We start from the raw sequence: 55937 nt of genomic DNA on the forward strand, positions 1-55937 counted from the left end.
ACAATCAATTAGGAAATTACTGTGTAGTTGATTAATTTTATCAGCACAACCATTTAAACCTAAAATCTAGCATTTGTGATTAAGTTTCGTGCAATTCAATCTTGATTCTTTGGAAAAAGACAGAGAAGGCTTTCTTGGAGTATTTTGGAAGATTCATTTGAAGTTCATTAAGATTGGTTTCTACAACATGGATTTTGGCCTGACAAGATGAAGGAAGATCAAAATTGAACAAAGGTGTATGCAATTTGTTTACTAAGCTGTAATTTTGTATACTGTTGTATGTTGCAATTCACTCTAAAGATGATTGTGTTTGAAGCAAAGTGTGTGGTATAGTCTTACTTGTGTCCTTTCCTTGTTTTAGAGTCAAGATTTTCTACGTGTTTTTGTAAATTATGTAAACCTTAGATATGCTGTGAGAAAGACTCTCTAGTTGTGGTTTGATAAGGGAAACTAGATGTACTTGCTCTTTCTTTCAATTAAAGTCTATTTCTTAGTGATCGATTAAGTATTTAAATTGTCCATCATCCATTTATCTTGTTAATAGATTAAAAAAGTTTTTTCCTTTTTGGTTTGTTAAAGATTGACCTTTTTCTTTTAACAAGATAATCCAGATTGGTGTTTAAATAAAAATTGAAGATGTGTAAGTTGCTTAATTTGCACATGGTTCAAACAAGAAACATGCCACCAGAAACTCCAATAGCTCACAAAGTCACAAGGAACAAATAATTTATACTAATTAGTTATAGGATCAACCTCACCCTAACCCTGATCCAACCCACTTCACACAAGGTTTTGGAGACTTTAGAAAAGTCCCATGTTGAGTGGGCCAAAAAATAAGACCTAGTTTTAAAGTGGGTCAGAGTCAATCCATAGGTCAGGCTTCCAAGGATAGATTTTCTAAAGGTGTATGTTTATCATTTTTTTTATATCTTTGTAAATTATTGAACATCATACCAAAGATAACATAATTGACCAACTATGCATCTCACACTACAAAAAAAAAAAAAAGGTGTTTGTGACAAAGTAATCCCTAAATAAGTCCCCGTTTCACAAAATCATTTTACAAAAATTAACAAGGACAAAGCAAAAACATAACTTTGTATCTAAAATTTAGTAACTAAATAGCAAGAAAATTGTTTCTTCACTATTGTTCACATCTTTTGTTCACATTTTAGTAGCAATCCTTCTTTAAAGTTTAGCTAATGAACTAAATGAAAATCCTCCACAGCTTTAGTGATCTTAGCTACAAACCACCACATATTTGAGATTTTCCCATCAAAAGTTTACACACAAACTAGCCTGTCTAAGAATTTGTAGTAGTTAGAGAAGATTCCAAGTTGTGAGATTTTAGTAGAGGTTTCTGCCTCAACCAAACTACACCAAGTTTGTTGCACCCAGGTTGAGTTTTCATACCATGATCAAAGGTTAGAAATCACTTCCCTAATAAGATCATTCTCAATGTTTCATTATTGGAAGAATGTAACAATATAAATCTATGGTCTGTGCTTCAATATGTATACAAATCTAAAGAAGATCTTATCATGTAGATAACAATAAAGGAAAAGTGATCATATTTATTTCTTGGGAATGTGCTACTGTAATTGAATCACAAGTGTTCATACAAAGTAATGTTATCGATCTTCCATATTTATTAACCATTTTTTTTGTACCAAAATCAAATGAATTTAATATTAATTATTAAATATTCTCATATAATAATGGGAAAATAGATCCTATAGTATGTTTAAACAAAAGTTATAGAAAGTATGCATGGAAAAATATTACAAAGTTTTTTTTAAAATATAGACAATTTAATTAATCAAAGATGACATTTTAATGTTGGAAATATTAAATATTAAATGATAATGAATTCTTATATACTTTACTTGATAGAACTTTATATTTTTTAAATTATATACGTGCTTTTGACAAATATTAAATATGTCCGTTTACATAAATATTAATAAATAAACAAATTCTGAAATTTATTAAATATACTCTATAATCCCTCAAATCATCCATAATTTTATAATAGTTTTAGAACTTATTCATGTCGATTTTGTGATGTAATTTTTTTTTAAAATATGTTAAGAACTATATACAAAATAGTGCATAATATGTATTTTCTAATTTATTTATTGTTTATATTAATAAAACCTTCAAAGTAGCATGTAAAATAAGATATAAATTATACAAATCAATCAAATTTTACTTTTTCAGTTAAAAAGTAACTTAATTTATTCAAACTTAATGTTTACCTAATAATGGAATTGGATATATGTTATAAGTTTTACTGACAGTGTATATAAAAAAATACTTTGATAATCGAACAAAACATTTATCCAAAATCTCATCTCATACTTATAAAAACTTGGCACATTTTGCCTCAAAATAAAATTAAACATTTAGAAAATAACAAAAGTATTAGAAAAGTCAGATTTGAACTTTTAACCATTCCGCTACCACCAAAGTCATTAAATCATTTGGCTTGCTTAAATTATATAAATATATATATATATATATATATATATATATATATTGTGTTTTTTAATTATAGTTTTAATTTTCTAAGGATGTATTTATATTTTTCTTTTAATTTAAGGTATTAAATTTATTTATTAGATCATTATTTTTATTATACCAATTTATTTACTCGGTCATATAAAGTTATTTATTACTTACTAATTATTTATACACATTTCGCCATCTTATTATTCATAACTATAATAAAAGAATTCAAAAAAATATATTTAATAATTTATATAATATATATATATATATATATAATCTTAAAAAACTAAAATTGCCATTTCATATATTTCATCAAATTTCAAATTTAAAATGCACAATTATGAACATATTATTTCAAATTGTTTCAACTCAATATGATAATGTAAAGTTAAATTACCTTATTTATATTAAATCAATAATTCAATATTCAATATATAACCCAATTCAATATAACTAATTTAATTATTTAATCCAATTTTAAAACTCAATTAAAAGTAAATTATGCACCTAATTTCAGTTAACTTACCATAATCATTGGATATTCATAAATCGTACAGCAAAGGATTATCAACTAAATTTGTAGATCTAACTCACTTGTAGTATTTTCTTACTTAAAAATTACTTACACTTAAAACAATACCTACAGAAGGTTGAAAAACATTAAAATTTTAAAGACTTAAAAAAAAAACAGTAAATGAAACCAAAATTCAATCAAAAGTTAAATTATCAAAAAAAATGTGTTTTTTTTCAACTGATCAAATTAATATTGTACTCAAACACGAATATACAAATGATATGAAATATTTAAAGAAAAAAATATCTTTGATATACTAACTACCCTGAGATAGAATTTGATTTTCTAAAAAATAATACTTGAATTGAAAAACTTGTAGATGAGAGAGGGAAGGAGTTAAAACCAAAAAGGAAAGAGAGTTTATAAAACTAGGCCCAATGGATGTTACTTTCTGCATTCAACAATTACTAACTACACTCCCATAATAAAGTTTTTTTATATCAGAGAATTTTTTTAAGGGGAAGAAAAGAAAGGTAAGAGTTGTAGAACTCTTTGCACATGTCGCAATTTCTTTCTTTATTGTATATTATTTCTTATAGATAGGTCGAGATAATTAGATTGTCTCTTCAATATATTTATTTTTATTAATAAGAAAATACGTATAAAATAAAACTACAGTTAAATAATCTAAATTAAAGTATATGTAAGCAAATATTTGTTTTATTATTATGCAAAATGGTACATAAACAAGAACCAACAAGTCCAACAAATTCTGGAAGCAAAACTTCCATTGGTACCATCTTTCATATAAAAAGGAAAAAACACTACAACTCTAAATTAGAACCATTCATCAAAGCATAGTTTATATTCTGTATTGTTGAGGTCATGAGAGAGTTGACAACGGTCTTGGATTCTGCTACCATAGTTGTTGGACCATTCATCAGTATTTGAAAAGCCACAGTCAATAAAGTACTGTGTGTTCTGGAATCACCACTTTCACTACTCCATGCAGAAGAAGCATTTGTAATAGATTGAACATCCTTCGAGATCACAATGCCTGATGGAAAAATTGACATTTCACCATTTATAGTCCTTTTTATGTCAGATACATTCACTGGGGAATACACAACATATGATCCCAAATCATCAATACAACTCTCCTGAATAATGCCCATATTATTCGTAGTTCCATGAAGAGGCTGTTTCATATATAATAATAAAAAAAATCAAGTTCATACCAAAAAAAGTAAAACAACAAATTTAAGGATTTGATCATTCTTAAAACTCAACCAAAGCTGTTACAAATTAACTTTCTATTCAAATTATTTCAATATATAATATAGTATTTGAGTACCTGTATAATTGATATGTAGTTGCTAGGGTTAGTTCCAGCTGAGACACGTGCAACTTCATGCACGGGACTCTCATAACACATAACGTCCCACTGTTGAAAAACATAAGATAACAAATAAATGGAACAGTAAAAAGAATAATACATTGATAAAAAAGAAAAGAGTGGGTTGAGTTTGTGAACCTTGGCACGTTTTATTGGATCTCTAAAGAAGTCAAAAACGTATTCTGAGGGCAATGGTAGTCGAAAAGAAGTTGTAGCAATGAATATAATCATGGCATTTGATTGACTTGGGTTTGTGTATTTTCGAACAACGATCCTAATATTGTTATTCTCCTCCCTAATATTGTTATTCTCCTCAGCTAAATGTTCAAGGTACTCTGACTTACTTGACATGTTTAAAACTCCATAGAAGTTTTTTACCATTTGATGAGAAAACTTTATCATATTTTTCCTTCCTCCGAGAATAGGGATCACTGAAAATTCATGACATATAGTCTTAATTAGGTATGCACAAATATTAATAGGTTTGGAATAAAGCTAGAAATAAGAACCTCCATTGATGTCATAATCAGGCATGTTTTCATCTCCGACACTTGTAAATTTTGCACACATTCTTTGAAGTTCCAAAAGCCATCTTTCTGCTCCGTACGCAATGTTGTTATTAACGATATCTTTGTATAGTTGATGCGTTTCAATCCTCTCATCCACTTCTACATGTTCAATCCAAGAAATCTAGAAGGAAGTATATGAACACACATGATACCAAACCCAATGCAGAGGAAATATTTAGCATAGCTTAATTATGAGAATGGACATACTTGAAGCATAAAAATACAAAGGTAAGATTCTCCTTTTCAGATTGGTGCATATGTCCTTTACATTGTATCAGATCTATATCATAGTCATTCACAACCGTATATGATTACATAGATCAGAAGGTACCTGCTTGGCTTGAAGCATGTAAGGGGGATTAATTAATATATGTAGTCCAGGTTTCTTGCTCTGTTTTCTTGTTCTGTTTGCGGGTGTGGTTAAATAGAAGGATGAATTGGAAGATGGAGAAAACAAAAGTTGTTTACTATTACAAAATGACCACGGAAACACTAGGTACAGATTGATGTGTAAATGCAGAAAGCAAAAGTAGCCATATTGGAAAAGTAGACTTAAATAATATCTCAAGGATAATGCTTATTATCCTCTGTTTAGAATGAGTATTTGAATGTATAAAACCTAGATACCTAGATTGGTAGGGATATTTGAATCTTATTTGTTGAGGTCTAAACAATGAATTATATGGAGACCCTATAATAGAACACTTTGTACATATCTTTTTGTATACCCTCAAGTATATATATACTTTGCTAATAAAAAACACATGATGAAAATGATGACCTAATTGATGTTAAACATCCTCAAGTGAAAATTGACCAAAAAAAAATATAAACTAATGGGTTGTAAGGTTGGGACGTGAACTTTAAGTTTAATTCAACTTTATAAAATTGACTTGTAAGGTGAGATTTGCACTCACTTATATACTATGACTGTATTTCTAGTCGATATATAAAACTTCCATCACATCTCCCTCACGACAAGTTATATACATTTCGGGTATGAGACTTTACATTAGTGAGTGATCAACGAATGAAACAATAGACCGAACAAACAACAAACTCTAACATAGTTCAAATATCATGTTACACTTTTAAATTTAACTCGATCCTATAAGATCGACTTAGATCGACATATAAAATAATATTTGCATATCCACTTGTTCACTCGATATAAAACTTTAATATGACCTTATATCTAACCATAAATTATAATAGCATTATATATACGGTAACTTAGTTCTCCAATGCATTTATCGATATATATGTACTCACCCAGCACAACTCATTTGAAACTTCATGAATCATGCATCCAGAGGGGCACCTCCAATACTTAGGATTCTTGTTCCCGTTGGTGCTGTCAACCGAAACATCCACTATCACCCACGAACGTTCTTCAAGTTGTTCACAATAACGAAGGAAGCACAATTCCCGAGATGGAACTAAAGGTGAAAGAACATGCATCTCTTCGCTCATCTACATAAGCAAAACAAAAAAAGGTATTCACTTGTTATATGAATGTAACAAAGAAACTCAGTACACAGACCAAGGTTTGCACGAGGTATACCAACAACAAAACTCCGCTTCGGTTTGAACCATTTGCAAGTACTTCGATTGTGCGTGCTTTTCTAACAATTGTTGAGAAAAGATTTGCCCAATTTTCCTATTAATGGATAAAAAATCATGTATATGATTGTGTAAAGGCACTATTTGCTGGTAAAATATTAAAGTGGTGAGTACTAACCGAATTCAGAAACATCTCAACTAAGTCCATTGCCTGAATTCTCACAAGTCGTGAATGTTTTGAGGATTCTACACGAGCTTGGGAATTCTTGAAGTGATTAATCCTTGGAAAGAATGCTTGGTAGCTTTCAAGATGAAGAACAAAACTTTGATGGTTTGAAGATTTGACCCATATGGGTTCATTGGTGCACATAAGTCTAATTAATTCTTCCTTAGCAGCCACTGCAGTTTTTGACATCATTGTTCTTTCCATTTGTGTTATTCTGCTCCCAGGGTTGAACATGGTATCTTCACCTTGAAATGCAACACTTAGTTTCAGATAACTTCTTGGTATTAATGGACCGCGTGATGAAGATCCCCTCATAAGAGTGGAGTTCATGTTTAGGTCTAATCCTGGTTTACCCATGTACTTTGCAAGAGCACTAGACACCCTCTCATGCTGAAAACAAAAATCATAAATAAACATGAATCATATATTAGTGGTAAAAAGTTTGTTTAATTATGTTTTGTTATCATTTTTCTCTAAAATCTCAAATTAATCCCCTAATCTTTATTTGTTTGGATTATATTCCCTAATTTCTAAAATCTCAAATTTGATCATTTTTATTAATACTGTACTAACAATATTAAAAATGTGTTATATGTAAGTTTGTACGAGAATGGAAATTAGTGAACAAACCTCTTCTCTAAGACAAGCATTCTCAAGACGAAGTTGTTCAAGAGAACGTTTACGCTTTTCATCAACATTTGATGGACCTCCACAAGATGGACAAATTATATTTTTGAATGCCTCTCTTAATAAGAGGTTATCTTTACGTATCTTTTCATTCTCAATACGAAATATACTGTTATTTGTTCGTTCAGTTTGAGTCTGCAATCGAACACATGTAAAATAGTTATTACTACTAAAAAATAATAATAAATATGAAAAAAAAAATATAGGCTACCTTTATTTGAGTTCTCTTATTTTGAAACCAAAATTTTACTTGTTTTGGCTCGAGTCCAAGTTCTTCTGCTATTTGACATCTTGTGCTTTTAGTTGGATGTGGACATTTGCGAAACATTCTTTAACACGATAATAAATATCACAATTAATAGAGAATAATATAAATGATGAATATCTCTAAACAAAGTCACACAAGTAACAAAGAATCTAGAGAGAAAATATGCCATGTAAAATAGTAATATATTTTTTATTATCAATAAAAAATTGAGAGAATTCTTTTATAATTAATTGGGATAAAATGAAATATCAAGGCTTGCTAAGAGAATTTTGTTGACACCATTTCATATTCAAAAAATGAGAAGGAGTGTATTTAAGTGGGGCTTTGAAAGACTTTTTTGGGACATCCAATTTCTTTTTACAACATAGCATATTAAAAATAGATTAAAAATACTCAAAGGATAGGAATATTGTAAGTGTTTTCACCATAGCATGTTTAAAAAAAATGTCTAATTCAAATATAGATGGAAAAATATATACATTCTTTTCCAGCGAAAAGATATGTTTTTTTTCCAACGAAAAAGATATAACACTTGAGGGATAATAATTTAATTTAAATTAAGAAAACTCGTGATCAAATACAAAGGAAATTAATCTCAATGTTTAAAATATTAGTCAATGAACCGATCTCTTTCCACTGATAATTCGCTTAATATATTATTCAACTATTTTATCACCCTAATTAAAAGAAAAAGGTTTCTAAACCTTCCTAAATACAAAGAAAATGAATTATATTTCAAATTTCTAAACTCATGTCACACTCACTCTCATTTATTACAAGATAAAAACAAAAAAAATAAAATGAAATCAATTTGTTTTCTCGATAAATGAAAAGACAATATTACTCAAAAATTAAAATTAAAATTAACAAAAATAAAAAAATAAAAAAAGAAAACCAAGTCGTGATCTTAAATCAAAACAAAAGTGGATTGAATAAAAGTTCGAAAAATAAAGCTTTTTCCTTTAAAATTATTAAACAAAATAAAAACAAGAACAAGTCATGAAAAATAGTAATTTTCACCGTAAATAATCGAAACAGATCAAAACTGCAAAAGTTTTATGATATAGAAAGAGATATATAGAGCATCAATGGTAGATCTAGGTCGAAACAAAATTAATTAGCCCTTTTTACTCATCTTTCATAATTGAAAACTTGAAATAAATAAAACAAAGAACGTGTTCGGAAGTAAAACTCGTCTTACTCTTCGAGCTTAGATGTTCTATCAGAGTTGTGGCCATGGTAAGCCTTTTTCCCTTTGTTTGAGCTCTTATTGTGACTGTTTTTGTGATTGTGATTGTGTTTATCATCTCCAGAACCACCTGCAGCTCCCATAGAAAAATCCATTTTTCCTCAATTCACCTGCAAAAGAGACTAAACTTCTGAGTTTGTGGTGAGTTATGTGAATTCTGAAGAAGGGACTTTATAGATGCCAATTTGCATGACCTCACCCTTTGCATTTGAGTATCCCAAAGGAAATAAAACCTGATAAAGAAAATAATGATGAGATTTTCACCACCTTTTTCCTTAGATTAATGGTGAACGGAAATTAAAGGTCTTAACTTGTATAACCCCACATACTAACACATCATCACTCCAACCCAGTCACAGCTATATGCTGTAGAAAAAAACAAAAATTACAGAAATTAGGAAAAAAAAATGTATTATTGAATGAAAAAACTCAGAATATGTGTAACTGATGGTTTTGCTAGCCTTGAATTCGTGCCAAGCACATGACAACTCATCTGCATGCAAAGGGAGAGAGAAGTGGGAAAATGTGAACTAAAAAACAAACTCACTGAAACCGAATTTTGGATTTGGTGGATTCAAACGCGTGTTTGGTTTTGGTTTGGTTTTGGGTTCGTGGTTCTGTGAAATATGAAAGTGGTGGGGTTGAGCTTGTGCTATTGCAATTGTAATAAATAGGATTCTTTTTTAATTTAATGTTATTGGGTTGAAGGAAGCAATCGGTGAGGGCCAGTCAAATTGAAAATGCTGTAAGCAATCAATTTGTAATGCTTTTGAGGATTTGTTTTGTTCATTGTATTGCAAAAACTCATTAAATGAAGCCTTTATTTATATTGGTTTATTATATGATATTATACACTCGGAGTAATTGTCTTCACAAACATTAAATGAATTAAATTTATGTTACTTTTATTATATTAATAAAAAGTTTAAACCGAAAAGAAAGTAATAAATGTGGATGATAAAATCAATTAATCAAGTACTAGCAGTTATGCACATATTAAAGGTTAAGAGTGTAAAACAGTTTTTGCATTTATTTAATGATTGGTTGTATATATGACTTTTTAATATATTTATTACAAGTTAAATGCTAATTAATGTTTTTAAGGATGTGTCTGTTGTAGAAAATAAATATTGAGAGAGTAAATAAAACAAAAATAAAAATAAAAAAAGAAAAATAAAGTTTTTTAATTAAGAAAATAAAGGGTTATTTAAGTTTCAGTAAATTTTGAAATTAGTCCTTTTTCGAAACTTTATACCAATTTAGTCATTCATCTTTAGAAATGCATGAACTTAGTCTTTCTTACCAAAGTTTTTCAAGTTTATTTGACATTTTAAACGCATTTTATGATAGTATTTGAGTTAACATTGAAGCGAAAATATATCAAACGATATAAATAATTCAAATACTATCATGAAATGTACTTGAAATGTCAGATAAATTTAACAAAATTTGGTTAAAATTGCTAAATTCACATATTTTTAAAGATAAATAATTAAATTGGTCAAAAATTTTGAAGAATGACTAATTTCAAATTTCACTAAAACTTAAGGAACCAAAACATATTTAGCCCAAAAATAAAATACTGTGAAAATTAAATTTCTAAGACTATGCCATTTATAATCAATGTTATTCTATTATTTTTATTTTTATTTAATATAAAAAAAATAAGATTTGTAAACTAGCAAAAATTCAGTTTCCAATAATCGATTCTAGAAGAAAAATATAAACGTACACATCTATGTAATGCACACTCATTTTACACCTCCATGTGTTATATATTTATTTTTTGGAAAATATATTGGTTAAACTAGTGTAACGTTTTAGTTAAATTGGTATGACTATTAGTGAAATTCCCTGATTATCTCTAACCTTGTGAAAATATACAACATCAGTTATCAAAATTTGTATATGGGGACTAGATCAAGTTGGTTAAATAAATTGATATAGTTGGTTTCAAATTTTTTGTTAATTGAGAATTGTTGGGTCCGATGCAACTCTAAGGTTTTGTTCATTTGGATAGATGAATTTGGAATAGAGTATGAAGATGAATTTATGTAAATTTGAGCGGATGAATATATATGTTTTTTTGAGTGAATTTAGAGAATAAAGTGAATGGATTTGAAGATGAATTGTGTGAAAGTTAGTAAATGATTTGAGTTATGTGATAAATTAAAAAAATTGTTTTAATAGATAGATTTTGAAGATTACCAAAATACCCTTAATGCTAAAAATATTTAAAATACTTTTTAGATTAGTAAAAAATACTATTTAATAAATTTTAATAACAAAATAAAAAATATATAAATTATATTAAATTATTTTTTTTTATAATAATAATTATTTATTATTATTACTTAATATTATATTTATATATATATATATATATATATATATATATATATATATATATGACTTTTAATAGTATAGGCACAATAATGCAAGTTCTTCACTCTCTTTCATGAAAAATTCCACCAACCATATATTTTGAGCAATCTCACACAGGTTGTAATTAAAAAAACAAAACTAAAAAAATAAAATGGAGAACTGCACATGAAGAAAAGGCCTTTTAGTAATGGAGTGTTATGTATTTCAAATCTCCACACTGATGCTAAGATTAAAAAGATTGAATATCTCTCATTTCCTTGCTTTCTCTCTCCCTCAAATGATGCAAAATGAACACAAAAATATTTTAAAATCCGCGCTTGCTAATCTTTGAAAACAATAAATCATCGGAAGAGAGCACAGCAGCCTAAAAGAGTGAGTGGACATGATGGAGACACATGGTATCCTAAAGTTTTTTTTTTTCTAAATTACAACACTTTAGTTAATGGAATGTTTTGGTTAAATTAGTATAAAAGTTAAATATGTTTTTGGTTTTTAATTTTTAGTAAAAATTTGAATTAGTTTTTTTTTATTTTAGAGAAATTTAGTCTCCAACTTTAAAAATGTATAAATTTATTTTTTTTAATTAAAAATTGTTAAGTTTATTCCATGTTTTACATGCGTTTTTTAGTTAATATTAAAATATAAATATATCAAACAGATAAATAAGTCAAAATACTATCATAAAACGCATTTGAAACATCACATAAATTTAACAAAATTTGATTAAAGGATTAAATTTACACATTTATAAAATCAAAAAATTAAATCAGATCAAAATTCCGAGAAGAAACTAATTCTAATTTTTATAAAAAGATAAAAAAATAAAAGACATCTTTAACCTTTCATATAATTATAAATTAAATTAATCTTTAAACTTATTTATCAATTATAACATATAAAAGAGTCCGATTAATGTCAAATTGATGTACGAAACTTTTTTGGTGTGTGTCTATCCGTACTCTTATCGAAACCACATAATTAGGGATGGCAACGGGGCGGGGCAGGTACGGGTATCATGATCCCATCCCCATCCCCATAATAAAAATTCATCCTCATCCCCATCCCCAAACCCAATGGGTATACAACTTTTGACCCATCCTCATCCCCATCGGGTAACGGGTATTTTCTTATACCCATACCCATACCCATTTTTTTATTGTTCCATATACCAATTAAATATTTTTTATAAAAAAAATTTAAAAATCACACCAGCGGAATCATGATACTATCAAAATATTCAATATTAAAATAACATACTCTTTTTGATTTTCATGATGTCAAATATTAAGAAAAATATTATAATAGTATAAATCTCAAATTAAAGTATCAAATAACAACTAAATAAAATTCAAATAATTATATAAAAGCTAAAAAATTACACATTACTAAAATTTTATAATAACCAAAATATTTATTAATTTTACAAATGATCAGTGGTTTCATTTGCATTCGATCCACCTACACATAGAAAAAAAATGAAAAATTAGATATGATATAATAATTGAAATTGAAAATTTTAATTACTAGAATATAATGTACCTTCTTCATCAGATTCATTTTCACTCATGAGAACATCTTTTCCTTTTAATTTTTTAACACCTACAAACACCAAATGTAGAATATTAGATGAGAATTCACAAAAAATACTAACAAAAAATATTAATAAATTTGAGTAACTTACCTAGATGGTTTGAGTTCCATATCCAACTTCTTGTATACATCAAAGCCTCTATAGTAATATGATGAAGTCGACTACGGTGAGAAGTTAATATCTGACCACCAGTACTAAAAGCAGATTCAGAAGCTACAGTTGTTATTGGAATAGCTAAAACATCCCTTGCAATTGCTTGAAGGGTTGGAAACTTTAACCCATTTGTTTTCCACCATGATAGGATATCAAATTCTTGTGTAACCGGCAAATTATCTTCTTCCAAGTAATAATCCAACTCTGTTTTCATAACTGTAGTTCTAGATTTTTTCTTTTTTGCCATAAATTCTAAAAATTCATTCGCATCATTATCAACATCCTTTCCCAACTCCAATGATGTAGCTCTATAAGAAGAAGTTTCATTCTTTTTTTATTGATATTCCAAAACCAAATCATAGCACATTTGACGAATCCTACTAAGTTTCAGATCAAAATCATTACCATACAATTTATAAAAATAATATTCTAACATGTTCATCTTGTACCTTGGATTTAAAACTGAAACAATTGCCAATATGTTATATAACAAAAAACAAACAGAATGAGAAATATGTTATATATATATATATATATATATATATATATATATATATATATATATTATATTATATTATATTATATATTATATTACTATGTATATATATATATTATATGTGTGGATATCTTATGTTTATATATATATATATATAATTATTTATATATATTATATTATATTATATATTATATTATTATTACTATGTATATATATTATATGTGTGGATATCTTATGTTTATATATATATATATATATATATATATATATATATATATTTATAGATATATATTTATTTTAAGTATATATTATATTATATTATATAATAATATAAATATAATAATATATATTATATTATTATGTATATATATTATATGTATATGCGTAGATATTTTATGCTTTTATTTATATATATATATATATATATATATATATATATATATATATATATATTTCTTTTAAACTTTTATAAATTTGTAATGTTATAAATTTGTTTATAAAAGATCTTACTAGTTAAATGATTAATTTGTTTTATACGTATATATTATATATATTATATTATATTATTATGTATATATATTATATGTATATTATATTATATTATATTATATTATATTACATGTATATGTGTAAATATATATATATATATATAAAAGTATATTTTATTTATATGTATATATACTATATTATATTATATTATATTATATTATATTATATTATATTATATTATATTATATTTTATGTGTAAATATATTATTTATTTATATATATTTTTTAGATTATTTAATAAATTATAAATAGTTTAGTAATTTAAGCGGGGACGGGTATTTGGGCGGGTATATATATATCCCCATCCCCATCCCCATCCCCAGTTGAAAATTTTGGGTATTACCCATACCCATACCCATATCCAGTCAAAGCGGGGATTCTCCGTCAAAACGGGGACGGGTTCGGGTGATACCCACGGACACGGGTTTATTTGCCATCTCTACACATAATTCATTAAAAGTGTTAATGACGCTAGAACATTGATATTATCTTTCTCAGTTATGTATTTTTGTTTTTAATATATTTTTTGTCCTCTTTTAGTTTGGATGTATTTTTCCAATCTTGTTTGTCGACCAGGTGTAATTATAAACTTTAAGACTAGAATTAGTTAATTACTTAATTAAGCATATAAAAGTATACAATTAATTAACAATAAATATTTTGTATTTATCTTATTTGTAATATCTTAGTGTCCTTTTAACTTAATAAAATTATATTTAGATAACAAATTGTGCTAATGCAATAGATAACTAAGTATGTGGTTATCCGTGTATTATAAAATAGATTAATGGACTTAAATAATAAGAATTAGGATTTAAGCAATCTTAGATTAGACCATAATGATCGATGATTGGTTCGTGAGTCCAATTTTTTTAGTGAGCTTTTGGTATTATCTATCGTTAAGCATTAAAAACATACTACTTTGGTATTTTAAAAATATTTTTAATATATTGTAAAATTTCAAAATTAATGATCATCAGTGTATTTTGAAGGCACAATAGATAAATAACACATAAAAATCAGCAAAGAATCCAAATTATTGGTTTGTATATATGGAAATGTGGGTTGGGAGAAACCACCATGTTTTGAAAAAGGTATGATAGAGAAAAAAATAAAGAAAAATCTTTTAAAATGGAAAAAGGAAAGCATTTATCGTTTGTAAGGAGGATTTGCATAATAAAATCAAGGTTTAAATACTATTTCGATCCTTATTTCTGATTTTTGTAAGTTTGGAAAAGTTTGATATTTTTTATCCTAATTTCTGATTAAGTTTTTGGTAGTTTGAGCCTAGATCAATATAAAGGTATATATTTTTGTATTGATTTTCGTTTTTTAGTTTCCATTTTTGCTTTCATCTCTTGTTCATGGATGTTATAAATCTTTCATTCACTTTTTTATATGTTTTAGGGTGGTTTGGATTTGTGGTTGTAGGGTGGTAATGGTGGTGGTGGTGTTAGTGACGAAAGATCATGAAATAAAAAGTGAAACTAAATTGAATCAATTTAACTAAAATAAGGAATAAATTGAACAAATTAAACTAAAATAGGAATTTATTTTGAACAAAACACAACCAGTCATAATGTGAACAATGTCACATCATGTGAATAATGTCAGTGTGTACACTATGTCGTTATCAATTTAAATGGTATGAACAAAAGGACGAAATTAAACATAATTTAACAAATCAGGAACCAAATTGAACGCACAAAACAAGGATCAAATTGAACAAACTAGATCAAAACAGGGACCAAAAGAGTATTTAAACCTAAAATCAATCATAATTGTCTTACCTATATTCTACTTATCATTTATTTAAAATGCACTTAGAAGTGAGGAATGAGATTATAAGATTTCAGAGTCATTCTTTATAAGGATGGAGGAGTGGAGGTAGGAAAATAATATGGATTAAGTGGAAAAATATATGTAAACTAAGGAAAAATGAGGACTTGGAGAGAAAGACATTAAACTTTTTAATATAACTTTATTAAGAAAATGGGTGTAGAGATTAAGAACCGAAAAGTGAGGTCATATGTTTTGAAACCGAAATATGGATGTGGAGAAGTCTAAATAATAAGAGTGACAATAGACATGATTCATTCTGGAGGGATATAAGTAAAATATCTAAAGAAGGACAATGAAGATACTAATTTCAAGGGAACATAATCTAGAAAATACAAGAAAATAACAAATGGTAACAAAAGGAAAGACATTGAATTGCTTGATTTATTTTGAAAAACTAAGGCTTTACCATCATTTATATGTTATTTTGTATGGAAGATATTACAAAATAGAGTAATCGCAATGAGTAATTTGTAGTTTACAAAAGAGGGGATAAACATAGGAAGAAACTTATATTTTAGGTGTGGAACCAATGGAGTATATATATATTTTAGGTGTGGAAACTTATATTTTTAAATAAAAATTATTTTTATTTAAAATACAAAATTGAAAAATAAATGTGGATAGCTTAAAAAAACATTTCATTATATATAAATATAGATTGTATACAAAATATCATATATATTACAAATATTTTTAAAAATTATATTTAAAATTATATATTAATATATATATATATATATATATATATATATATATATATATATATATATATAAACATAAAAGAAAAAAAACTGAAGGGCCATGACTCCCCTTAGTCACCATGAAGGTCCGTCACTACTTATCTTTTTAAAAGATATAAGAGTTAAGATCACTATTATGTGACTTTTATGTCATTATTTAGTGTCCATTTGTTTTCACTTGTTTATTGAATATGCACATAGATATACAATGCTTAAAGTATTTGTTTCAATAGTTTTAAGTGAAAATGAAGGAGTTGTTTTCACTTGTTTATTGGATATGCACATAGATATACAAATGCTTAAGGTATTTGTTTCAATAGTTTTAAGTGGAAATGAATGAGTGGATTTAGTATTTATGCATGTTGGGAATAGTCCAAATGTGAGTCAAAGTATTATATTGGATAGAATGAACAAAGTTAAACACTATATAAGAATAAATACTCATAACACCACTGTCTTAAGATTTTGGCGTGAAAGTGGTGTCAAATGCCTTATATGTGTAAGACTAGTGTCACATAATCATATGGAACCACAATCTCTGAATGACTATAACCATAACCCATATATATAAACCCATCGATGCATACATTTGCATCCTTGCAACACGGTAATAAGCTTATTTACTCTTCTGCAACATGACTTCATCAATTTACCCTCCAATTTCAATACTTATTTTATGGAAATAACACACATGGCAAACTTTCTCACCATTTCTTCAAATAAAATAAAAAATAACAATGATACTATGACTCTTTTTTTTTTATTCTTATAGTTGACATCTTGACGTGGCTCAGTGTCAAATATTGATCAATATATTATTATCTTTTCTTTTAAAAGAATCAATGATCTACATTAAGTCACGTCAAGAGTAAAGGATGTAAGTCAACGTATGAGAATTATATTATAATTTTTCAATAAAAAAATATATTTAATCAATAACTCATGTAATAATAATAATAACAATAAATAATAATAATAATAAAATTATATTTTTGCACTTTTAAATAACAATTTCAATTTCATTTTAATATAATTTTCACTATGTATATTTAAATTTATATCATCATTATCTTCAAGATAAAATGGTAATAATATAATTTTATCTATTAATTTTTTTAATTTATCGTACACATCATATTATAGACAAAATTTCATCTCAAATACACTCAAATCATATAATCTTCTCTTTAATCCAAATAACAACACACTTCACTCTCCATTATCTCAAATTCATCCTTTCGCTCTTCATCCAATTCAAACACAAAATCACAAATTAAAGAATTGTTGTCACCGGCATTACAATTTTTTTTATTATCTAACACAATTTTAATAAAATCAATAGAAGTATTTTTTTTATTGTTATTTTATATTAACAGTAATTTCATCTTATATTAATTTTAAAATTTCTACTTAAATAAAAATTTTGAATGTTGAACAGACTAAAAATATTTAAAAAAAACTCGATTCAAAATATTTAAATTTATAAAAATCTTAAAATTTAATAAAATATTTTAAATTTCAAAATACATAATTCATAAAATATTTTCAACTTATGAATTTAAAATAAATTTGACCCAAGAAAATATTGAAACTTTTCTGATGTGGAGATTAGAAAAGAAACGATGGGTGCTAAAAGAAACTCGAACTCGATGTGAGAAAGCCCAAACGAGCCTGTGTCTCTTCTGAGTACGATTGGCTGTTTCATTATTGCAAGAAACAATAAGCACGTTGCTGAAGTAGAACCTCTGGATCTCTCTATCTTTCTCTCTGCGATGGAGTTTCGCGTTTCCGTTATTTTGAGCGTCTTCCTCATTGTTTCCTTATTCTCTCCTCAAATCAGGGTTAGTTTCTCTTTCTCTGTAATCTCTTCAATCTGGCAAGCCCGTACGCACTCGACGGCGGTTTTGATCTAACGATTTCCTCTTTCTTTTATTCGGTTGTTTGTGTTATCGCAGGGTGAGGCTTCTGGTTCACTCACCTTCGTTGATAGCTCCAGTCATCAATTCCTTCGCGCCAGATCATCAGATGACGAGGTTCAGATTCTTCTTTTGTCTTGTTTCTGCATTTTATGTTACATTCCGATTCATCTCGCTGATCGATGCGAACATCAGTTGTTTAATTGAATACGGTTCTACCGAACTTCGATTTCGAGTAGATTTAAAAATTTAGGTGCGTACAAATTAAACAAAAAAAAATTAAAATCCATTTTGGAGTCTTATGAATAAATCATGTAATATGAGCCTTCCGCCTAATTGTTAGTGTTGGCAACGTTGGGGGAAGTGACACTTGACGAATGAATACGAACTCTCGTTAGATGTGAGAACTGAATTGCAACATCTTCTCTTGTTTGTTTATATTGTATGAGTGGGCGTCCTATTTAAATTTTTCCAAATGATATTTATAATGACAGTTTTAATTGTATTACTGCAACTTATATTAGAATTTTATCTACACGTTTGTTCATTTTGGGGGACATTGATTTTCGTTGAATTTAAAGGTGAATATTCTCTTCACTTTCATCTTTTCCGTGTTCCCCCTAGTTTCACGATTGATATTACTGCATTCTGTTCAACGCTTAAATCAATAATGGTGATCTCACTGAGTGGTACAATTCCACTTTGCAGCGACCTTCATTGTTGCTTCAGGATGTCAGCGCTGCTGTGTCAGTTTTGCTTGGTTTTGCTCCTCCTTCCACCCTTTCAGCTGCCAGCTCATCCAAGGTCATTTGAAATCATTAGTGGTGTTCTGTTTTCACCACATTAGTCATGTTACATCATACTTATATTAGGTTTGATTGATGATAATATTATGTCTTTCTGCAGTTGAACAACGTTCTGAGTCCTAACCCATTCAAGAGGCCTCGTGCTGTATTTTTGCTGGAAGTGAATGGAATCAATGGTCTCTGGCCATGGATTAACTACAATAATCAATTTCTATATTATGTTCTCTCCTTCATAAAAAGATAACTGTAGTGAATTATGCATGCAGGTCTTGGGAAAATGGCCCAGGATAGTCCCATATTCAGCAATTCATTTTGGAGTATAAATTCAGATAAAGTTGACATTCAACTCCCAGGTGAGGCTTTAAAAAGTACATTTTTGAAAAGAAATAGAATATGATGAAAATGGTGTTAGGCATTTAATATTTTTTTGTAAGAAGCATTTCATTTTCATTGTTGTTTTAATTTATGCAGATGAAAGCCATGTTTCTGTTGTTTCTTTGGATGATCAACGGGAAAACTGGACTGACAAAGAAATCAGAGATTTTGTTAGTTTTGATTTATATTATCCATGTCTATCAGCTATTTCCATATTATTTGATCGTCATGTTATATGTGAAAGTGACTTTGTCTTGTTTTCTTAGTCATCTTTGATAGATGGATCGTATGTTCCTGATGCCTTTGTGCCATTAAATGGAGTGCTTTCTATTCCATTGGCAAATGGTGCCTCAGTGAATTTCCGTATGTCAGAGGTATGATGAAGATTTTAAGGTATATTTTCTGCTTAAATGTGAAGTTGTTAAGACTGACTTTGGGGGTTTCCACATGTGCGTTTGCAGAAAGCTGAAAGGATGTTTGTTTTTGGTCTTATGTCTCTTATGCATGACGTCCAAAGAGCAATTCAATGGCATGGTGATTTATCACAGAGTACAAAGAGTCCAGCCGAGCTGTTAATGGGATGCTTCAATGGCATTAAGGTATGCCATGTTCTTCTTCACTCGCTTTCTTGTTTTTAACCATTTTTTCCTTTGAATTTCTGGAATAACTGACATGCAACTTGCACTATTTTCCCAGAAACTGAGTTAGGGGCAGTTATGATAGTTGTGTAGAAATTAATCGCTACAGAAAACAAATCTGTATTAGAAACTCTAGAATTATGTGTAGAAGATAACTGGCAGTAATTAGTTCTGTATAACTGTAGGATGTCGGTTATGTGACTTGAACTTTTCCAAATAGAAAGAATTTGTTTATCTTGTTTGATGTTGTTTATCTTGTTTTGTTATTTGATATTGTACAACTAAAACACAATAACACTTTTTTGTTCGTTTATTTTCATTTTTTAACTACCATAAAACAATTCGGTTCAGCTGTGCATTAAACTCCTATTTAACTGCTATTTTAGTATTTAAAACTAAACTAACAAAGTGTTTTAGTTCAGATTTTTATTGAAAACAACTTAGTTTTTTCAAGTTTAATTCAATACAGTTCTTAACTATTTCAATTCAATTATTTTTTTTCCCACTCGTACTTCACCAAATCCATCAACCCTGAAACACAAACTTCATGTGTGTTGGAATCCCTAATTTAGTCTTCCATCGACAAGAGGTGATGTACTTTGGAGTACAAAGACAGTGGTGGTGGCATTCCCTTCACGCTCTCGATGCAGTGGTGATGGAATCCTTCATGAACGAGCACAATGTCAACATCCCAATTCCAATCTAACTTTTCCTATTAGATCTGAGGTCTATTTTTCTTCCGGATGGGAATTTTTATTTTTTTTTATCTTATCCGAGATTGCCAGGCTGGTGATTGTGGTTAGGGAAAATATGTGTCGAGTCTGATCTGATTAGAAAGGCAGGCTATGGCTGAGAAAGTGTTTGTTGAGAATCAGTGGGGTGGTACACAAAACAGCCATTGTGGCGCTAATGGACAAAAGCAACCTTTTGTGGTCAAGGTTTGTGGGCTTTGGTGTCATTCCTGCTGTTGTTGGTTGCCACTTTGGTGTTGATATCATCACCAGGACAGAAGTTGGATGATTGATGAGAGAAAAGGGGCTGCTCAAGGGGAGATTGGGAAAGTTGAAGAAAAAAAGAAAAAGTACAACCCTTCATTACAAAGGAATAAATGTAATGGCATTAAAACAGTTTCCCATGGTGGGAGACATCTTAAGGTCTCCCTCCCACCCTAGCATTCACCCCCGAACTGGGCATTATCCAATGCACTTGTTCCTAACATAAATTATGCTAACTGGGAAAATTTGTATCCTGCCAAGCTACACATTTTTCCCCATACTTAATTAACATTTTGTTTCTATTTGGTTGATAACTTAGCGACATGATAAGTTATATGTATATGAATGCAACTCTGAAAGAGAAACAGTTCTTTCAATACACGGTATTAGAGTCAATTTTCCTCCTAATACTTTTTCTCAATTTACATGTATCACATGCCTTCGAGGCATATTTCTCCAATACTTAGGGTCTCCCCGCATAGTAAATTTTTAATTCCTAATTTCATTACCATGATAAAAGGACCCTTGATTACATATTATTACTTTTATTTCTTTATCTATGTCTATATGTAAAAAGAAAACAAAAGTAATATTGCATACTTGAGACAGTGAACATTCCTTTTGCTGTTAAGTTTGTGAACATAACTGATAATCAATAAAATATACACTTACGTTTCCACTTTATTCTTCAGTCTATGGCATAATGCTTTGTTCATATCTATCTGCGATATGTGTTGACTGTTATTGCTATTGAGATGAAATTTAATTTTTTTTTGTTGACTAACATGGGCCAGGTATTGCAAGAGCAATATGAAACTGAAAGTATTGCTGAGCATGGAATTGAAGTGCTATATGCGACTTTGTCAAAGATAGTTAGTTCATTGCAGGAAGCATATAAAGGTGAATTTTGCCAGTGTATGATTTTGATTTTACATTAAAGCCTTGCAATATTGGCAATGATTTGCTTTAATATAGAAAACCTAGTCAAATAACTAGCAACCTCTTAGCTAATCATTCATTCTTCTGATCTTCAGATGTCAGCAATATTGATCTAAAAAGTTCATTTACTTTATTTTAACCTCTTAATGATCAATTACTGAGCAGGTCAAATTGTTGGAATAATCTACTGTCATGTGGCTACTACAGAAGAGTTGGAAAAGAAGTTTGATGTAATCTTTACTCCTCACCACACTGCTCGATGGTTGGCCGAAACAAGTGCACCCAATGCAACATTGCCAGAAGTGGTGCTGGTTAGGAGAACCCTTGCTTGGGTAACAGGAATTCTATTGCTCGTTTCAACACTTATGGGGGTAAGTATTAGATAAAATAAAGAGTAATCCTATAATAATATAATTAGATACAAACATGGAAAAGTGAAAGAAACACCTTTTAATTAGATACGACACAATGGTGGATTTGAGATTGGTGCTTAAAAGAATCTGTCATTAACAATACAAAGGTGGATGAGTATTTTTAAAACTGGTGTATAATATTTTACTAATTTGTTTGCTGGCAGATATGCTACCTCCTGAATATGCCGCTCACAAGGGACACGCTTCTATATTCTAACGTCAAGCTTGATTAGGCATGGACGCGAACCAAGACCGATCTTTTCAACCAAAGGAGAACCCGGGTGCCGTTAAACCTTGTAATTGGGGGTCTTTTTCTTGATGCCTCTAATCTGTGTGCGTGATTATATTAATGTTAAACCATTAGTTACTTGTGTTTAATGGACCACCGGTGTAGCAAATTATATTCATGAATCATTGGAAACTCGTCCAATCAGTCAGGATTTGGGTATTAGAGAATAGGGGATTATTGTATTATTGTTTGAATGTGAAGCACTGTACCCCGTGTTTAGTCAGGGCGTAGATAGTCATAGATGTGTGATTATTCCAGCCATTACAATAATGGGTGTAACCTGTGATTGACATTTTGGTCCAAATAATTTCAATTTTATTGTAAAATAATGAATTTTCAGAGAGACATTTTTATCTTCTCCTTTCTAAATAACAAGCACAGCATTATTTTCATATTTTCATATAACACGAGCCCACCATTTACTGGCATACAGTTCCACTTCTATACGGTTGGCAATTGATTTTATGGATGATGAAATTGATTTGATAACCTTTCATTTCGACTATAATAGATTCATAAAAGTAACAAATTAATTCACTAATATCTAGTAAAATATATCTAAAATTATTTTATTTCATTATTATAAGAATTCATTGAGCCAACAAATATTTTGTGGATGGATATCTAATTTATCTAAAAAATTATACTAACACGCGTTTTATATATAAGAAACAAACTTTTACTAATGCCCGATAAAATTAATTAACTTAGTTTTGCTTAATAATATCCGCAAAATGAAATAATTTAAATTGTAACTATGTTTCAGTGATACTGCTCATGTTGAAAAAAATCGTTTTTTTTTTTTTTAATTTGTAAGGATAACTTATATTGTCAGCGACTTATAACAATGCTGCAAAAAGAAATTAACAAATGATTGCATTTTGAAATTATTCATTTTCTCGTATTAAAAAATGTGTATATTTGCTTATTGTATAGTATATAATTATTTTTATTTCCAAAAGAAAATTTTAAAAATATTTTTTATAACATGGTCGAAACATCCCACGTTGAAGTCATCTCACTGTATTTCAAAAACAACATGTAACTTTTCTGTATGGATGCCAGTATTTAAATTATCTATTATAATATGATTTATTCACAATTAAAATCTCTTCAAACTTTTTAAGTAAAATATTGCAATAACATTAATAATTATAATTTGGGTTAAGTATGTTTTTAGTCCCTGAACTTTAATCCAAAATTGAAATTCGTCGCTTGTTGAAACTTTGATAAATTTTGGTTCTTAAACTTTAAAATTGAATGAATATAGTCCTTTTAACCCAATTTTGTTAATTTTTTTTTTAGGTTTTGAACGCATTTCTCAGTAAATATTGAGCCGAGAATGTGTCAAATGACGTAAACAACTCCAATATTAACATGAAATACATTCGATATGTTAAAAAAAGTCAATGTAATTGAGTTAAAAGTACTATATTCATTCATTTTTAAAATTTAAGAACCAAAATTTATCAAAATTTCGACCAGGAACGAATTCCGATTTTTGACCAAATTTCAGAAACTACATACATACTTAACCCTTCTAATTTTAATACGTACATTAATTCCTTCGAGAGCATAAATTCTACACCGGTTCCAAATAAACAAATTTAAAAAAGTAAAATAATAAACAAATATAAATGTAACAATGTATGCATCTTTAAGATTTTAGGACAGAAAAGTTACAAACACAAAATGTGATAACATAGATTTTTGAAGAATTAATATAAACAATAATACAAAAATATTGCATCTTTTTTCTAAATTTTCTTCTTTTCCTTGATTTTAAAATATTCCTCTTGTGCAAATTGTAAAAGCTTGCATTTTGGAAGAGGAAGCAAGCAAGCATGGTGAAGAAGTAGAACCCAACACTGTCCCAATAACCCCACCAAACCCAACCGCAAATGAAAACCCCACACATATTCCATCTCCGCCGCTGCTTCGCCACAAAGTACACCGCCAGAATCACCTCCACCGCCCCCACTGGCCGCTCCGTTGCGGCGGAGGTTACTCCGCCACCACCGCTCCCCTCCGACCCGCGAGGCTACCTCCTCCCCCGCCGTGACCTCATCTGCAAAGCCACCCAAATCCTCCTCTCCCCTCCGCCGTCTTCGTTCTCCGACCCCTTCTCCGACCTCTCCGACTACCTCCAGTCTCTCTCCCTCTCTCTCTCCCCCCTCGAAGCCTCCGAAATACTGAAAAACCTGAAGAACCCTTCGCTCGCCCTCAAATTCTTCCACTTCTGCCCCTCCCTCTCCCCCGATTTCCGTCACGAGTCCTTCACCTACAACCGCCTCTTCCTCATTCTCTCCAAGTCCACCAACCCAGCGCGCTTCGACCAGGCCCGCGACCTCCTCTGCCACATGCACCGCCATGCCGTCCGCGGCTGCATCTCCACTGTCAACATCCTCGTCGGCTTCTTCGGCTCCGGCGAGGACTTGGAACGCTGCGTTGCACTCGTCAAGAAGTGGGACCTCAGACTCAACGCTTACACCTACAAGTGCTTGCTCCAGGCCTACTTGAGGTCCCGGGATTCTTCTACTGCTTTTCAGGTTTATCGGGATATGGTTAGGCGTGGGTATAAGTTGGACATTTTTGGCTACAACATGCTTTTGGATGCTTTGGCCAAGGATGAAAAGGTTTGCATTTGCTTTCTGTTCTCCCTTCTTTTCTGGTTTTTTTGTTGATTAGGACACTGTAAAAACTTCTGAAAAGTTAAGTGTGCAGATGAATTTAGCTTTTAGGGATAAACTCAATTCATTCTACCTTATTTTTGTTCTCCTACAAGTGCTTATGTTATGTAAACTGTATTCAAATTGAGTATTACACAACTGTTTATATCATAATACTAACTCAAATAAGTTGTAAATAAGTGCTTCTGAACTTGCCATATGTGCTCTTTTTTGTCTGAAGTTTGCAATTGATATGTTGCTCTGCGGGCTCTAAGTTAGGTTTGTATAAATAGATTGATGAACATCTAATTGAGTTTCACTAGTGCTGTAAACTGTTTTTGGAAGTACATTTTACATCTGTTGCTCCTGTTCGTCAGTTATCATGTGTATGCATTGTTTTGGCAGGTGGATAAAGCATATAAAGTTTTTGAGGATATGAAGCGGAGATATTGTGAGCCAGATGTGTTCACTTACACTATTATGATCAGAATGACTGGGAAAGCAGGCAAAACTGAGGAGTCACTGGCGTTTTTCCAGGCAATGCTAGCAAAAGGCTGTATTCCTAATTTGGTTGGTTATAATACTATGATTGAGGCGCTTGCCAAAGGGCGAATGGTTGACAAGGCCATTCTGCTTTTCTCTAAGATGGTGGAGAACGATTGTCAGCCTAATGAGTTCACGTACAGTGTGATTTTGAATCTTCTGGTTGCTGAAGGGAAGCTTAATGAGCTAGACAATATTGTGGATATATCGAAGAAATATATAAACAAGCAGATATATTCATACTTTGTTAGGACTTTAAGCAAATTGGGTCATGCTTCGGAAGCACATAGGTTATTTTGCAACATGTGGAACTTTCATGACAAAGGTGACAAAGATGCTTGTATGTCCATGTTGGAGAGTTTATGCAGTGCTGGCAAAATGACAGAAGCCATAGACCTTCTGAATAAAATTCATGAAAAGGGTATAACCACTGATACTATCATGTATAACACGGCATTCACAGCTCTTGGCAGGTTGAAACAAATATCACATATTCATGATCTTTATGAAAAGATGAAACTGGATGGCCCCCCACCAGATATATTTACATACAATATTTTGATCTCCAGCTTTGGTAGGGCTGGAAGAGTAGACCTTGCTGTTAAAATTTTTGAAGAACTAGAGAATAGCAATTGTAGGCCTGATGTCATTTCCTATAACTCTTTGATCAATTGTCTTGGAAAGAATGGGGATATTGATGAAGCTCACATGAGATTTAAAGAGATGCAAGAGAAAGGATTAAATCCTGATGTGGTGACCTATAGCACACTTATTGAGTGCTTTGGCAAGACGGATAAAGTTGAGATGGCATGTAGGTTGTTTGATGAAATGCTTGCTGAAGAATGCACTCCTAACTTGATCACGTATAATATTTTGCTTGACTGTCTTGAAAGGTGTGGAAGAACTGCTGAGGCAGTGGACCTTTATTCAAAACTTAAGCAGCAAGGGCTGACCCCAGATTCAATTACGTATACAGTGCTCGAGCGATTGCAAAGTGGTGGACATGGGAAGTTGAGATTTCGGCGGCAGAATCCTATTACAGGCTGGGTTGTTAGCCCTTTAAGATGATAGAGGAACAAAGTTTTTGTTGTTCATTTTGCGTACACAGGTTTTTTCTAATGCTATTTAATCTTCGATAGCGGTTTGGTTGAGGCCAACCATTTTATGATTATGGCCATCGATGAACTTGGTTGCAGCATGGTCGAGATTCGGTAGACTAGCATGTTTGTTGGGTAACACACTCAAGCATTCATCCTTCATTGGGGATTTTGGACTTTGCGCTTGGGAGTTCAATAAAGAAGGGTATCATTCTTTGTGATAGGGTCTGTTTCAAGTTCATATAATAACAGAGCCATCATCTTAGGCAAGGTTTCCCATCATCTGACCTCGTAAAAATAAAAGAAAAATTGTGGGGAAAAGACTTACATAGATTTATCCATTCTTACATAAATAGTAAGAGAAAACTTGGTGGGTGACCATCACTAATTTTTCCTAGGTTTTATATTGGTGATTCTTGTGCTTCTAGCCATTTACTAACCGATTATTTATTTATATCAAAAGACAATAGCTTGCTTCCTTCTAGTATACTTTTTTTTTGAGTGAGGATGTTATTGTATAGTGTAAACCACCGGAATTGAAATGAAATGTTCTTCCATTTTACACATTCTCTTATTATTTTCTGCTAGTCCATCTTTAAAAAGTATGTTCTCTTGAGCTTGGAAAAGTCCTTTTGCTTCTATGCTTATTATGTTTCAAAACTTATCCAAACCTTCAAAAATACGCCAATTCAAGCATTGCAATGACAAATCCAAAATACTTTACTAACAGCCTGTTTGAACTGTATTAAAAGAAATTAACCAATACTGTTTTCATTTCAAAAAAGAATATCAATTACATTCCATATTATCCATTTGAGAATGAGGGTAAGTGCTGATTAAATATTTAAGATAGGAGAAGAAATGTCCCTCGTACTAATCATTCAAAAGAAATTAAAACACCCCTTTTCGGCTAATCATTAGATTAAAACACACTAATTAGATTAGTCAGATTAACTTATAAAGTCGTACAAATTTTAAGTTCTATGTAATAGAAAAATCTCATAAATCGTAACAAATGTTTTAACATGTGTTAAAGACACTCATTAAGAAAATATTTTCCTTAGTCTTACAAGAGTTCACTTCACTCTTGGCATAGAGGTTTATCAAGAAAATAATGGTCCAGCAAATGCATAGGATTCATTTATTGATTGATCAAAAGCTAAGATCACCTAATTAGGCAGTGGTATTTGTAATATGAATCCAATAATAGTTACATGAACTTGAAATGATAACCTCTAGCTATTAATACCACCTAAATCTAGGTAATCTCATCATGCAAATTGCCCCAGACTTTGCAAAAACTAAGTTGGTAGCTTACAGGAGATAAAGACAACAATGGATTGAAGCATAACTCATCTTGAAACCTTCTTGGCTTCTATGTCCTGAAGTCTCAAGGTGACTGCCCGCTTGTGGGCTTCAAGGCCTTCAACTTCAGCCATGGTAGCTACATATGGCCCAAGTTTTCTTAGACCCTCCTCTGTGAGAGACTGCACAGTTATGTACTTCATGAAGGAGTCCAATGACACACCACCATACATCCTCGCATACCCATAAGTAGGAAGGACATGGTTTGTGCCACTTGCATAATCACCAACACTTTCAGGAGTCCAAGGCCCTAAAAACACAGAACCTACAGAGGCAGCAACAAACATTTAGATCTAGGATCTGTCATGCCATTAGAACGATACAAAATAAGGTTATCAAAAAGGAATTTGATCCTCTAAGAGATTGCAGACACAAGTATCTTTGACAAGGAATAAAAGCCCATCATCCCTCAATAATAAAAAAACAACAACAATAAAAGGTAAATCTATAGGCAGCAGTACCTGCATTCTCAATAAAACTCTCCCACTTCTCTGCATCCTTCACGTTGATAATTAGATGCTCAGGTGCATATAAGTTTGAGAAATTGATAGCCTGAAAGATGCTAAGCTAACTTTTACTTTCGGAACTATAAGAATAACTATTAGTTGATTGAAAAATAAATAAAGATATATTCAGAGAAAGTTATGACCTATCAAGAGATCGTCTTAACATTTAAAGAGGTGCATAATAAGCTACTTTGTATTTTTAGGGTGGACCTATCTTACTTATTCTTCTCTTGATTTTCTCTTAACAAGGGGAGTGTTTTTGGAAACCACTGTAGGGTTAATAAGATAATTTGACTGGCTTATGTTGCTCCTCGACAAAAGTATAATCATATTAAGCATAATCACGTTGGTTATACAATGAGTAAATACAGGCACATAATAAACCTAACAGCCTGGTCTAGTTATTCCAAAGAAATTGTTCTCCTCTCTTCTCTCTACCTTGATACTTCTTAATCTTGATCAAGTCACTCTGCTTTTAGTAGGTCAACAAAGAAACAAGATAACAGGACTGACCTCAAGCATATCACGCGCATACACAATAAAACTGTGGCTCAGAGCTTTAGAGGCAAACTCGCCTCTAGGAAGACTCTGGCACTGCTTGCTGAGTTCCTCCTGTATTGCATTCAGATCCACACCATCTCCAGCAATCACAAGAACCACTTGACTGTCTGGGCCATGCTCAGCCTGAAAATTGTAATTAGAAGTATATATATTGGCAGTATACAAGAAGCTTAAAAGGTTACGAATCATCTTCAAAGAATGCATGCAGACAAAAAGGGATGATTTATCAACCTCAAGTCATATCTTGGCTGGATGATGGAGAAGCATGCCCGTTTGTGACTTTGAACATCATATTCATTTTTTATATACTGTTTCTAATCAGAGCTGGATTTTTAGGAGGTTTGGGTCTTGTTTAAGGTTTATGTACGATTTTAAGTTTGTGCAGATTGACATTTAATCGAAGAAAAGTGTTCAAGATGTTTACTCTAGTGTAGTGTATTTGCACCTTCAATGGCTACTAAGAGAACCCTAAATCATAATCAGATTCTTAACAAACAAACAAGAAAATGCTTCTATACCCCATCTCCTTAGTTTATAATTTGGTTGTTTTCCAACATGGTGATTAATCTTCAATTAATTATTATTTCCTATATGTCACACGTATTATGAGTTCACGCTATATTGAATTTTGGAAAACTAACATCATTCTGTAGAAACTAGAAATAAAAGCTTTTAAGAATAACATGCAAATTACTTTAGAACATGACTTTTGTATCTAAGCTGATGACAATGAAAGATTACAAATTTTCATAATGAATGTGAATTGGTGAATAATGTTTTGCAAGTAAAACAAATAGGAGGTATTATTGAAACTTATTGAACCTGCGAAAGCAAATCAGCAGCCACATGAGAAGGAACTGCATGCTCGTCTGCAATGACCAAAACTTCAGATGGGCCAGCCGGCATATCGATGGAAATCATGGCTTCACTGTTCTGCAGAAGACTTTCAAAAGGTAAAGAGATGAAGAAGATTTAAGATTTCAACAAACAAAATGTATTAGAGAAAATAGATCGTATATTGTAATGTAATAAAATCATGGTTACTTGAAGTATCATTTTTGCAGCAGTGACATATTGGTTTCCAGGGCCAAAAATCTTTTCAACCTGCAAATTTCATCACATTCATAATTAAAATTAAAATGATCAAACAAGTACGAAGCGGTGTTATGATAAGTTTGATATTCTATCATGGCATGAGTTTCACTATATCAAATCGTGAATAGAAATGCTATTTGAATATGATATACTAAATTACTAATACAGAGAAAACAAATAGTACGAAATAAAGTTGAATCCATTAACTATCATGGAGAAGCAAACAACAAAGATTGGTTAAAGGAGAGGCTAGCCACCTTTGGACAAGTTTCTGTTCCCCAAGCCATAGCAGATATGGCCTACAATGAAGAGAAATGGCATATGAATCACGGTTTAATTTATAAAGAATGATACAAACATATAGAATAAAGATAAATATAACGAATAGTAGATTCAGATGACAAAACCAGATAAATGTTATCTTATACTATCATGCTTCGAACCTGTGCTCCTCCAGCTTTGAGAATGTGAGTTACCCCGGCCTTCTTTGCACAATATAATACCTCCTGCAGAAAAACAGTGGTCAGAACAAGAAGAACATCATAACTACAACTTTCATACAAAATAGATAAACACCTTGCATGTAGTGCCATCCCGAGTTGGAGGATTTGCAAGAACAATGGTTTTACATCCTGCAATTTGTGCAGGCTGGTATACAAAATAATTAACCATCAGCTAAATCGGGCAAGGTAAATATCAAAATTATACAATATTCAAAGACATAAGAGGTACTGAAATATTATTCAACATACAACTGCAAGCATCAAAGCTGTTGAAGGTAATACAGCAGTTCCCCCTGGAACATAAAGACCCACGGAGTTAATACTTCTTGCAACTCTTTTGCATTGGACTCCCTGGGATTTTCAGAAAACTCAAGATTCACATAAATTGGGTAATAAGAAGAACCCGAGAACAAACAAACATGTAGGCCTAATAACCAAATGACATGACATGACATAAAAACAATTTTAAAAAAATTAAAAGATAGAGACTTACAAAGGACAGAAAAAGTACATAATTACAACTGAAAAAGATACTATATGCATTCTATCTTCCCAGTACTAGTATTATTTAACTATTCCTAGATAATGCTGCAAGGCTTAGCTACATTAATTATATCCTACCACCAAATATTTCTTATTTTGACTTAATAACACAGAAGAATAAGTTTAATTATGCTCAGTGTCAATGCAGCCTTAAATCATTAAGCCCCTGGTCGTCCACCCAACCTAGCCAGCCAGCGTATAAGCAAGAGCATAGGCATACTTTCATGTTCTCAACACTTTTCTCAGGTGACTTCTGAGCAGAATGAAATGCATAAATATTGTTGTAGGCGACATCAAAAGCTTCCTTAATTGGAGGATCAAGCTGCAAAAGAAAAGGAACAAAACCAAAATTATAATAATTGCACCCAAACCAACATCACTAAAACAGAAAGTGGATAGAAATAAGAGGCACATCCTTCAACCAAAAAACTAATAAATAGTTGAAGATCAATTTCTATGCACTGAGAGAGTTTCTATTTTTACTTTGTTCATTTCTTTTCAAAAATTTGTATTTAAGATAGTTAAAGATCAATTCCTATGCACTGAGATATTTTTATAATGTCAACCAATCTAGGTAGAGTTTTAAAGTAGTTTTTACAAAAAACTCAATAAACTTATCATGCATGACAATTTCTAATTGGTTGACAGTATTTGATATACAAACAGTTGAATATAAGAAATACAATAAGGCGACATTTTTATAATTGAAAGTAAAAGCAAAATAATTAAAACAAATACTTCTTTTTCAATTCAAACATGCCTTGACAAGGTATGCAAATTGAACAAACATACCACGGGGTCAGGGAGATCCGAGACAACCTCAACAATCTTTTCAAGTTCAACTTTGTCAAACTTTGAAGTATACCTACAAACCACAAAGGTGAAGAAGTTACATAAGCAAAGAAGGTAAGAAACCACACACAAACAATAACAAGATCATAGATGGCATTCAAAGAAGAAGAGTCGAACTCTTTAACTGCAACGTCCCCCCTTTTGTGAACATCATCGACAATGGGGTTAACCTGGAAAGGGGCAAGAAAAGGAAAAATTTTGAGCATGACCCATCTGAAAGGAAAGGGAAAGAGAAAAGCCCATTACTCACCACACCGAAAATTGAAGAGAAATCGATGCGGGGTCGGCTCTTGAGACTCTGAAGCTCAGAGGGAGTGAGTTTGGACAAACGATACGAGTTGATAGAACACCGTACTACAGTGGGGCGCGTGGCACCGAAGCGTGGCCTAGTGTTTTGGATTCGAATCAAAGAACGGTTCCAGTTAGAAGCTGTAAGTGCAAATTCCATGGTGGTAGACAACGTTGTTGAAATGTTTCTGTGGTCGGAGTTGGACTGACTGAGAGAGACTACTCTGCTACGTTCGCTTCGCTTCGATTTAAGGTTACGAGTTGATGATTGATTTTTCAAGTATTGAAGTTTTTGTCATCACTCGGAAAGTTTAGAGAAATAAAAAAGATTGTGCTAATTTTATTTGATATGAAAATCAAAGAATGTGTAAAAGTTGTTTAAGTTAATTAAAATATACTGATAGCATAAACAATTGTTCTCTTATTCACTTATAGATTGATGTATAATTAAAACTATTAATGTTATAATAGTCGTTGTAAGGGTTTAATTTTAATATATTGCTAATATGAAAAATTATACTGTTAATTAATGGAAAAACACTTTAAATATACTTTTCAAAATGATGGTGGAATGATTTCTAAAGTTTTTTACATTGTAAAAAAGTTTTACAGGAAAAAACATATCAAAATTAAACTTTCACTTAAAGGAATAAGAACTTGAATTTGCTATCCAAGTGTAAAAATTGGGCATGATCTCCACATAAAAACGTTTTGATTGATTGCAAAATAATATTAATTAGTATTGCACGATCATTTTTTATAAAAAAAAAAAAAAGATTTTCATTATTTCATATTTACTCAATGAAATAGGTGGTTTTTATATAATTTAATTAAAATACGTTTGGAGTCTGAAACTATTTTTTTAATATCATTCAATGATAAATAATGTCAAAAATTATATCCTAAAATAATTTATCCATGGCAAGTATTCCGTGATTTAATAGTTTCTTTTACATTTATATTAACTTCTAATTATTCTTTTAATATTATTTTTAATCTATTGTTAAAGTGTTCATGTATTTAGTAGTAGTCATCTTTAAAGGTAATTTCCACAATAAGTTCACAGAATAAATTTTGCTTAAATAATTAAATTCACTTAATCTATCAATTTATGGTGTTTCAGTCAGATTACTAAATTTCTAGAGTTAACTTAATTCGTTTTAACTCTGTATGTAATGAGATAACCCATAGTTTGACACCTCTACCAAAATTGCATGTCTCACTAACTGGTTATCTGAATTATAAAAGGCAAAAAAAAGGGGATTTTCAGAGATTGATTGTAGAATGATCAATGCATACTAGTTTTCTTTCATTGATTGTGAGAAAATTGGTGCAAGTGGTGTCTATGATAAACTTAGATTGAAAAGCAAGCAATTATTGAGTGTACCAGAAGTAGCCATTTCCAGTCTCAATCCCACTGCAGAAACTTGTACACTTCGATAAAGATGAAAATAATTTCCAAATCCTAATATAGAACAAAGAGAAGCACATTTTTTTTCTATTCATTGTAGAAGGAGCAGTGCATAATGTCAGTAATGAAACTAGAAAATTGAAGAACAATCTGTGAGTGTACAAGAAATATTGGCACTCTTCCAGTTTCAATACAACCCGGAATTGTGGCAGATGAACATGAATCTGCAGAACTTGTTACAAATAAAAAAAAAAAGAGTATGAATGAAAGAATAAGCTACCATAATGGACAACTTCTTTCAATAAATGTGATCCATGATCCTGTAATTAAACCAATAACTCTTACCAATGTGATCCTTCTCCATCCATAAGATCCTTATTTAAGCCAACAATGTGATCCTTCCCCATCCATGAGGATACTTGTGTAGAGACAAATAAATCTTAGACAAATCGTGGGGTTTCAGGGAGAAGAGTAATATCCTGAAACACCTGTAACCTGCTTCTCCTTGTTAGCTTCTTCTCCCCAACCAATGACTCCCTGATTTCCAAGTCTGAAGCTTTTTTTGGTGATTTTGATGTGCAAATGGAATATGCTGATTCTGAACTCAGTTCCGGGTTGAAACACAGAGAACGCCTTGCTGTTGGATTCCTTGACGAAACGGCACTCCCAGATGCACAGTATCCATCTTTCTGTTCCAAAGATTCAAGCTTTTTGCTTGACCATTCAGGCTGATTCTGTGGCCAAGGACTTTGAAAGATTATGTTGGAGTCTTCATTTTCATCATTAAACACTTCTACACCGTCCTCACCATCAAAATTGATGTAACTGAACAGGTCATTCTCCTGGTTTTGTTCTTCTTCTACTATGTCTGCCCAACTCTTCTTCTCATGTGGTTTTCCATTTCCAGAAGCAAAGTCATCGATATCATTCTCAACCATGGCGTGTGAAGATTCTGACATCAAAGATCTATGGCCACTGTCTCCTGCAGAAGATTTAAACTCCACTGCTGCTTCTGTATTCAAAGTGTGTAACAAATCAGAACTTGTTACTGTTGTATCTTCATGCTTTAGTATAGCAGGATCTTCCAGTGTACTTGCCCTCCACTTTTCACTGGCAGGTGAAGAAAAACCATTTTCTCTTGAGTTCAGCATCTTTGTGACATGCTTATCTGTAGAAGGAGTCCCAAATGAAGATTTAGAATCTGAATGGACATCTCCCCAAGCTTCCCTTCGATGTCCATGGTTGAAGCCCCATGAACATCTTTTTGGCTTTGTGCAAGGAACATACAAATTCAGGTCTCTTCTACCAGGATCAGGGGATTGGTACAATCTCCTCCTGGCATGAGATACATCCCCCTCAGATGTGTCAGACTGGTTTTCTGTCCTACTCTTAACTCTATCAGAGCTCTTTCTAGTTAAAGATGATGCATTCTCTGATGATGATGATGTCTCTATCTCAATCAGCATCTGAGAAGCGCGTTCAAAGGATTTAGCAAACGATTCATCCATCTTTCTATTTTTTGTAGCGGTGCGTACTGCCTGGAGTAGAAACTTTGCTTCTTTGATCTTGTTCATATGCATCAAACATATTGCCAAATTGCACTGCTTGTTCCTATCAACCTCAAAAGACAATGCTTTCCTGTAAAGACAAACAAGGAACTGTTACGTTTCTCTTCAAAGTGAAAAAGATAAAAAATAAACTCCATTTTCATTGCATCTTAAAGGCTCACCGGTAATGTTCTTCAGCAGTTTTATAGTCTTCTTTTTGCAAGTAAGCCCAGGCCAAATTACCCAGTATCCTGCAAGAGTACAGAAAAATTCAAAGTCAAGTAAAAGGTGCAAGGTCCATAAAGTTAAAATGAAAAATGAAAAAAGAGAACGGATGTTAAAGAAAAACCTTGATATCTCTTGCTCAGCAGTTATTTGAATCTTTTTCCCTTGAGACCTTGCTTGTTTTGTAGTCCTTCCCACAAAGGTTATGCCATCTTCAATTAGCTTCAACTTGTGATGAAGCATGGCGATCTCCTCATCAACCCTGCCCGATCTCTGTATCAACAACATACCATACAACAATTTTAGTCTTGTCTCACTATGTGGCGAGGTGTACCAACATATATAAAAACTTACAACAACAGTCATATCCCACTAGTTGAGGTGTAACAATATACAAATATACATACGACAACAATTGGCTTATTCCTCTAATTAAGGTATACCAACATACATTCAACAAGTCAGCAATAGTAATCTTATCCCACTATGTTAGGTATACCAACATACATGCAGCAACATTGGCATTACCCCACTGTGCAAGATTGTAAAAACAGACATAAGCGGTTTAAAGTTTAATTCATTTAAGGATACAAAAAACAGCAACAAACAAAAGAGGATCCACCAACTTTTACCTTAAACAGTTCAACCAAAATGTTGTCAAGAGAATCCTGAGATTCTGAAGGACAAAGATGACGGAAAGATCTGATGGCTTCAATTGCCTCATCGGACCTATTCAGTTGCTTCATCACCAAGGCCATATCCTTCAAGGCACTTTCAACACGATCTCCAGCATTGATGGCAGCCCAAAACAAGGAAATTGCTCTTCCCGGATCCTTATCTACTAACTGTAAATGAAAAATCAGATTAACAGTCAAGTTTTCAGATCCCTTAACAAAACCAATGAACGAAAGAAAACAAACCAATGAATCCCTTAACAATTCAAGTTCCAATTCACACCCAAAACCTGAATTCTACAATGGCAAAACACTGCGGGTCTTGATTACTTAGACCCTTAGATTCTATCATATCACATTCTTTAACAAAAAAGAAACACCAAAGAACAAAAGAAAATGAACGTTACAAAATCTTTCTTTCCCGCGAAAATAACCTCGAGACCAAGAAGTGAAGGAACATGCAAGAACAGCATGTACCCCCAAAAGAAGTAGCAGCCAAATTCAACAAGAGAAAGGAAGAAAAAAACACGTTACCTGAACTTGCTTGGCTTTAACATAAGGTGAGTCCCCAGAAGGGACCTTGTGAATTATATGAAAAAGATCACTTTTATTCACAGAGTTTGGTGATTTCTTTCTCTCTGAAAATGGCACACTGGGAGAGCGTGAACGTATTGTCTTCCATGGCGTCGGCGGCTGCGGCGGCGGCGGCGTCATGAAGCACCTCGCCGGCGAGCCTCTTTCAAACAGCATGGTGACAAGAGCTTTCTTAACCAGATGACTAAGATTGAATTCTTCAACAGAAGAGAACCCCACTTCTTATTCTTCTTCTTCCTTCTAGTTGAAGGGTTTGAAGGCGAAAGAGAGAAAGAGAACCAATTTAACAGAGTGGGAAAAGCACACCGGCAATGAGTGCTTCAACGATAGAAAGTGAAAAGAAAATGAAACAAGAAAAGAAAGGTGAAAGAAAAATTTGTAAAAGAAAGTAGCCGTTTTATAATTACTAGCCGTTGGGGTTATTGGGCCGGCGTTTTTCACTTGTGATATCTTTTATATTTGGGCTTCAAAAATTGGGCCTATATTACTCTTTATTATACCTTCAAAGTCTTTTTATTTCTGTACCCCTATAATTTTTAATTGCATCTCCACAATTTTTAAAATGATATTTTATTTTACTTTTTTAGAAGTGATTTCGATGAAAACTATTTAAGAATTTTCAAAAAATTATTTTCATGATAGAAATTTCAAAATATAATTTTTAGAATAATTTCTTTAAATTTATTTCAAATAGAATATTGAAAATATATAATAGTTTGTTAAGAAATAAACTCGAATCAATCTCACATATCATTATTCATTCTCTCTCTTCTTTTTTTTTCTCTTTACTTCATCTAAGATATCTTTTAAAAATAATTATACAATATGAGTTATTTTTTATTAGGAAAGAGTTCTTTTTTTCTTTTTCTTCATAGCAGCAAAACAATTATATCAAATAAATTTAATAATTTTTCAGAAAATCACAATCATTGCTATAAAACAAAATTATCCCATAACAAGCATCCCCATAGTGTATTTTTTTCTAACTCAAATATAAATAAATTTAACTAATTATTATGATAATTAAGAAAATCAAATAATATTATTTTATTTTACGAATCAAAGTTTTTAAAATATTTTTTCTTTTTTGTAATGTTTCCATCATAACTCGATATCAATAATGATAAATAGTTATTAGTGATAGAATCTCAAGAGATTGTTTTTTGAAATGATATTCATATTAATTGCAGCTTATTTATATATGACTACATATTTTTACATGAGGCCAGAGGATTTTATATGACCCAATTATTTTCTTCAGTATGTTATCATGTGTCATTTTATACATTTTCATGCTTTTGATCTTCTAATAGAATCCATAGCTACTTTTATTGCCACCTTGTCTAGTGGGTGGGTGGGGTATGTGCAACTTAATAATGTAATAAGTATGTAATTAATAAATAAAACAACTTATTAATAATGTATTAAAATCATAACTAATGAACAAAAATATACATAAAAATGTTAATTTATTTTTATCTTCTAATAAAATTCATACCTACTTCTATTGCCTCTTTGTCGAGTGGATGGGTGGGGGTATGTGCAATTTGATAATGTAATAAATATGTAATTAAGAAATAAAACAACTTATACAATATTAATAATGCAATAGGTTCATAATTAATGAAGAAAACATACATAAAAATGTTAATATATTTATAGTGTTTAAGTTATTTATTTATTTGATGGAGTTAGATTAATTGACTCAATCATCCTAATATTATTAACATGTTATATATATTATGATTATATTTTTAATGTTGTTTATGATATTAATAAGAGGTGATGTGATTTCATTTGTGTTGAATGATACACTAATTTCTTGAATTTGACTTTAAATTTAAGGCTTGTGTTAAGAGTTTATGAAGAAAAAATATATCGTAATCTTTTTTATAGATATGAAATTTTAAATTTATAATAAATACTTCATGTGTATGATTAAATATTTAAAAGTGATTTAATTCAAGTATGATAGGATGGTAGAATAACATTAACCATTTTGTTAGAATAAATTTTGTAATATGATTTTAAATAAATTAATTTCTAACTTAATCTTATAAAACTTTTATATAAAATAGATATATAAACTAGATATAATAAATATAATATCAGATTATGGAATTGCTATTATCCTCCACCAATATATTAGTTGTAATCAAGTATATAATCAAGTCATGTGATTTATTATTTTCATTCAGATATTTTAATCATATTTTTCATTATATTTTTATTCTTTTATGATATATCATTTATTTAATTGAAAACTCTCTGACATATTATAATATTTTTATTCTAAGTGTAAGTTACAAAATATATATATATATATATATATATATATATATATATATATATATATATATATATATATATATATATATATATATATGAAGAATTATCTAGCAATACTTTCTTCTAAACCTAGTCCGCCGCTTGCAAATTAGATCTATTATCATAGTTCTTTTTCTTTTTTATGTCTTCAAAAACAGTGATTGTTGTGAAGAGTTGATTATTCCGAAAATCATAGATTAGATTTTATATCTATCTAAGAACTACGGTCGGGGTGTTTTAATGTGATTCACCTTATTCATTCACAATTCAAATTCACATTCATCGTGGAGGGACAAAGTCGTCAATTACTCTTTTTAAGAATCAACATTGAAGATTTGCAACTTCTCATTGGTAAGGAATTTTTTTTTCGTTAATTAGGGTTAAGGTTAAGAATAATAATAAAAGTAGAAAAATGGATCTATAGTATTGTAGTCAGAAAAATGACAATAACATGTTTCTTAACTCACTGTTTTGAAGATTGATTGACTAGAAAATATAACAGTTCTTGTTTTGTGGTTCAAGAAACGAGTCTCCTATATATCTTTGTAATTTTCAATCAATAATAAAAAAATGTGTCAAAACTCGATTTTGTTTCCAAATTTACCCTAATAACTTTAACAACTAATTTACAAAATTTGTAATACAATAATCATATATATATATATATATATATATATATATATATATATTAAGCGCTAACTAGCGTAAATACATTATGCATGATATTACATTAATAATAAATGATATTGTAATGTTATTAAGTTAATAAACAAAATAAAATTATATACCGAAAATAAAGTAAAAAACATGAAAAAATAATTGTTGTTGAATAGAAAAAAAAAATGAGATAAGTAAATAATTTTATAAAAATTTATAAAAGTAATAAATAATTTTATAAATATTTATAAAAGTAACCCTTAATTTTTAAAAATTTAACAAATAATTATATTATAAAGGGTAAAGTTAAAATTATGAAATGTGGACATAAAAGAAGGAATTTTTTTATATTTTTATATATAATTATAAATTAAAAATAAAAAACTGAACATGATAGATTTTATTCCCAATTATAATAATTTGAATAAATTTTTTATTTATCTATTTTGATCACTTAAATATTCAATTCAATTCAATTCAATTTTTTTATTAATAAAGATGCGATCCAATCCGTCCACTAACAGATTCTGTTGGATGGATATCTAATCTATACATAAAAAAAATATTTTAAGAAAGTGAAAAATATATTTTGAACTAATATTTTAGATAATAGTTTTTGAATTTTTAAGAAGGAAAAAAATTTGGTTAAATTAATTTTCGCTCACTACTTATTAATAGAAAAAAACCTTGATAGATAATAAATGGATGATTAATTATTTATTTGTGGATCTGATATTATTTTATATATATCTTTTGTAATGAATAAATTAGATAAATTTAATGATGAATAAAAGAAATAGATAATCAATAAATAGATTTGTTTTTGACTTGGTATAGAAAAAAAAAAGAGAAAATAATAAAACAAGACATGACTAGATAAAAAAACACAAGTGACAATATATTTTATCTTATTTTCTAAAGATTGAAATATGAATTTGAATTGCTAAAAACATAAATTTAATTTATCATGTATTTTATTTCTCGTGCTTAAATTTCAAAGTTTTCTCATCATACTCTCTGTGTTTATTCTATTTTTCCAAATTTTGTCTTCAGATACAATTCTCATTTAATCATGAATCCACACTCGATACCATCACGACGGGAAAAAAGAAAAAGAGAAGACAGTGACGAAAACAGAGAGGTAGTCATTATTCAACTTTGAATTTCTGAAAACTGTCAAAGAAGAAATATTTCTCTCTGTTGTGGTCAAGACACGACCATTATTTATACCAAACAGTAAAAAAAATGCGAAACCAAATATTGCTCTCTGATGTGTCAGTGAAAACAGTGGCACTGATTACCCTTCTCATTATTTTCCTAAGACGCTTTTTGTTTCCCAAACTGGTTTAAAGTCAGAGTCAAAGCGACCCCATGCCTTTCTTTTTTTGCAACGTGTGCATTCCTTCTCTCCCAAGCTGCTTGTGGAAGAAGTAGTATCTGCATTTGTTTCCAAAAACCTGTTAAATACACACTCAAACTTCTAAGAGGGAAAGCTTGAGTCTTTTGCACTACCCATATTCTAATCAGTTCGTTGAGTAATGGGTTTAACTTTTTATGCCGTTTTGCATCTTCCATGATGTGGAGAAGATCGTTTCTCTAATGGGGTGTTTTTCTTTCACTGGAATTTGAATGCAGGGTGATCAAGGAGACAAACAGACCATGGAAGAGGCACTCGCGGGGGAAATATATGACAACACACAGCAGCAGAACAATACACGTGATGTTCTTCCTTTTGCTAGAAGGTGAGTTTAATACACAGATCTTGCTGTTAACTTTTCTAGTGTTGAGTGCGATGTATTATTATTGTTTTTATAATCTCTTTCTCATTTATTTTGATTGGTTTTTGTTTTTTTGATAGCTATCAACTTGAAGCATTGGATAATGCTTTGCGTGAGAATACCATAGTGTACCTGGAGACTGGTTCCGGCAAGACTTTGATAGCAATCATGCTTCTTCGCAGCTATGCTCATCATCTGAGAAAGCCTTCTTCTTCTATTGCTGTGTTCTTGGTTCCCCAAGTTGTGTTGGTTTCTCAAGTATGTCACTTTTTCTCTGGTGATGATGATGCCTTTTGCAAATTTGAGATACATTATTTGATTGTCTTGTGTTGTGATGGATCAGTACTTTTGCTTCTTAGCTTTTTGTATTCATTGCCTTTTTAACTTGTTGTTATTGATTCACTTTAGCAATCTGAAGTCGTGAAAAAGCACACCGATTTAAAAGTGGGAACGTATTATGGAGCCATTGGAGTTGACTTCTGGGACGCTGCTACGTGGAAACAAGAAATAGAAAAACATGAGGTGAAGATTTTTGCATTTCTATCAAGACTGAAAGATGCTGTTCTTAGCTGTATGAAGACAAATGCTTTCTTTTTTTCTATTATTCAGTCGACTTGAATATGATATTCATTGAGTCATTTGTTACTTTTAGTATGCTGTTTCTGAAATTTATTTTTATATGCGGCATGGATAGTTGGTAATTACTGTAAGAAATTCTTTTCAATGTTTAGGTGTTTGTCATGACTCCTGCAATATTTCTGAATTGCCTGAGGCATAGCTTCATCAAACTGAACACGATTAAGGTTTTAATAATGGACGAGTGCCATCATGCTAGGGGTAAACACCCTTACGCCTGCATCATGACAGTGAGTGTTATATGTCTCCTTCTTTCCTCTTCACTGGTTTTGCGTCATTGAATTTCTTACTAATTTTTATCATGATAATATATGTTATCTTTTTGGCTTATTTTGAATCATCTTCACTGTGACTCTTGTTGAATATTTGTGTTTTTCCAAATATCTCATTGGTTTCAATACGTCGTTGTCATAAATTGTAGTAAACTTACCGAGTCAGTAATTGATCTGCACTCTGAACTACTGCATTTTCCAAGATAATTTGAAGAAGGACTTGATGTTGTTTTTAAAAACAAGTATGCACTAGCATCACTGTGCTATTCACAATCCCATCTAGGTTGTCTTAATGAAACAATATTAGAAGTAGTGAATGCATGATGGACTAGGTTTGTACTATCACTCTCATTCGTCAAATTTAACTGTTTCTTTCAATGAACAATTTCAATAACATTCATAATAGCTAAATGCTCTGCATCAAAAAGCCGTGTGTCTACCAAGAGTAATACCAAAAAACCCATCATAGCAAATTCAATGGATGTAGTGAGGTGGTGTGACCTGTTGCATGGCTTCTGAAAATTTGATGTATCATTGATCGTGTTACTTTATTACTTGAGACTATAGTTTAAATTGTTGACTTTATTCAATACTATCATGATTTTTCTGATTTTATTTTGTTCTATAAGAGTTGTAACTTTTTTTTTGGAGGACAATTACAACCATGTATTGTAAGTTGATCTTTGCTTGTTATTCATCTGCATCATGAGTTTGTTAGTTACCTTTGTAAGATTTGATCTCTTGCAGGAGTTCTATCATCACCAATTAAAGTTAGGTGTCTCTGATCTCCCTCGAATTTTTGGGATGACTGCATCTCCAATTAAGTCGAAAGGTATTCAGTTTAGAGAAAATTTGTACCTCCTTGAATTGCCAGATTTTTTTTCTTTCTCTGATGTTGAGTTCCTTTCTCTTTTTCTTTTTTAATCCAGTTGGAAATTCGGAATTATCCTGGTCAGAGAATATTCGGAGTCTAATTACACTAATGCATTCTAAGGTTGCCCTTTTTTTTCTCCCTCTGCTGTAAAATTTTATTTACTTTCTTCTTTCTGTTCATGTTATCGTGTTGTTTGAGTGTTATCCACTATATTCTTGGTGTAAATTATAAATAATTGTTGTAATTAAAGATAACCATGTGTATATAGATACAGTACAGAGACTATCATTGATTGAGCCTCCAAGTGATAGATTTTGTGAGAAAGTAACAAAAAGATTAAATTTATGTCAACTTGTTTTATACTTTCTTGTTATTTTTAGCAGTTATTTTCCTAGTTTTTAGGAAACAGATGTGACAATTCGTGACCCAATGTATTTACATGCCTAGAGGTATTTGAACCTGTACCTATATTTGAAAGTTATTTCTTTAATTATTTGAAGAAATGAGACTATATGGTTGGAATAATTTATTCTCATGTGCTTACTACTCGTTTTTGTTGATGTGCTACCATATAGTCCTGCTATGTATTACTTTCTTTGACATCTATTTTGTAATGAAGGTGTATACGTGTGTAAATGAAGATGTCCTCGCAGAGTTCATACCATCATCAACACCAAAATTCAAGTTTTATAGGGACAGTGGAAGTCAATTTGCTTTATTTGAAGACTTAGCATCGAAACTCAAGATGTTAAAAGAGCAGGTGTGTACATTTAAGGATATCAGCTTTTGATATAAACTCGAAAAATTAATAAAAAGAAACATCCCCATGTGTCAAAAATGGAACTATGAGTTTCTGTGGTGCTACTCTCTTTATGTCATAGTTTATTATTTCTTGAGTTTACTAACAATGGATATTCTGCTTCTCAGCATGGATTCACTCTAAGAAGTTCAGATTTCACTAAATCAGCTGCTGAATCTGCAGAAAAAAGAATAGAAAAGATTTTTTGCGCTTTAATGTTTTGCCTGGATGAGCTTGGTGTTTGGTTGACTTTCAAGGTTCTCTCCTTTCTTCTGCACAGACTTCATGACTCATGATTCTTCAAGGTTTCATCAATATAATTGACGACAGCTGTTTGTTTATGTGACAGGCTGCAGAATCTTTGCCATCCAATGAATACGAATCATTTTCATGGGGACATTCTGGTGATACAGTCGTTAAAAACTTTATTCTGGCTTGTGTGCAGACACTTAAAACTTACTTACCATGCGGTAATTATTCTACAACCATTGAGAAAAATAGTGAAATTTCAAGTATAACTCTTTTACTTGTATTTCTAGCATTAATTAATTTGTACACAATGCTTTCTTCTTGCTAAGGTCCTCAGTGGTCTATTGGCAACGATATTAAATCTGATGTGGAGATGGGGCTATTGACCACCAAAGTTTGCTGTCTTATTGACTCTCTCCTTGAGTACAGGTTATAATCATGAACAGGTTTCTTTTTAAAGATTTATGATGTGGTTCTGAAATCATGTAATATGGGTTATTTTTATGGATGTTCTGGCCTCTAAGCTCTCCTTGTCCTTGTTAAGATGGTTTAAGTTTCTTATTGGTCACTTGGTTAGATAGTGTGAAGTCTCATATTTCTCCTTTATTCTTCAGCTCTGGATAGGGGTGTTCATTGGATGGATTTAACCTAATATTTACCTGTCACCAATATTCATTCTTCAGCTCAATTATGTCCCAATCAATACTATGTTGACTCAATTAATATAGGGTAAAGTGTATAAAGTTGAAATAATGTTGGGTTTTAAAATGTTGTGTGACACCAGGTAGAGTTTGGGATATAACGTGAGTCTTAAACGAGCATAGATTTAGGAATCTAAGCCTGTTAGTGCTAGCTTCAGATTGGGATGGGCGTTGAACACTTTACCCTATATTAATTTTGTCACAAAGATCTTATTGTACCCGAGATTTTGCACTGTGGCATAATATATTTAACCCCATTCTTTATTAATCTTTTTTAGATTCATTACTCTAACTAGTTTACCTTTTGATTGTATATTCAGTTCCAGTGGCATAGATAATGCTATTGTTTTTGTCTGATTGAATGTTGTAAGCTTTTTTATGCTATCGTGATGATTAAATCTCTTTTATGGATCTACTTTCTATGCTACAATTGCAGGGATTTGACTGACATAAGATGCATAATTTTTGTGCAAAGGGTCGTTACAGCCATTGTCCTTCAAGATCTATTGAATACATTACTTCCAACAATCAACAGCTGGAAGACCAAATTCATTGCTGGACACAAATTTGGATTGCAAAATCAGTCAAGAAAAAAACAAAATAAAATTGTGGAAGAATTTCAAATGGGTTTGGTATGATGATTTCTTAAGCAATCAATCCACTGTATTATAATAACCAAATGCAGGTCTTAACTACAACAAAATTGAATGTGCAGGTTAACATCATTGTTGCAACATCAATTCTTGAAGAGGGTTTAGATGTTCAAACTTGCAATCTAGTTATTAGATTTGATCCATCTCCTACAGTGTGTAGTTTTATACAGTCCAGAGGACGAGCCAGAATGAAAAATTCAGATTACTTATTAATAGTTAAGAGGTATAGTTCCTTTTTTACAATTCTCAGTATCATTATTGCTGTAGTACTTACACATGTGCTAATTATCAAGCTATACATAGTTAAAGTAAAATTTCCCTAAACTCCTTTAATTTATTCTGACATTGTAGTGGGGATTCAGCTACATGTTCTCGACTAGAGAAATACCTTGCAAGTGGGGATATTATGAGGAAGGAGGCGTTACGTCATTCTTCACTTCCATGTGATCCTTTAGAAAGTGATCAATTTGATGAGGAAACTTATCGCGTTGCAAGCACTGATGCCTTTGCAAATCTTAGTTCTAGCATTAGTTTGATTCACTTGTATTGCTCACGGCTCCCTGCAGATGGGTTAGTTATTTCATTTTTTTCCCTTATCAAATGTTTGATCTCTTTTATTTTAGGAACCTCGGATATGATTTCTTTGCTTCATTCTGGTTGTTTTGTTTTTATCTTGTTTTTCATCATTTATCTCATCTGGGTTGAACTCTCAGGTACTTTAAACCAGCTCCAAGGTGGGACAAAGAGACGGGAACGTTGTATCTGCCCAAGAGCTGCCCGCTAAAACCTATTCATGTAGAAGGTGATAAAAATCTCTTAAAGAGTATTGCATGCCTTGAAGCATGCAAACAACTTCACAAGATTGGAGCTCTGACAGATAATCTTGTTCCTGATATTGTCATTGAAGAAGCAGAGGTGGAGGAATTTGGTAACTTGCATGACTTATTCATTCTCCTCCTTATATTACTGCCTTCCTTTAAACTTATTTGTTCATTTTGAATGCATTCCTAATGAAAACATTATTTCAGGGAATGAACCTTATGACGAAAACCAACCGATTTATGCTCCATTTGAATTGGTCAATTGTGTGTCAAATAGTAGCCACACAACTTACCATTGTTATTTGATGGAGTTCAGTCAAAATTTTTGCTATCATACATGTGTGCAAGATCTTTTTCTTGCCTTAAGAATTAAGCTTGATCCAGAAATTGAATGCATGCAATTTGATATGGATTTTGACAGAGGTAGTGTCTCGGTAAAGTTAAGTTACCAAGGAACCATTAGTCTTTCCTTGAATCAGGTATGTTGTCTTGTTGTCCTTTAATCGTATTTGGCATATTTGGAAGTGTTAAGAAAAGTCTGTATTTATTGTTTTTTTCTTTCCAGGTTCTTTTGTGTAAGAAATTCCAGGTCACTTTGCTTAGAATTCTGATAGACAATTGTATGGATAAGTTCACAAATGGTTTAGACAAAAGCTTTTTGAAAGATGATCTTGAGATTGATTATCTTCTGCTTCCAGCTAATGGTAAACATCCAAATTCAACCATTGATTGGTTAGTTATTAATTCTGTAAATCCATCTAGTATTACGTGTAAGTATCATCAACCCCACATAAGTACAAAAAGTGGTCTAGTTTGCACTTGCAAGCTACATAATGCATTGGTATGTACTTCGCATGCTGCTGGTAAGATTTATTTCTATATCACTACTGGTATAACGGAATTGGACACAAACTCGCCTATGATCCTAAGGAATGGTGAAGTTACTACATACAAGAAGTACTTTGAACAATAGTAAGTGCTTATTTGTGATTGATGCTTATTCTCTTGTTGCTTAATCCACTAGAGTGGTTATTTTTTTCTTTTCCCCAATTTTCAGTCATGGTATTCAATTGCAATTTGAACATCAGCGACTTCTCAAAGCAAAACACAGTTTTCAAGTTAAAAATTACTGTCATGGACTCAGACAGCGAAAGGAAAAAGGTCTGACCCTTGATTTTTCAATTTGCTTGTTTTATTTTGTTCCTTAATCTCTCCTTGGTGAGATTGGACCAATTATATGTCTTTGCTGTCCACATATGAATGAAATGTCTTTTGATTTTCTTTTTTAATACACACAGAAATATTGTTATAAACTTAATATGAATATGGTTTGTATCACACTGCTTCTATTATACTTGTATTTATTTATCAATATCATGATGCCGAATTATACTTGTATTATGTACCCCAACAGTTGCAGCTACATCTAGTACTTGTCTTCAAACACTACCCATATATTATCCAATCTGACTCCTAACTTTGTGTTTTCTGTTTCAGAAGCAAGCCATGCTTTTGTTGAATTACCCCCAGAACTGTGCTCTGTAGTAATGTCACCGATAACAGATAGTGTAATTTATTCCTTCTCATTTGTTCCATCAATCATGCATCGGCTTGAATCATTGCTTGGAGCTTTGAACTTAAAAAAGATGCACTTGGATCATTGCACGGAGAATGAAATTCAAACAACCAAGGTGTGTTATAACTGCTCATTGTTATATTTAGAAATTATTATATTTCGATGTTTTTCTCCAGAATTGACAATTTTATGTCTTTCTGTCATTTGTCCTTAATAAAATATGTATGTATGATTCTGTTTCTTGTTTTTCTTTTCTAGCTGTCAAGTATTTTAAAGATGTTTACACAAATGGTGCTTGCATTTTAAATTGTAGGTGTTGGAAGCAATCACTACGAAAAGGTGCAAAGAGGCCTTTCATTATGAGTCTCTAGAGACTCTTGGTGATTCATTTTTAAAATATGCTGCCAGTCAACAGCTGTTTAAAACCTATCAAAATCACCATGAAGGTCTCCTTAGTTTGAAACGGGAAAAGATCATATCCAATGCTGCTCTCTGCAAGTTAGGGTGCAGTTCTGGACTTCCGGTACTTTCTCTCTATTCCATTTTTTATCCTCTGCATCTGTTATGTTATGAATGCTATCGAAGATCAAATCCAAAATTCAGAATTCTGAATTCCTCATTCTTTTGATTGGCAGGGCTTCATACGAAATGAGCCTTTTGATCCTCATGTCTGGATTATTCCTGGTGATAATTCTAGAAGTTTTAAATTCGCAGAGTTGGTTACCAAGGGGAAAAAGAATTATGTTTATGGCAAAAGAAAACTAAGACGGAAGATCATTGCTGATGTTGTTGAGGCACTAATTGGTGCCTTCCTCAGCACTGGTGGTGAAAAAGCTGCATTGTTGTTTATGGATTGGGTTGGGATTAAAGTGAGTTTTGATCAAATAGCCTATGAGAGGCACTTTGACATTCAACCAGAGAAGCTGGTAAATGTGGAATTTCTAGAATCTAAATTAAAGTACTCATTTCGTGACCGTTCTCTTTTAGTGGAAGCTCTAACCCATGGTTCCTACATGCTGCCTGAAGTTCCTAGATGTTATCAGGTACTTACTTACTGTGCTTATTATTCATTATACCGAAACAAGACAGTGACTTTAGTATGTATCTATTATGTATGAATGAACTTTCATGAATTCTATTGTGACCTCATAAATGGTATAATTCTACACATTCCTCATGATCAATCTTGTTTCCTAGTATTCTTACAATTTTTTTTTTCTCTTGTTGCAATTTGTGAATGATATGCTCCCTTCCTTGCAGCGATTAGAATTTCTGGGAGATTCAGTGCTTGATTATTTGATAACATGGCATTTGTACAATAAATATCCTGGCATGTCCCCTGGTCAGTTAACTGACATGAGATCAGCTTCTGTGAATAATGATTGTTATGCATGGTCTACCATAAAGCATGGATTGCACAAACATGTACTCCATGCGTCACAAGAACTGCATATGCATATTGCTGTCACACTTGACAATTTTGAGAACTTGTCTTCGTCATCAACTTTTGGATACGAGTCCGAGACATCGCTCCCTAAGGTTAGTTGTCTAAGCATGAGTTTATGCTAGCATAGCATATATCATCACCATCAAAGTGAACTTGTATTTGCAGCACATTTCTCTTAACTCAGATGAGGAGCTACAATGTGTTGATCATTGCAAAAACTCATGAGATTTTTTCTGTGGTGTGGTAGGTACTTGGAGACATTTTAGAGTCTGTAGCTGGAGCAATTCTTGTTGATTCAGGATATGATAAGGAGGTTGTGTGGCAAAGCATAAGGCCACTTTTGGAACCCCTTGTAACACCTGAAACATTGAAGCTCCATCCGATCAGAGAATTTTATGAAGTTTGTCAGAAAAGAGGCTATAGAATTGTACATGATGTGGTGTCTCGCAAAGATGGTGTGACTAATTACAGAATGGAGGTAGAAGCTGATGGGGACATTCATCAGTATGAATATACCGGTCCTGCACTTAGGGACACGGCCAAAAAAATAGTCTGCAAGGAACTTTTGAATTCCCTGAAGGAAGGATAACATTTGGGTAGATAAGTTTGATAAAGTTGTTACTGTGTATACACAAGGTTTAACCAGTTATTGTCGGTTGTAAAAAGACTTGCTAAAATTTATTGGTTTTATGCAAGTGTTGTAATATTAATATAATATTTTGATTCAAGCAGTGAGAATTATTTAACAACACATATTGTAGATTAATCTAATTATTAATCTAATATACACTTTATGCAGTAATTCTCTTCTTCTCCAAAAGAAATCTTTCTCTCCTCTTTTTTTATTTTGGTTTTGTAATGAGTATTCTGGAATGCAAGGTTAACATTTGGTAGATGAAATTTTAACATGAGTGTAGATAGTTTGCTTTTAATGTTCCAATTATAACACTATTCGAAAATCTTTGAAAATTTCTAAATAATGATTAATTTTAATGATCAAAAATAATTAATTATTATAATTTGAATATTAATTTATAAATTAAAAATTATTGTTAATTAAAAAAAGTTTTTATTGTTAATAAAAATTATAATTGATTTTAAAATTGATAATTAAATAGTTTCTGTTATTAATTGATCACTAATTTTTAATTTATAAATTAATATTTAAATTAATCTAATTATTTTTTGTTATTAAAATTAGTAATTATTTTTTTTTTTAGTGTAAACATATCAATATCATATTTTAAGTAGAATGAAAACTCTAGTTCTCGCAACTTATTAAAATGTGAATTGAATCTATTATCTGATGTGATTCTAAAATTTGGTTTTTTAGATGATTTGACCAAGTTTACGAAAATCCCGTCCTTCGATATAGTGTGTACTTCTCATGTTAGTTGATCATTTTGTAACAAGGATATAAAGAACTGTGATTTAAGTACGTAATTTGACTTTATATTTCACTTTAATTCGTAATAGAGCATGTTATAATGTGTATTGATACGATTATACCATTTTAAACCCTAAATTTTTTCTTAAAGTGGCATTTGGATCTAGAAAGAATCTAATTTTAATATTAGGGGTGGGCAAAAAATCTAATTTTCTTGATCCAATCTATTTTTGCTCCAATCTAATTCATTTATAATCCATTTTATTAAAAATCCAATCCATTTAATGGATCTCGATTTCAATCTAATCTACATTTTATATATTTTATGGATTGGATATCCATTTTATAAATCAAGATTTTTAAATATGGATAATCCAAAAAATCCAATCCAAATTTTCAATTTAAATTTTTAGTTGGGTCTAAAGGTTGAGATGGACTATGCTAAATTCAAACTAGGACGGGCCTTGCTCGACGACCTATACAGATCGGGCAGGCTCGACGACCATAAAAAGTTGGACGGGCCTAAAGATATGAACGGGCTAGGCGAGCCCGACAAACCGAACGAGTTGATCAGGCCCAACGATCCGAAAAATTTGAGTGAGCCCGATGAACCGAACGGGGCAGGTGGGCCCGAAGATCCGAATGGGCCAAGCGGGCTCGAAGACCCGAATGGGCCAAGCGGGCCCAATGACCCAAATGACTCAAGCGAGCTCGTAGAACCGAACGGGTCAGGCAGGCCAGAAGACCCGAACGACCCAAACGGGCCTGATGACCCGGATGGGCCTGACGACCCGGACGTGCCCGACGACCCAAACGGGCCCGAAGACCCGGATGGGGTGGACGACCTGGACGGGCCCGGCGACCGGGATGGGCATGACGACCCGAACGGGCCGGACGAGTCTAATGACCTACACGGGCCTTACGACCCAGATGGGCACGACGACACGAACGGGCCGAACGACCCATGGGTCAGACGATCCGAACGGACCTGACGACCCAGACGGGCCTGATGACCTACACGGGCCTTACGACCCAGATGGCACGACGACACGAACAGGCTCGTCTACCCGAACGTGCCCTACGACTCAGATCGGCTCGACGTCTTGGACGGGCCCTACGACCCGGACGGGCCCGACAACCCAAACGGGCTTGACGACCCGAATATGATCGACGACCTGGATGGGCCCGACAACTCAGACGGGCCTGACGACGTTGACGTATCTGACGACCCAGACGAGCCCCACGACTCGAACGTGTCTGACTACCCGATTAGGCTCGACTATTTGGACGGGTCCGTCCAGGTCGTCCGGCCTGTTCACGTTGTCGAGCTTGTTCGTGTTGTCGGGCTCGTCCGGGTTGTTCGGCCCGTCCGGGTCGTCGAGCCCGTTCGGGTCGTCGGGCCCCTCTGGGTTGTCAGGCTCGTCCGGGTCATCGGTCTCATCCGGGCCTTAATGACACAAGTTTTAAAAAAATCAATTTAAATTTATTTTATAAAAAATGGATTCTGGATTTTGAACTTGATCTAAATATTTGGATTGGATTTATATCTTTATCCAAATATTTGGATCTGGATTTAAAAGAAATCCAAACTACTTTTGCTAAAGAAATGGATTTGGATCAAAAATCTAATCTAATTATTTGGATATAAAATGGATGTGGATTGCATCATTAAAAATCCAATCCATGCCCACCCCTAAATAATATATTATCGATGCTCTTCATGTTCAATGTTACAATTAAAATAAAATTTGGAATCATATTTGTTAGTCTTCGAAGTTTTTCTGTTGAATATTCTTTCTTAGGTCCAATATTAAAAAAACACTATTTTAATATTTTAATATATTTAAATATATTTTAAAATTTTAAAATTAACAATTATTAATGTATTTTGAAAACCCAACAAAAAAAAAACTAAAAAAACAGTAAAATTCCATAAAAAAAATCCAAATTTGAAAAAACCCTTTGCAAATTGTCAACGTGCTTTTGGTGCTGAGGGTTGAAAAATGTAGTCGGAATGTAATGTAATAAAGAAATCTCAAACAACATTGAAACTCATACAACCCTAATCATACCAGTAATAGCTTATCTTCACTAAATCTCACATCCTAATTAACCTAAAAACTTGTTATCGTGTTCATGAACAAATAAATGCAGTAACACATGATTTCCAAATTCTTGTACCGAAAAACAAGAAAAATAAGAACTTTAATGCATGAACCAAATAAAGTCCTGCCATGTGGTCCTTGTCTAACATCAAAAGTTGATCCTCAGTGAAAACCATGACATACTTACCGTTGAAGCACATCCTCAATCCGGTGAAACCTTGGACCAAGGTTTCATCTGGTTTCGAATAAAACCTATGATTTTAGTACGAGGTTGTGGCATTGACATAGCCGAGGAAAACGTACATGTCGGGGACGGAGACGACAAAAACGAGGTTGTAAGTGAAAGTGGTGGTGGTGTTGTAGTGGGAGAAGCTGAGCACGGTGGAATTGCTCTCATAGAAGTTGTAAACATCTTCATCATACTTGAGTCTAATGACAAAATAATAAAAGAAAATATAATAATATTTTAACTATTATTTTAATTATAATTAAATCATCACATTACATCATTAAAAAAATCAAAATAAATAATTAAAAAATTGTTAAAATGATAAATTAAACATAAATTAAAAAAGTGAATCAAAATATAAAAAGATAGCAATTATTATCACGATGATGTTTGTCCATTAGGCCTTTGATTTGATTCACTCCATTGTCCTTCTTTAGCACGTGATGATGAGAGGAGAAGAGAGCGAAAGGTGTGAGAAAACAAAAAGTGAAATGATTTGGTGATAAAACATTCATTAAAAATGGAGAAGTGACTTTTTTTGTTAATTTAATATATTTTTATATTTGTTTGAAAAATAAAAATATTGTTGCGACAATAAATAAAAATTGGGAAATTATTATTTGTATTTATTATAAAGAAAGATTTTATTTTTTTAAAAGTCGTTATCAAAGTTTCAGAAAAAACATATTTAGAGTTTTTTTTTAATATAAAAATAGATTAAATTTACTTTTATCAGTGAAAACACAAAAAAAAAAAACGTAAATGTAAGTGTCTTCATTTTCTAAATGATAGTGAAAAAAAAATATTATTATTATTATTATTATAACTAGTGAAAATATATGTTTATGTGTTATTTTGTCTGTGATAAACAAAAATAATAAAATTATAATCATAAAAATAAAAATAAATAATTTTTACAATTTAATTATAGATAATTCTTATTTATTGTGTTGATGATATTTATTTATTTAGCAGATGATTTTTGTTTATTTAAATAAAAAAGTAATTTGAAAGATAAAAGTGAAAAAAGAAAGTGGACACAAAAAATCCTTTATATACATGTATATATTATAAAATTAAATATGAGTAATTTTTAATAGTTTTATTTTAAATATTATTTATTTATTTTTAAGCACTTTTATAATTAAAAATGGTTAAATTTAAAAAAGAATTAAATTTAAAAAATGATAAAATAAGTATTTTGATTTTAAAAAAAAACTTTAATCTAGAGGACAAATTTGGAGAAATAAACGTGGATAAAAAATAATCCTTTAAGTTGTTAAATTATTATATTACATAACATACCAAATTGTGTCAATTTTTTTTAAGTACGAAATTGCGTTTGAATTGTTTATACAATTTTAACATGTATGAATTCAAATGACAAAATTGAATTAAGAAGACTATATTATTTATTTTGAAAGTTTGAAGTCTAAAATATTTCAAAGTTTCAATGATAATTTTTTTTTTCATCTTTATATATTTTAAAATTCCAATTATACCTATGCAATTCCAAGTTCCAGATTATAAAATTTAAAATTTACATTTATTTATTATTGATTTTCATCTTTTTCCTTACATCTTGTATTATTGTAATATTTTTGTTTGTTTTAATTCATACTTGAGAATGTTTTTTCGGGTTGAGGTAAAAGAAATGATGGGGTAGAGTTGGAGGTGAAAGAAGAAGATAAACGGTAAGTGAAGGCAAAAGAAAAAGGATAAGGTGGGAGTGGATGAAAATATGGAGGTGTATTTGGAAAAGAAAGGAAAAGAAGAGCAAAACAAATTTGATTTTTTAACTTACTTATCAGGACACAGGAAGAAAAAATGGGAATATAGGAA

General features: G+C 31.3%; 6 protein-coding genes across 9 annotated transcripts; 3 read left to right on the forward strand and 3 right to left on the reverse strand.

Moving 5' to 3' along the window:
- Positions 1-3729: 3729 nt before the first annotated feature.
- Positions 3730-9718, reverse strand: LOC114187695 (homeobox-leucine zipper protein HDG11-like). Of its 2 annotated transcripts, XM_028076009.2 has the most exons (11): positions 9183-9718; positions 8936-9093; positions 7678-7795; positions 7410-7601; positions 6732-7169; positions 6555-6650; positions 6263-6463; positions 4931-5111; positions 4560-4852; positions 4380-4469; positions 3730-4224 (listed from the first exon to the last, which is right to left on the reverse strand). In XM_028076009.2, exons 2-11 carry the CDS (start codon positions 9076-9078, stop codon positions 3850-3852), a joined length of 2127 nt encoding a protein of 708 aa, XP_027931810.2. In that variant the 5' UTR covers positions 9079-9093; positions 9183-9718; the 3' UTR covers positions 3730-3849. The 2 variants fall into 2 exon arrangements, with proteins under 2 accessions (XP_027931810.2, XP_027931809.2); XM_028076008.2 differs by lacking the exon at positions 9183-9718 and having other exon boundaries at positions 8936-9166.
- Positions 9719-18376: 8658 nt separating this feature from the next.
- On the forward strand, positions 18377-23457 carry PMP (putative type 1 membrane protein). Its single transcript, XM_028077823.2, has 11 exons — positions 18377-18580; positions 18695-18772; positions 19364-19459; positions 19562-19637; positions 19728-19814; positions 19933-20006; positions 20103-20210; positions 20298-20435; positions 22264-22369; positions 22574-22779; positions 22986-23457. The coding sequence occupies exons 1-11, from the start codon at positions 18512-18514 to the stop codon at positions 23052-23054; spliced, it is 1107 nt and encodes a 368-aa protein (XP_027933624.1). The 5' UTR covers positions 18377-18511; the 3' UTR covers positions 23055-23457.
- Positions 23458-24904: 1447 nt separating this feature from the next.
- Positions 24905-27981, forward strand: ABO5 (ABA Overly-Sensitive 5). The gene is made up of 2 exons (XM_028076401.2): positions 24905-25746; positions 26185-27981. The coding sequence occupies exons 1-2, from the start codon at positions 25012-25014 to the stop codon at positions 27388-27390; spliced, it is 1941 nt and encodes a 646-aa protein (XP_027932202.2). The 5' UTR covers positions 24905-25011; the 3' UTR covers positions 27391-27981.
- Positions 27982-28534: 553 nt separating this feature from the next.
- On the reverse strand, positions 28535-33407 carry LOC114187955 (histidinol dehydrogenase, chloroplastic-like). 2 transcript variants are annotated; one of them, XM_028076402.2, is made up of 13 exons: positions 33095-33407; positions 32962-33014; positions 32785-32857; positions 32213-32314; positions 31699-31800; positions 31523-31594; positions 31390-31452; positions 31204-31245; positions 30896-30955; positions 30674-30784; positions 29804-29974; positions 29246-29336; positions 28535-29049 (listed from the first exon to the last, which is right to left on the reverse strand). In XM_028076402.2, exons 1-13 carry the CDS (start codon positions 33290-33292, stop codon positions 28772-28774), a joined length of 1416 nt encoding a protein of 471 aa, XP_027932203.1. In that variant the 5' UTR covers positions 33293-33407; the 3' UTR covers positions 28535-28771. The 2 variants fall into 2 exon arrangements, with proteins under 2 accessions (XP_027932203.1, XP_085530874.1); XM_085674748.1 differs by having other exon boundaries at positions 32970-33014; positions 33095-33378.
- Positions 33408-34595: 1188 nt separating this feature from the next.
- Positions 34596-37915, reverse strand: MS5 (Tetratricopeptide repeat (TPR)-like superfamily protein). The gene is made up of 5 exons (XM_028075741.2): positions 37524-37915; positions 36948-37160; positions 36440-36588; positions 36273-36341; positions 34596-36181 (listed from the first exon to the last, which is right to left on the reverse strand). Exons 1-5 carry the CDS (start codon positions 37737-37739, stop codon positions 34984-34986), a joined length of 1845 nt encoding a protein of 614 aa, XP_027931542.2. The 5' UTR covers positions 37740-37915; the 3' UTR covers positions 34596-34983.
- Positions 37916-41955: 4040 nt separating this feature from the next.
- LOC114188808 (endoribonuclease Dicer homolog 2-like) lies at positions 41956-51102 on the forward strand. Of its 2 annotated transcripts, XM_085675199.1 has the most exons (23): positions 41956-42103; positions 42204-42310; positions 42427-42604; positions 42755-42868; positions 43078-43212; positions 44002-44086; positions 44184-44248; positions 44748-44888; positions 45056-45184; positions 45277-45397; positions 45506-45605; positions 46314-46509; positions 46593-46753; positions 46882-47100; positions 47244-47458; positions 47559-47830; positions 47917-48323; positions 48409-48512; positions 48849-49042; positions 49241-49450; positions 49563-49970; positions 50188-50466; positions 50622-51102. In XM_085675199.1, exons 2-23 carry the CDS (start codon positions 42228-42230, stop codon positions 50961-50963), a joined length of 4158 nt encoding a protein of 1385 aa, XP_085531325.1. In that variant the 5' UTR covers positions 41956-42103; positions 42204-42227; the 3' UTR covers positions 50964-51102. The 2 variants fall into 2 exon arrangements, with proteins under 2 accessions (XP_085531325.1, XP_085531324.1); XM_085675198.1 differs by lacking the exon at positions 41956-42103 and having other exon boundaries at positions 42112-42310.
- The last annotated feature ends 4835 nt before the right edge of the window (positions 51103-55937 follow it).

Source organism: Vigna unguiculata, chromosome 6 (genome assembly GCF_037176805.1).
Source record: "Vigna unguiculata cultivar grain cowpea cultivar isolate G323 ecotype 2 chromosome 6, ASM3717680v1, whole genome shotgun sequence".
Lineage (NCBI taxonomy): Eukaryota > Viridiplantae > Streptophyta > Magnoliopsida > Fabales > Fabaceae > Vigna > Vigna unguiculata.

Coding starts and splice junctions, on each gene's coding strand:
- MS5 (XM_028075741.2), bottom strand. CDS start 37,739: ATGCTGTTTGAAAGAGGCTCGCCGGCGAGGTGCTTCATGACGCCGCCG. Junction 37,161..37,523: donor TTAAAGCCAAGCAAGTTCAG/GTAACGTGTTTT, acceptor TTTCATTTACAG/TTAGTAGATAAGGATCCGGG. Junction 36,182..36,272: donor ACTGCTGAAGAACATTACCG/GTGAGCCTTTAA, acceptor TTGTCTTTACAG/GAAAGCATTGTCTTTTGAGG.
- PMP (XM_028077823.2), top strand. CDS start 18,512: ATGGAGTTTCGCGTTTCCGTTATTTTGAGCGTCTTCCTCATTGTTTCC. Junction 18,581..18,694: donor TATTCTCTCCTCAAATCAGG/GTTAGTTTCTCT, acceptor GTGTTATCGCAG/GGTGAGGCTTCTGGTTCACT. Junction 19,815..19,932: donor AGTTGACATTCAACTCCCAG/GTGAGGCTTTAA, acceptor TAATTTATGCAG/ATGAAAGCCATGTTTCTGTT.
- LOC114187955 (XM_028076402.2), bottom strand. CDS start 33,292: ATGGAATTTGCACTTACAGCTTCTAACTGGAACCGTTCTTTGATTCGA. Junction 31,453..31,522: donor GGGATGGCACTACATGCAAG/GTGTTTATCTAT, acceptor GTTTTTCTGCAG/GAGGTATTATATTGTGCAAA. Junction 30,785..30,895: donor CTGCAAAAATGATACTTCAA/GTAACCATGATT, acceptor AGTCTTCTGCAG/AACAGTGAAGCCATGATTTC.
- LOC114188808 (XM_085675198.1), top strand. CDS start 42,198: ATGCAGGGTGATCAAGGAGACAAACAGACCATGGAAGAGGCACTCGCG. Junction 44,249..44,747: donor TTACACTAATGCATTCTAAG/GTTGCCCTTTTT, acceptor TTTGTAATGAAG/GTGTATACGTGTGTAAATGA. Junction 48,324..48,408: donor AAGAAGTACTTTGAACAATA/GTAAGTGCTTAT, acceptor CCCAATTTTCAG/TCATGGTATTCAATTGCAAT.
- ABO5 (XM_028076401.2), top strand. CDS start 25,012: ATGAAAACCCCACACATATTCCATCTCCGCCGCTGCTTCGCCACAAAG. Junction 25,747..26,184: donor CTTTGGCCAAGGATGAAAAG/GTTTGCATTTGC, acceptor TTGTTTTGGCAG/GTGGATAAAGCATATAAAGT.
- LOC114187695 (XM_028076009.2), bottom strand. CDS start 9,078: ATGGATTTTTCTATGGGAGCTGCAGGTGGTTCTGGAGATGATAAACAC. Junction 7,796..8,935: donor AGAACATCTAAGCTCGAAGA/GTAAGACGAGTT, acceptor ATCGTGTTAAAG/AATGTTTCGCAAATGTCCAC. Junction 4,470..4,559: donor ATCCAATAAAACGTGCCAAG/GTTCACAAACTC, acceptor GTTTTTCAACAG/TGGGACGTTATGTGTTATGA.